We start from the raw sequence: 69,084 nt of genomic DNA on the forward strand, positions 1-69,084 counted from the left end.
ACAATAAAAAAATAATACAAATAACATTTTATTTTTAAAAGTTAAAATAATTTTTTGATAATTTTCATACTTTTTCTAGAATTAATGGGATAATAATTTGATAACTTGAAAATGCTGGCTCACATCCATCTAATTAATTTGATTAATCAACTTTTTATGAGTTGATTTTTTTTTTCATACCCCAGAAGAAGTTTCTGAATACATAGATTAGAGTTTCAAAAGCATTACATAAAATTATGGTGGCATCAAAGTACTGTGGCAATTCCAATGTCATTGCATTTGGGCCTGAAGCAGGACTCTTGCCTGCTTAGCCTGCCTACTGGACTGGACTCTTTTTTTTAAATCTTGGGGGCGGAATCGTAATTGCTGTACCTGCAATTTTGGGACCTAAAAATCTGGGCCGACGACAGTTTGAACTAACTAATTAACTACTTAGCTGACCAAAATTATTGTCAGTTAGCGAAGATTTCAAAATTCAAAACCCATAAATGCAATAATTTAGTTTTCTAGCAGTCTTGTGTCTCACAACTTTCCAAAAGAAGAAACATCAGCAGAAAAAAAAAAGGCAGCTAAAATTGTAACTCCCTGTGGAATTGCAATGCCATCTACTTTTCCGGGCCCTGTTTGTCAAACTCCCATATGACGCCTCCATCCTCTGAAATACCAGAACAAATAGATACACATTGGCATCAATTTCTGTCGAATACTTGAAATGGCGGAGTAAAGGTAAGGCTATCATCAAGATATAGGTACAAGTCATGTCAAATGATACATGAAATGTAAATTCCAGAATTTCACAAAGAAAGCATCTCCCAAGTTCACTATAGTTGTTATTCCAACAGTTCACTTGAGCTAGACCAACAACCTCATCAAATGTAACACTACCACCTGAGAATTATTTTTGCCAATATTGTATTGTAGACAAGTTAGATATGATACCTTTAACTTTCTTGTTTATCCAGATCTCTAGAAGCATGCCAGCACCAATTCCACCAGCAATACATGCCCCATAGAATGCAATTGCAGAGGGTAGAGATCTTCGAGGAAGGAAATAATAATCTGGAATTTGCCTGATCTTTTTTGGAAGCCTCTTCTTTATAATTTGTTTAGCACCAGCACTAGGATCCTTCTGCAATTCACTGCCTATGGCTTTCCAGTCAACCCCTTTCAATGGATCTTTGGGCTCTTCAATTCCCATGACTCTGTAAATTTACAAATTATAAGAAATGTGATCAAGAAACTACTTTGAAACAGAACCCTGTAGAAAGAAAGAAACGAATAGAACTATGAACATGGTAAAAGTGAAGCATATGAACCAAACAATAATCAGTGGACCTGTTTTTTAAGTCTAGAAACACGACCAGTTCACAATTGATTTATAAGAGTAAAATTTAAAACAGTTGTATCTCTATTTATCTTTTTCTTTTCCTAGCAAAAAGAAAGAAAAACAAAGGCAGGCAAAAAAAGAGAGATTTTTTAGAACGATATGTATTATGTGAATATACAACACATACAAGTAAATATACACAAAATATCAGCTTTCTAATGAATGCCTTTATAAATTGCTAAATTACACTTCTAATTAGGGAACCTATTCTCAATCATCTTGGACAAGGATGAAGGAGAAAAGCATATAATGTTCTTGTACTGATATAATACCACCACAAGGAGAAGTTATTTGAATATGATATAAGGTTTTGGTTCCATATTTTCCCAACAATGACCAGGCATCTGCCAAAATGTAACCATATTTATCACTTATAAGATAATTGAGAACTTGATATACAATGCAAGTCTTTTGCCCATATACTTTCAGCACATAATGATAATAATCGTACAAACCTTTTATTCCACAAAAAAATATAGAAATTTACAAAATTATGCACAGGTGCTATCAAAAATACCATGATGACGAGTAGGGATCAATACAGTTTGCCAAAAAGAATTCTTATTCGTCCCACAAATAAAGTTATTCTAAACAATCTCTCAGATGAACATGAAATGAACAAGAATATGCATCAGCTAATGCTTTAAGGTAATGTGAAAAAAAAAAAATCATGGTTCGAACAATAGTAAACTCAAAATCAACAAAGTTTAGACAGGTATTTCCCCATTAGAGTAAATGCTAATAAGGAAATCAACTTTTTTTTCACCTGAACAAATGAAAATCCTTGAGAATTTCCAAAAAAGAAGCATGAGTTAGTTCTCTACTTCAGGTGATTTACTTGTTTTGAGTCTTAGTCCTTATCTAGTTTATTGGAAACTTTTTATATTCATAATTCAACGAGTCTCTATAACTATCAACTTGATATATCATTTACAATAGATGTTTGATAATAAAATATTGAATGATTAACGGGCTTTTTAAAGGCGCACATGCCTTGTGTGAGATTTCTCTGTTCTCTCGACATAAAATGACTGAGAAAAAAATACAATAGGAACTCTGGATGACTGGATCTCGGTCCAATGCAGCTGACTAGATTATATGCATTCATTTTAGAAGGAACTTCCAATCACATCAGTATTACATTTCAAATCATCAGTCAAGTTATTTGAACAACAATATTAAACGAATAGACAAGCTTAGGTGAAACAATAACAAAGAAACAATTGCCAAGTCATTGAAACAAATCAACAAGCATGTGGCGTGCAGATGCACCAAAGCCCACAACTAGAAAAACAGTAAAAAGACCCATATTTGCAGTTGCAGTAAATAAAAAATCCAATTCAATACGCACTTCTCATAGATCAAATTGAAAACGAAACCAAATTGAATTCTTGAGTAATTTAACATTAACAACAGCAAATCCATCAAAATAGGCCATATGCATCTCAAAACAAAGATAACTAAAGAAAAGAAAAACACCAAAATCTTGACTGAGAAACAAATATTACGGTCGATAAGAATCAACAGAGATATTAAAAGGTTTACCTTGACTGAGAAGCTTTTGTTTCTTTTGAAGGATTTCTTAATTCATCGAAAATTTTTTTTTTGGCCACTTAAAAAACTAGAAGGGTAATTTCGTCAAAAGCAAATAACTAACAGACGCTAAGACCTTTTTCCGGAAGGTAGCCGTCAACCTTTCCCTCGCAATTCAAATTAAAAACGGTTTCTTCTTTTACAAATCTCAGTCATTCTCTGCTTGCTAGAGAAGAAATAGTGCGAATGAAGACGCTGCAAACAAATCCTAACAGCATCTTCATGGAAAGTGAAAATAGAAACAAATAAAGAAAGGATTGCTTTATGCAACCCAGAAAAGCCATTCTTTTCTTTCTGCATTCGCACATGTTTATAAATGACCTCCAATTTGGTTTCTTCTTCCCAAGATACAATCTTTTTCCAAAACAAGCATAAACCCATAAACCAAAAACAATTAAAAAGAAAAAAGAAAAGAAACCCATTTGGTTTCAAGATCCCACCAGGAAAAATCATGTCTTTGAGCCCACCAAGAACAAGAATTCATGAAACAACAAGAACCTACCAGCCCTACTGGTGCTACCAATGTCACAGAATGGTAAGAATTGTTGCCTCAAACCCATCAGAAATAATTTGTCCTAGATGTTCAGGGCAGTTCCTTTGTGAAATTGAAATGAACAGACCAAGACTGGTTGTTGATTTCACTGCTTTTGATCCTTCCCCAGAAGCTCGCTTACTTGAAGCTCTATCTCTCATGCCTGACCCACCAGTAATTAGAAGACCAAGTTCACGTCTTCTTGATAATCTTGAACCAGAATCTCGTGGCAGGTCTTGGTTACGAAGAAGAAATAGATTGAACTCTGATGATGAAGTACGTCCACGTAGAGGTCAAGAGGAACCTGGAATCCAATCTAGACCAAGAACGTGGATTGTTCTTAGACCAATTGATCCTTTCACTCCTATTGAATCCAATAACCCAATTCCTCCAAGAGTTAATCCAAGAGACTACTTTTTTGGTCCAGGACTAAATGAATTGATTGAAGAATTGACCCAAAATGACCGGCCAGTGCCGCCTCCAGCGCCTGAGGCAGTTATAGGGAAAATACCAACAGTGAAAATTATGGAAAGTCATTTGCTCCATGACTCAACTTGTCCAGTATGCAAAGAAGAGTTCAAGATCGGAGGGGAGGCAAAGGAATTGCCTTGTAAACATATATACCATGCTGAGTGTATTGAGCCTTGGTTAAGGTTGCATAACTCTTGCCCTGTTTGCAGAAAAGAGTTACCAGCTGTTACTGAAAATAGCAGTCGTGAAGGTTGTGATGGTCATGTTAGCGAGGATGGAGATGGTAGGGACGGAAGGTGCCTGAGGTTGAGGAGGCAATTGGCTAATTTATGGCCGTTTCGTCCAAGATATGGGAGAATTAGTCCTCATGGAGAAGCTCACGAAGGTGAGATTCGAATTCTTGATCTATCTTTAGCAAATTAATATAATGTATTGATATTACCAATAAACTTTGACTATGTGATATTAAAGTCATCTTCAAAATAGCAAGTTTTAAGTTCAAACTCCAGTCCACAAATATAAATATATATAATAAATTTTTGATACTAAAGGTTTCTAATATTTATTGAATCTCTGATGTCTAAGCTTTTAGTTCTCTTCAACTGCAGCATAGGTCTAAGATAAAAACATCGTAGCCTGATTAGTTATTAAAATATTGGAATTCCATCCTTGTGGAAATAAAGAAGTGGGTGTTCAATTGATTTTCGAGAATTCAATTGATTTTGTAGAACCGCTATATAAAAGACAAAGCATCTCTAATAAGGGTAAAATAAAAGGCTAACGATACACACACACACACACACACACACACACACACACACACATATATATTATATATATATATATATATATGTATGTATGTATTAGTTTATAAATAATGGGAGGTAAAAGAAGTCTAAAACTTCATGAATGAATTCTATTATCAAATGCATTGAATTTTTTGCAAATGTTCATGTTTGAAAGTACAAGATCACCAAAATAGGAATTAGGAATTTATAATTGCACTGCAGATTATGCTTTCAACAGTTTGCTTGCGAATTTTCCTTTGTACTGAATTGAACTTCATTAATTCTTCCAGATGTTAACACATTGCAATATTCTTTAGCCTAGCCATAAAATGGTAGCTGGTCTTGCTAAAACAATTTTATATCTACGTGATGTTTATATGTTTGTTAGGAATCTAAGGGTTTAAACTAGTTATGGAAGGGAACTGTGGAAAAGATATCATGTATAGCTGATGCATTACTGGTATGTCATTTCACCTTTCACTCTTTCACTAATTGCTTCCAATTTTTAGCTCCCATAAAAGCTTTTCTCTATCTTACATTGATTTTGGAAAACTTAAATTACTATCAACTATAAATTTATACTTCTAAACTGTTAAATCCAAAGCATCATTCTGCTCCACCTCTTTTTATAGTACCACAAATTGTATGAATCATTTTTGCAGGACTAAACTGTTTCATATAATACCATTTCGTTTTTTTTTTTTTGTTCTTGTCCAGGACTGAGATGGCTTCGTAGGTTACAACAGTATTTTATGCATTGAATAATTGTGCATCAGAGAAATTACCTCAACAAAGTGATTTCTTGATTCTTAGTCATAGTGCTGTCATCTCTATGTACTATACAAAACTACTCTTTTACCATAAAGATATTGATGAAAATAGTGTTCAAATATTGCAATTATTTAATCAAACACAACTGTTTATTGCATAACACCAGATATATTCAATTGTACCATCACGTTCACAAGTTTCCACCAAATGGATTTGGTAATCTTTCTATTTTAATTTTTTTTATAACACAAAAGTCCACTCTCTTTCCTAATAATTTGACAGGTTCTATTGCCACAAATGTTGAACAAGGTTGAGCCTAGACAATTGTATCAAACCATCAACAAGATTAAACAAAACGTTAAACATCGTTTGCAACAAAAACAACATTTGCCAAAGCTGAAAAAATGTTTAGAATAATAATCAATTTTGAAATGTGTAAACTATGCACCGCTTTGGATAAGTGCATATTTAAATGCAGTTTCATTTTCATGTGCTCTCTAGTGGATTCATCTGACAGTCGGGGCAAGTTCATAATGGCTTTGGATGATGATGAGTGCCTGCATAAAATCCCTGTGCATAGGCTGTGTTCTTGAACATTATCTGCAATAAATAACACCCTCGTGATATGCATAACCCTGATTTTACATTAAAATATTTCCACAAGGAAAGAATCTAGATCATATCATAGCATCAGAAGATGAACAAGAAATGCTGCAAGTCATTCTATTAAATGAAACCCTTAGTACCACAAAAAAGAAGTCATAATAAGAAATGAAGCCTTAATCATTGCAGAAAACCAAACGTAAGTTTCGTGTGCAAGCACATTGTTATAGTAAATGATATAAGAAATGATAGCTACTCACAGCAAGACTTCTCAAATCTGAGCTAAGATGCTTTCTCATACTGTCAGCAACAATACTTCCAAGTTGATCACCATGTTGCTTGATAGAATCCTCTTTAATCTATAAACAGAACTTCCTTGAGCCCAACTCAAATATGACATTGATGTGGGATATGTAAATGGTGCAGCACCAAACATACCTCTGAAAGCAAAACATTAGATGTTTTATTCAGAATCTCTTCCACGAGAAGTCCAGCATCTGAGAAAACACTGGGTTGATGTGCAGCAACAGCCGTCTTGTCTTTCACATTTTTTACAGTGCCTGGTGCCTTCTCAGTTTTTACTACATCAATGAAAGCAAACATTACAAAAAAATTACAATAAACAAGAAGCCACACAGAAAAATCAAGGTCTAACTAATTGACACGAAATGCGCATCAAACAACAAGTAAGCCGTTCCACGGCATGCTTTCTCCATTTATATAATTTATTTTGTGTCGGTCAAACTAATTAATTTCATATGTCAAATCACTAGCCTCATCAAGACAGATAAATAAAAATTTCCACTGTTCTCCATAGTCCTGAATAGAATTCATTATTACACACAAGGTCTGCTACAGAAAATGCACAGGACTCATTTCCAAGTTCTCCAGAGTACCAGATTTTTTGAAAATTCCCCATATGTCTACATTAGGAGGACAAAGGATCGTCCCCAACTATAGAGAGTAGAAACAACTCAAAGAGATTCAGAAAAACTCTGCAACGATGGGCATAACTACAGAAAATGGCCAATAAAAAAAATGCCCCAAACTGCTAATGCCTACTGCTAGCATCTAGAACTCAGAAAACAACTGAGAAGTAAAATCACATTTAAGTACCTGCTGCAGCTGCAGGCTTCTTCTCTGCAGAAACAGGATTTTCAGTATGACTTTGCAAAGGAACTGCCTTTACTGGAGGATCAGAGAGAACAGTGGAATCAGATGGAACAAAAGCAGCCAGATCAGGAGGTTGATCCTTTCCAACTGGTGGATTAGCCTACAAGTTAAGATTAGTATTGTTTATTCAAAGGGTCTTTTCTTGGCGAGTTAATATAGCAAACTTAACCCTGAATCACCTCCAAGTCAACATATGAGGGCTCTCTCCCAATTGATTTTAGAAATTTGTCAAGATCACGAGCATGAAGAGCTGAAGAATAAGTAATTATTAGCAATCAGAATAAGGTTGTAAAACTCACAACAAACTAACTTGACAACTCTATAAAAATGTCAAAACTTAGATGTGGATGAACAATAATTAGCAGAATAGAGGCCCAAAAACAAAAAATAAAGAAGAAAATATCAACCAGTTATAATAAAGGAAGCTCCGAAAGAATCTTGTTTCATAAAATTAAGAATAAGCAAGAAAGGGCGCATCAGGATATCCAACAAAGAATAAGCCTTTTAAGGAAATAAAGTTAGTAATTTCTATGTCTATAACCTAACTACAAGACCTAAACCTTACAAGGAGAAAAATAAGTGATCTGCTTAAATTAAGCACTGCCTTTATTTACCTCTAAATTAATGCAAATCCTTTTTTTTTTTTTAAAAATATATAACTTGCCAAGCAGAAAACTTGGGGGAAACTGAATAAAAAACCCTCTATAGCTATAATGCAATAATCAGAGACGAGCCAACTCTAGTTTGGGTGTTGATTCAATTTTCCACAACATTTGGCGTAAACTAGAGACAGGACTTTGATAATGTGATTGTCTTCATTCTCAATCTTTACTTTCAAATTTTATATTTGGCATTTGATTTGTTCACAATATCCAACAACCCTATTATCCCCTGTCTACACATTGCGCATTCAAAGTGACAACTGAAATAGAGTTCACAAGTTCCAATGAATTAATACGATGCAAATACTAGGGAAAAAAGAGTAACACATAATGAATAAGACATATACTAAACGAAACTCAATGTAAAAGAACAAGAAAAATTACATGAGAAAAAACCTATTCATACTTACAAATTGACATCTCATTAGATAGAGGATGGAAGAAACAATGCTCCTGTGTCCTGAATCCTTTATCCAGCAACAGTGAAACATGCCTATACATAACAAAGGATGAATATTACATGGAAATTGTCTTATATATATACTAAACTACTTCCTGCTAGGAACAGTAATAGCAGGAAATTATATAAATTCAAAAAAAGCAACCAAACGGAAGCCTGTTTCTCGCAAGGCTCTAATTTGGTTCTACCAAATACAACTTCTAATCAAAATACCAATCACATCATGAAAAACAATTCAATGATTACAAATAACCTAGGTCAAAATAGTCACTCAAGCACCCTAAAAACTGAGTCAGAGAAACTTTACTTCTCAACTTATTAGTTATTACCACCGCACTCCAATCAATTAATAAACAGATAACATAGCAAGGACTTTTACAGTTTTATTCTGATATCATTTCTGATAAAATAGGATGACTCTATCCAGTCAACAAATATATGATATTTTCTTTTCAATCTGGGGATGAATGTTGTGAAGGTAAAGATCTAGAAAAAGTCATGCTCACTAAGCGGGATGAATTTTTTTCTTAAGGTGGGATTGAAGTTAGGGTTTGACACTGAAGAGGAGAATTCATTTCTCAAAAGAACTGATTAAACATCTGATCAGGTATTACCAAAAGAAGCATTACTAATTATATGCAGTATCAGCAAGACAAGAAAAGGCATAAGATTTCGATATCACTCTTATAACAAGATTAATCAAGGCCAAAGATAAAAATATAACTTATCAAGGCCAAAGGTAGAGAACTGCAAATGCATTTCAATAGAGGAAAAACTCAAAGACTTGAAGAAATGGAGGTAAAATCAATTTCAACAGCAAATAAGTTCTGATGCATACCGTGCTGACTCATTAATAACTGCAAAAGGAGTAACACAGCCTAATGGAACCTTGCAAAACAAAGAGGAAAAACTTCAAATGGTGAATGACACTTGAATTTTAGGAAAGAAAACAGGGGAAATGTCAGGAGTCAGCATGGACTCGGCATGCTGGAGGCATTACCTGAAGTATCTCGCCCAATGCTTCTTCAGGGGCCATTCTTATACCTCCTTTCCCCAACCCAAGCCTTTGCGACAAAACTGCTCAACCTTAAAGGCATAAGTGACTCCCTTTAATATTCAACAAAATCAAATATATAAACTTAGGCAAGCACAAACTTGATCATGCCTGTTATATCAAACACATAATACTCACCTTTCATATCTACTTTGGTATCCGCCAAAGCAGAAACAATGTAAAACCTACTTTTTTTGTCCTGCATGTATAATCAAGCGTGTTAAATGAGTTCCAAACAGAGGAATTTAAATGGCTGCCTAAAATCTGTCAGAACAATTAGTAACTTTGACATTTCTTCTAAATTCTTATTATCCTTTACCTTCAAGAATAAATTCTTACTTAGTCCACCTCCTTTGTCTCCAACATATTTTGCCTGATACAAAAGTCATTTTCTTGCATCAGCAGATCTGTATATAATATATGGAATGTGAATGTTGAAAAATACATGCAAACTAGATTTCTGGGAAAAAAAGGTTTACCTGTTCTTCAACTGTCAAAGCAGCAGGATGTTCATACTGAGCAAAATCAATTTGAAGCTCCTAAAAACAAGCCAATGAGTATATTAGTTAAAAGAATTCAGAACACAGAATGGAATAAAGAAATCCTGAAATGTTCCAAAAAGAATTCTTTTCAAGTAATTACAGCTCAAGATCAAAAAGAAAAATGCTAGTTCTTTACAAAAGCAAGCTAGCAAATATTACTACAGTAACTTGCAAAAGTCCCAACTCATAATCCCAAAAAACTAGTTAATGGGATTTTTCTTCTTTTGAATAGGCATCTCCTAGCCCAATTTCAGCTTCTCCAGCACAGCTAGAATGCTAGATGCTCGTTGACATCATTTGAAAGGAGGTATTCAGGAAATTATCATTAATACAATCACTACAAATAATTTAATATAAAATTCAACAAATATACCATTTGCATTGTACATTAACATCGAATTAGCAACTAGGGGGAAAAACTTTTGCTTTATACTTGGTCCTTTTACACTTGAGACGAACAGTATATAAAGCCCATTAAGTAAACGATGATGAAAATCAACATCAACATAACAAAAAGGAAAAACGAAGCAAACCCAGATCAGATTTCAGTCAATGTGAATAATAGTAATGAATCAACCAGTCAATTCTCAACAATTAATAAATAACAGTGAAGACTAAAGAGTCGAACCTTCAATCGAGTAAGCAGCTGGTCTTTTGTATAACCCATACGTGTTCTTCGAGGTAATCTGCTTGTCGACGAAAAGAAGAGGTAACAATTGTAGAAGGGAAGAAGACGATACTATAAACTGTTTCACGCCCATTTCCTGCTATGCTAGGGTTAGACTTAAAACGACGTGGTTTTTAGGGTTAAGGGTTGGGTCAAGAATCGGTTGCTGCGGGCTTTTTTTTTAGGCTTTCCGAGTCCGATTCCACCTTGGGCCACAACTGGCCCAATTCATGAATATGACAAAAAGTAATTAAAATAACATTAGGGTTTATCAAACTTTGATCGAAGTGTACATTGATCAAGATAATATTGAATGAAAACTAAAAAATGAGTAGAAATCAGATGAAATTATGGAAAATAGGTTTCAAATGAAAAGTTTATGTGCATTTTTCCATTTGATAACGCTAGAAATTTTTTGTTTACTTTGAAAATGTGTGGATATAGAAAAAAATAATTTTACTTGCAAAAATAATTAGATAGAATATCTTTGACTCAGTCAATTGATAATGAGAAAATGATATTTGGATAAACATCAATATCCATTATATTTATTATTGAATAAAAAATAATTTTGCAAAAAGAAATTGCGAGGAAAAAAGAATAATATAAAATATGACACGTAATGTATCTTTTTCAAAATAAAAATAGGATCATTCTATGATATTTCAGTCTCAAAAGTTTGCTTGTTTTTCTCATATGGAGCCTACAGCTCAATCAAATCAAAAGAAAACTACATCAGAAGCTGTCTTCTTGATTTGATGATTCATCCAGTATAATAGTCTCTACAAAATCAAATCTAATTACATTAAAATGCCCTGAATAATGTCAATTTAAGCCTAAATAACTTCTCTTAATTACTACTATAAGAAGAAAAGAAAATTCTTCACTCCACCAATTATTAAAATATGGTTTCTAGATAATTTGGTTGCTGTCCAACTCATATCAGGTAATGTTTTTTCTTCCGGGGCAGTTTAACAGTTGATCACACAATTTCAAAGTCGTGTGATCAAACATATTCACAGAGAAGTGAACCATTGTATGGATTACATTTTTATATGTGTAAGAAACTATCTGTTAAAGACTCATCTTCTCATACAACCGCCTCCTGATATAGCAGAATGACTTCTTCAAGATTGTATAAAGGTTTCTTATGCTAGACTTTCAATGTTTACTGAGAGCTTTTGCTCTCCAGTTGTTACCAAAAAATATGGGTTTTCCAATTCAAATTCCCTATTAATTTAGATTAATCTCTTTGAATTTATCCTAAAAATAGGAATAAATCACTCACATGTAGCTGTTTTGTGTAACACATCCATATTGTATAATTATATGTCTACAAAAATTGGATTATCTGCCTAAGGAATTGAATTTGTGATCATTACATTACATTTTATATAATATGATATAAAAAAAAAAAAAAGAGGCAATAACAATATTATAATGTATAAGTAGTGAATTCTAGGATTGATTGATGCATCCTAGATCACATGATGTGTTGTGTATATCTCATGTTGAGATGTACTGTGCATTCAAATCAGACAACAACAAATATTACTATTGTGGGACCAAAATCCAATTGTGGACCCATTTAATAGTATCTTTGTGGGCCCATTTAAGGAATGGAGTCTGTTTTTTTAGAAAAAAAAAAAAAAGTAGAGTAACATGGGCCCATTAGTGCACAACTAGAAGAGGCTACATACAATGTAGAACATTGAAAGAAAACAAATTTAAGAATGGGACACCATGTCCTTAAACCCACGAGTCACTGAAGGACAGGTCATGTGGTATTGGCTTAAGCAACTGGTTCACACTTCACACACTCAACTCAAGTGCATTGACCAGCCTTCCAAAAAGATTGGCCGAAAAGTAATAATTTGGGTTCAATCTAATCCTACCATTAATAAAGTTGATTTTGATTAAGACATATCATATGTTATCGTAAGACTCACTTTCATCTAAGCATCATAGATTACTTTTAAGGTATAAATACTATTTAATCTTTTTTTTCATTAAAATGTCATGTTCAAAAATAGAGGATAATAACTTTAAAGGTAGTATTTAACTATTATTTGAGTGTTTTGTAGCATATTATTCATATTCATATTAGTATTTAAATGTTGAAAGAGCGTCTTATCAAACATTACTTTATTTAACATTTAACGAAACACAAATAGAACAGTTAACTGCTAATAGTTTATTAAAATAAGTAATCTTGCCGCACAAACTTAAATACTCTGTTAGCGTAAAAATTTAGCATTTCTCTCTTTGAATTGATTTTGTATGCATTAACATAAAAAAAAAAATGTCCCGGAATAAAATTATATAATTATTGCAAAAATACTAATATGAAAATTTCCAACTTTAAATATTTATTGCAAAAATAAAAAAATTATGCAATTACCGACACGAATTTAAAATGTCGTATTTGGACCATAAAGATATCAGAATTGATGATGCGATGAATTTTGCAGTTTCAGAAAAACGAAAGGATATCAATTATTACAATTGTTTTTTGTTGTTTTTGTGCGTAAAATGTCATATTCTGCAGTGCAAAAGGTTGACTCGCAGTTGAAATTCGAGTTCCAGATATACAGGAAGATGATGACATTTATATACCAACAATCTAAAATCTTTCCTAGATTTACTTGTTTGTAATATTATGGTACTGCACAAATTACAAATTTAATTAGTTTAATTACTTGTAATTAAACTAATTACAGCATTTGTTTATAATCTGACACTTTCACCAAGCAAAAGGAACTTTCGAGTTTCAAGTAATTTGATCTCTCCAAAGTCATATGGAACTGATGAAATCGTTTCTTTAAATTATAATCTACATGCATTTTTATCTGTAATTTAAAGTTTTAATATGAGTTCCAATAGATATTGTTTGTGTTCGAAAATAAGAAAGCGTTTAAATAATCTAAATTAATACAACAAAATATTTATTAATTTGATTAAATTACCTTCATCTCACCTAATTAACCTGATCTCAATAATTTTCTTTTCATTAATTTGCTACTGAGAAAGAAAAAGAAAAAAATTTAAAAAAAAATTTTAAAAGTATGTTTAGTAGATATAAGAGTAAAATTGAAAATCAATTAATTAATACTTCTTATAATTCTTGCAACGACAAATTATTTTGGGATAAGATAATTTCTTAAGAAAGATATATATAATTAGAGATAGAGAGTAATATCCATTAATTAAATTTATATAAATTAACTTAATTTGATAGTACTAGCTTATAGAACAATAAATTAGTACAGCTAAATAAAAAAATAATTTTATTCAATTACAAAATTTAAATAATAGTAACACACTTAATTTGAACATATATTTTGATAATAGTACATAAGAATTGAATATATAGGAAACACTCACATGAGGAAGTCCAAAAAAATGTTTCCTTCCCCATGTGAGTTTCTATTAATCTATTTTCCTAAAAATGAATACACTAACATATTAACTTATATGTCACTTTGTCAGTAATAATAATGCCTTACACCAAAATACATGAAAATAATATGAATTAATGGACAAAAAGAATATGAAATTTAAAAAAAAAAAAAAAAATTGAAGCACTACTCTGCAAAGCTCCACAGTCGAAGATCATCACCTTCGAAGAAATCATCGATGGTCACCATTGGCGGATTGAACATGAAACTTTGATGATCAAGAAACTTTGGTGATTGGAGTTGCAGCTGATCTTCAAAATTATACCATGAAGAGTATTCCAGCATTTTGTTAATAATAGGAGCCTCACTTTCATATGACCCAAAAGACTGCATTAGTGACACGTCATCATAGTCAAGTTGATCCGACGGTGAGGAAGACATTGATGATGATGGTGATGGGGAAGTGTTGATGGTGGTGGTGGTGGTGGTGGTGGTGGTGACGGTGGTGATGGGGGTGGCATTGTCGGAAAAACTATTGGCAGCAGCAGCAGCAATTCTTTGAATAGATTTAGGGGACATGACAGTGTCAGGGGTAAAATGGGAATTAGCAGAAGAAAGATGAGGGAAGTTGAGATTAGCAGAAGAGCCTTTAAGACATAAAAGAGCAGCATCATAAGCTCTAGCAGCAGCTTCAGGTGTAGAATAAGAGCCTAACCAAATTCTTGTTTTTTGATTTGGTGCTCTTATTTCTGATACCCAAGAACCCCAACTTCTCATTCTTACTCCTTTATACTTCTTTTTATTTGATGATGATGACGGCGAAGAAGATGACATTTTCTTGTTGTTGGACTGTTCTGATTGGATCTTGTGCTCGCTTTTCACCATTGATAAGCTCTTTTTCTTGATGGATCTTGATTCTTTAAGGCAGTCGTAGTAGAAGTAGTAGGAGCAGTATTCTTGAAATATGTTTTTTTTTTTTTTTTTTTCACTTTTCTTGATCTTGAATCTTGCTAGTAAAGACTTGGTTTTCTTTTCTTGTTCTGGTTCTTTGAAAGAGATGATGATGTGAGAAAAAAGAATGAGATGGGAACTGAAATGAGAGACAAAGGTTTGGTATTTATAGATAGTTGGGGTCAGGTTATAATAATATGAAATTACCAAATTATTCCTCTTCTAGTAAAGGAACAGCAATACTCTATGTCCATAGTAGTTTCCTCACACAAACACTTGAATGTAAAATGGGTGACAGGTATTTTCAAGCTCATTCAAATTCAAAAATTTATGTTTATATTTTACATTTCGAAGATTTATGTGAAAATGACTTGTCTTTCCAAAGCGTGGTCAAACTTATGCCAGATAATTAAATCACATCAGATCATATATAGCAAATAATAATAATAATATAATCAATAAAATATTGATCAAGATAATAAACCATTTCGCGTTTAATTTCAAAAAAATACATTTTACCGAAAAGATAAAAAAATTTTACGCTCTACAGTTCGAGAGCAAGTACTTCTCCTGATTATTAAAAAAAAAATTGCAAATATGTAGAATTTGGCAAATGTGGGAGTAATATGAGTACTTAACAAGTTAACTAATTAATTTCTTAATTTTATAATTTGCAGATTTTCATTTCTTCATCTTTTTCAGGAAGTCTTGCATAAATATATGATCTTTTTTCTTTATTTTTTTAAAGATATATATAAATATAAAAGAATATAGAGAAAAAGGTAATGACAATAAGACTCTAACCCACATGCAGCAATGAAAGACCAACATGGAAAAAGTTAACCAAAAGCACATTACTGTTTTTAGAATTTTTTTTCTCTTGATCATCAACTTACATAGCAAGAAACCTTCCTCAGTTCCCACTTTAATAAACAATTAATCCTTAATTAACAAGAACAACACAAGAAAGGGCAAAAAGGGTATTTCAGACATGAGTTTAGTTTCCATTTTGAGTTAGTCTTGCAATTTCCCAAAAAAAAAAAAAAAGAAATAAAATATAAAACATAGGATTCTCTGTAGAAGGCAACTTCCAGGATCTGCAGGTTGCATGATGCTTTGAAGTAGTTGCTTTTTTTATATTTTATAATTATTTTTTGGAGAATGATTATATAAGTAGCTTTTGGAGGTAATAATAATAATAATAATTATTATTATTATTATTATTATTATCAATATACGCGCAGTCTTAACAGTAAAGCCCAAAGCCTGAGCAGAGGAGAGGAGGGAAAACACAACCAGCTGGAGCTTCACTGTCATGCAAGCTCTAAAACCGCGTCATGCAATATTATTTATCTTTTATATTTCGCTATCAAAAGATTTTTTGATTATAACTCAAATAAATAAAAGAAAAGGACATATGGGTCTAAGAGTCTTTGCCTGCTTACGCCTGTACGAATTGACTTTAGGGTACTTTGCCTTTGGTTTTTAAAATTTTAGAACACTTTTCTTCATTTGTAGGGATGTTAAGATATATATAGAGTCTAAAACCGAGGGCAAGGACTATCGTTTTTTCACTTGCCAGCACACAATTGCATGGGATGTAGAGAGGTCGTGGCCTTTTAATATTAGGGACACATTACCCTTTTTGGGCCATATGCTACTGTTTTTTGGGGTTTTTAGTTTCACACTTGATGTTGAAATTGGGTTATGAGTTTATATGTTTGTTTTTGTTTTTGGTATTTTCTTCTATTTTTTTTAAGGTTGCAGGTCTTTTTTTGGTTGTTTTGCCAACTTTCTATTACAAGTTGTTGCTATTTATGGTTATTGGACATTTCTGTCACTAATTTTTTTAAAGGTTGTTTTTTTTTTTTTGTTTTTTTAAATCTAACTCAAGGAAGGAATCACAGGTACAAATCAGCTTATTAATTATATTATTTATCAAAATCTCTAATTTAAAGTGATAAAATACGTTTAAATGGTATATATTTGAATTGGCTTGATGGTATACGCGTATATCTTATGTGGCTTGATGCATACTCAGTGTGTCCTGTTGTATCATCCTATTACTCTTCATCAATTATCTTAGTAATTAATAAAAAAAAATTAACTAATCGTTTTAAGGAAAAGGTAAAACGGAGTTATACAGCGTGTTTACTTATAAAAAATATTTTTCTATTTTCAATTTTTTTAAGAAAATGAAAAATAGAAAATGAAAAACAACTTTTTATTTAAAATTTTTAAATGTGTATTCTTGATTTATTTATAATAAGAACATCAATTTTCATCATTTTATAAATCTTTTAAAATAAATATTATCATTGTAAATATATTTGGTAAAATTAATTACATTTAAAGCTTAAATATAAAATTTTAAAAAATTAACTTATTTATTTATTTTTAATTTTAATAAAAATGTTTTTGAATAAATATATATATATATATATATATATAATGAAAAATCTTTTTTTTTTTTTTGAAAAACAGTTGGAAAATAAGAATTTTTTATTTAAAAAAATAAAAAAAACAACTTAAATTTGTTTTTGAAACTTAGTTAAATTTTGAAAAACTCAAAAACTCTTTTTTTCATTTCTCCAAATGGAAAACTAATAAATTTACACACAAAACTCTATTTTTTAGTTTTTTTAGAAATTTTTTTTCAGAAAATTACTCCAATTTCAAAATATTTACATTTTACTGTCATGTTAACTTTAAATAATCATTTTTACTTTCTGAGCTTCTATTGCTGGTATTTACCCAAGGTAAAATTTGATTTTCTTTGTTACCATAATTATATTTAACTGTTAGGTTATACATTTTTGGAAATTCAATTATATTTCATTGTAGTTTATAGTTCACAATTAATTGAGAGAAATTAAAAGTATTAATATTTTAACTAATCATATACCCGCGCATTGCTCGGATGGTAAGGAATCCAAAAAAATATTACGAGTTCACTGTTATATTCTTAAACCTTGATCAATGTAATTACTTATATGTATAAATCAAATTCCAATGGGATTAGAAATCTACAATTCTTTTAACATTAGAGACTTTAAATGAGTAAATAGTTTAGCATAATATTTTTATGTCAATTTAAATATAAAAAATAATAGGTATGTGGGTGATTGGAAAAAAAATCCTGAAATTTAAAATAATATTAAGGTTATTGCTCAATAATATTATTAATTGCATTATTAGAGAAAGTAGCTCAAAATTTTATTGATTAAAAAGAATTTAATTGTGATAATAATTTTATTAATCATTCAAAAATACCAAAAAAACACCATTAATGTTATCAAAAATATCAATTTTCCCTCTATTAATGTTCAAACCAAAAAAAAAGGAAAAAAAATAGTGCCACATCAGCAATTTAAATCTTTAATTTTGCGCCATGTCAATTTTTAAGTTTCTCTGTTTATATATTTATATATTTATATATATATAGATTGGCAAAAATTTATTTTCCATATATAAGTTAAATTTGATTATTCCTCAATTTTATAATAACAAGTTAATCATATGAAAAGTGTATCAATGTTTTACTTAATAAATTAAGACTAATTTCCATACATGAACTAAATTTCAGTTATATTCGATTATTTCTCAAATTTACAATAATTAATTACTAAATCAACCAACAATATATCATCATTAGCTCTAATAGTATTCAGAAATATTTGATCAAAATTCAACGATTATTTATTTTATTGTGATAACGAAGTATGTTTGTAAATTTATTTTTAGCATTTATTTAAACTAAATTAAAATATATTTTCAAAAAAATTATGATATAAAACAATGTAAATCTTTCAGATATACAAGGAAAAAACATGAAAAAATAATTTAAAATTTTTAATACCAAAATAATTTTATTTTCTCAAAGATGTAACGTGTTGAATAATTAATAAAACGCATGATTTTTTTTTTAAGAAAAAAGAATGAACCTATTCTTTTTCTAGTTTCCATTCTATTGCAAAGAAGAGAAATTAGAAAAAAAAATTATAAATTGATTAATTATTTTATAGTGTAAAAATATTGTGAACTTTGCATGTTGTTTAATTTATACTCTATTTACAAATGCAATTAATCTTTAAATTTCATTCTAGCATATACTTTTCAAAAGGTAAAAAATAGAATATAATTGCAACAAGTTGTAAAATTCTGAATATTTTGCTTTTTAGGCCTTATTAAGATATTCTCTATGAAAACGTTTAATAAGTCAACATTTGACATTGCAATTTTAATAAAATAACAACATTATTTCTTTTAATTAATCACATGAATTTGCTCCAATAAGTTAATTATTCACTAACTAAAACTCATTAATTATTTAAGCATCACATGTGAACATGAATTAATTTGCAATTATAGCAACTTAATTGCCCTAAAATAAAATTAACCATGAGAGAGAGAAGAATATTATAGAATTTATTTTTCCAATAATAATTAATGTGTGAAAAGAATAGTGTCGTCAATCCGTACTATTCCTGAGCATCCTCCCTCCTTCCTATGTTCCTTTTGCCTCACTTGAAATAGCAAACCAAAACCCTAAATTAATTTCTTAATTAGAGATATTCTATTTTTTAAAAAGTAATTTTGTGATACCCTATGATCACCAGGTGGCTGACACCAGCATTCACATTTAAATAATTAATTAATCTACATATTTATTTTAATTAAACACATCACATGTTCATCCCACACTCCTAATCTTTGTTTATTTGTTTTTTTAATTTTAATTGTGTCAGAAATTTAAGGAATATGACAATGACTTTGTTTGTTTGAAGTTAGAAGGAAATTTCTTTATTAGTATTATTATAACAAAGCTTCTTGATACTTCAATTACTTTGACCTTAATTTAGGGTACTTAATTCTTATTGTGATTGTGATTCAAATAATTAATATTACAATAAAATATTAATTAAATAAATATTTTGAAGTATTCATAACTTATTAGTATTCATACAAGTATGAAATGATTTGGATTCGAGTTCGAACTTTCTATCGGCTTGGTGCGAGATACAAATTATGGTCTGTTTGGTAACAACTTTTAATATTTAAATAACATACGCTGTTTTGGTGTGGCAAATCAAAGGGCTGACTTTTACTTTTAGTTATGTTTTGTTGTACCACATGGGAGCAGTTGTTTCAGCTGTCAAAACTTGAAATATTTTTACCTTCCAAGGAATATTAGATATTCACTTAGGTCAAGATGCAAGGTATATACTATATATATGTATTATATTGAGTTACCCTAAACTTTGAAAAGGGTTAGTTGTGAATGGAGGAAATTTGACTGATTGGAAATCAAAAGTGAAGAATGTCATTGGCATTTGATATTTATGTAGTGGACAATGTGGGTTAAGAGTTAAAAATTCTTGAGAGCATTCCCATCTTTTTTAGTTAAATGTGTTTTTGACCTTTTGCTGCTCCAAATTCTTGATTTTACTCCTTCAAATTAGCTATTATGCAAATATCTCTTTTTTAAAATTAAGTTACTTCTTGATAACTAATGTTCATGTTGCAGAGCTTTTTCTTTTATTTGAATAAAACGTTTAGATGAAGGGTGGTATTTCGATAAATCCTTTCAGATGGAGGATAGTATTTAGATAAATCCTTTCAAACAGTAATAATTTTAAGTTTTGAACTGAACTTCTAACTTTATAGATAAAAAAGTTCGTTTAAAGATACAATTCACTGTCATTGATCCAACGGTTTATTGATGTAATTAAAGAGCATTTGGAAAAATAATATTTTTTAACACGTGAGATTAATATGAAGGAATACAACAAATAATACTAGATGAATAAGGGTCAGCTACCAGAGACATTCTCAAACTAATAGTATAAATTATTATTCAGGTTAGAGATATACTATATCTTACAATTGGATATATAAACAACTTTAACCCTAACCCTAATGTAGATTCACTAAAATTGATTTGGGTTTAGAGTTAAGTATTATATATATACGATTGTAAATCTGTTATAGATACTACTGTTTCCCAAGATATATATATTGTCTGAATGCTACTGTTCGAGTCTGAAGTCCCTACCATATAAATGAAGATAGATAAATTGCTATTTGGTAGCGACTTCTGTGTAATCTTCCCCAACCCAACTTGCCATATAATTGTAATAATAATACAAAATAATTGTAATGTACTTGCAAAATTTTTCTGAGCTCAAGAATGTATCTTCTTCTTAACTGGCACCGTACCCATAATCTTTCCGTACCTTGCATATATATGAAAATGAAAGCAACAGATTATAATAATAATGTGCATTAAAGGAGCAAGCATTGGCAGCCAACAGGAAGAGTAGGACCAGCTGGAGTGGAGATATAGATAAGTAGAGGCCAAAAATCCAGATGGCAAGATTAGACTATTGTCACTTCCCAATCAACACAGGAAAAATTGCAGGAAAAAATGGGTATGGGCAGGAATAGGAATAGGAAGGTGCAAAGAAAGTTAAATTGGAGTGTTGGAGGATGAAGAGGCAAGATCCATGTGGGCAAGGTTTTTATCAGAGGAAAAAGAATCAAATCTTCTGCTTTTGATAGAATTCAAGATAAAGTGAAACTTCCAGGAAAAATGGTTTCATTTCATTATATGTAATATATAAAAGTGCACGTATCTTTCACAACCACCATATCCATACTAATGGCTAACGTAATATATTCGTCAAATCAGTATTTTATTCTATCAAAATTTAATTTTTTAAATTTACATAAATGTGCAGTCGGATGAACGTTATGAGATGCATAGTTCATATAAGAGGCCACCAGTTAATTAAACTCCAATTACTCTATCCCAAGCAATATTGGTAAAAGAATTTAATTTTTATTGATAGGTAAATTGATTTCAAAATATTTTGATCACTGAGGATAAAAATGATATTTTATATTATCTTGGGTAGGGATGACTGTTCGTCATTTGGGTCCGTTTGAGTAAAATTTTTAACTCAAATTTTCTTTTTGACTTAACCGAATTAATTTTGATCATTAACCGAACCAAAATTAAAGAAAATGAAAACTTAATTAATTAACCGAAATTTATGATTAACCAACTTAACCGAAATAAAAATTAACTGAAGTTATTAATTACTATTTAATCCAAATAAAAACTGAAATATTTTTAATTTTATTATCTACTTAATCAAAACGACGTAGTTTTGAGATTCGGTTAAATTAAGTTTTAATCGAACTTTTAATTTATCACCGAAAATTTAATTTTCTTTAACTGAATTTTTAACCGAATATTTATTTATCGAACTGAATTAGCCAAATTAATCTAATTAACCGAATTGGCAGCACCAAATGCTCACCCCTAATCTTGGGGTGAACTTGTTGACCTAACTTTCTCTTTTTATCTTGTATGACATAATAAGCTTTTTTTTTTTCCCCCCTCAAATTGGATGCATTATATTTTTGGACTGACATGAAAGAGGAAAAAAAGTGTTGGCATGGAATGCCGACATTTGGTAGATTTTTGGCCATAAAGAGCTAAGATTGAATTCAAAAAAGTCCATATGTGTTGAGGATGGAATTTTGTTCCAAGTACCTTTCATCCATACGTTAGATAAATTAGCCCTGGAAAATCAAACAGATTGTGTCCATTACTTATGTTTGATAGCTAATCCCCCCACCCCACTTCTCATCTAAAAACACAGGTACCCAAAATACCTGAAGCATTCACCCCCCAATTTTTTAGTACGATCAGGAGAGCCGTAAAGTATTAAGATTTTTGACTTTTTAAAAAAATGTATTTTTCAGTGATCGAATTTCTTATAACTTTATATCGTACCGTATTTGTGGCACGTGTCTGAACTTAAATTAGATCATTCTTGAAAAATTGTACATCCTGCGCATAGTATATCAGGCTACCAATAAATCAGGTCAAGTTACGTACTTAAAAAATTGAATTAGGTCTTTCTCGAAAAATTGAATTAGGTCTTTCTTGAAAAGTTGTACATCCTGCCCATAGTATATCAGGCTACCAATAAATCAGGTCAAGTTAAAAGTGTATCAGCTTTTGCTCTTTTGCTTTTTTAATTTAAGTGCAGAGTCCCTACATAATTCTATTGTAAAAAGTAAAAACCGACGGATTTCTTATGCGTTTATGATGTAAGATTGACCTCATACTGATGTGTAAAAAGAATACGGTTCATTATGGAAAATCTCATACCCAAACATATTACATAAATATGTATACACAAAATGATAATTTTTTAATTGAGACTTGAAATTTGCAATTTTTTTAAAAATTATTTCTAATACAATTGAACTTTGAAATGTTAGAAACAATATAATTGTATATTTGGACTAGACCCAAATTTTAAAATTTTTCATGGATTTGAATTTACACAAAAATAAACCATATGATCGAGTCAGATCAAATTTGAAATTGAATAGAAAAATTAGGTTCAATATAACTCAAACCGAACCAAACCCAACCCTAACTGCAGTATTATCAAGTCTACTAGTTTCTAACAAGCCAGCTATATGCATAGACTCGTTCAATGTAATCCATACACAAACCAGTAGATGAGAGGTTCAATTTTTCCGGTCTGTGTAATCACACAGCCTTCAAAACATTTACACAGGAAACTGAAAACCCATTTGGTATTAAGGTTAAAACTAGAAAAAATTCTAATATTGTCAGTAAAGACAGTTTCAATGTTAAAACTGTTCTGAAACTTTTATGACTAAAACATATAAAATTTATCTCAAAAATAAATATTAACAAACTCCAATAATTGTTTTCAACAAATTATTTTTCTCAATGCCAAAAATATTACTTTGATGCTTAACTACAATTAGATTTACTTGCACATATCATTCTCCAGTCCAGACCTTTTACGTGGAATAGGCTTCAGGTAGTGGGCAATAAGCATAAACCAAAGCTTAGGTTTGAGCCTCTTAATGTACAAATCAAGAATTAATTGCCATTCACACAAATTTGAACTTTCATTAGTATCTTATCCCTTTTTTTACTAGTAAAAAGATACTAGTGAACTGAGAATGTCTATATTGACTGAACTTCCACAAAGGAGCTCAAAGAACTGATTATGTGCTCGTACACCTCAATTCCCCTCAAGAATGTGGTATCCTTCAAGAACTGCAAGACATCATTAAGAATATTTGAAAAGGGTCCCCAGTAGACTGAATATAAAAATAAGACAGACAAAAATTGATTCTCAAACTTGTTGAACCTCATTATGGTCATGCAATAAGATGGGAGTATTCGTCATCGGAGAGAAACCAAAAACAGGAATGCCCAACTGTCTTATGAACCTTGCATCAGTTGTTGAAGACAAGATTTCAGGCTTCGAAACTTTTCCTCCAGCTGCTACGATAGCTTGCTTGAAAACTGGCCACCATGGATTGGAATCATCCGTCAATGTCATCAATGGCCGCCCCTTATAATCTCTTATGGGTCCTTTCTCAATTATCTGCCATATACATAATCAGATATCCTTCTGCAATACGCACTTTAGTTACTGAGAAGCCAAAAGCGGGGATGATACTAGTAATAATAATAAAAAAAAAAAACAAGAGATTTCACACTTTTAATTGACATTAATATTGAAAAATTGTTGGTAGAAGTCGTAGATTCTTGTACGTCTTTTACTACTTCAATTACATGCGCAAAATTAATCAAGAATACTCAAGTAACTTGCACTGCACAGCACAGTGTCAATCAAAATGAAGAGACGCCAGAAAGAAGAAGAAGCAGAAGAAGAAGAAAAGCAAAAGGCCTACTTTGGACACGTTGTAGAAACATAATATTTCTTTCGATGTTCCTGTTACATTATTCAAGAGGGGCTATAAAGAATGTATTTAAACATTTAATCAAAGTTTATTAGTGTAGAAATGGGTGGTTCCCATCCTCTTATGCAGATATAGCTGCTTTTGTTGGCACTGGATCATTCCAGGCAACCTCTTCCTGCGAGCAGTAAAGGCCAATAACTGAAAATGAAATCAAACTACGTCATTGTGACATTTTCAGACAAAAAGAAAAATCAATAACCATATCTAATTACAATCCTGCATCTTGAATATTTCTTGAGTAAAAAATCTATGCATTATAATGTAAACTCCAATATTGATGCTAAAAAATTGAGCAGCATAGCTAGCTGATGCTGAACAACCAACTACCTATCCAACTATGAAGGAACTTCCTTCTGAAAGAACAGAGTGAAATTCAGGGCAAGAAGATAAAAACTGCACATGGCCATTAAAGGAGTTTTTTTTTTTTTTTTTTTTTTTTTTTTTTTTTTTTTTTTGGAGGAAAGAAAATATGTGAGGACAAATACAAGAGAAAGGATCTTCCCTGGTTGGAAAAGGTAGAGAAAATATCAAATGAAGGAAACTATGCACCATTTTCGTCCCAGGCCCACAAAATTAGAATCTCTCAAATTGGAGAAAAAAATGATGAATGAATTGAGAAAATTGCATTGTTTAATGTGAAATAGATTTCATTATTTTTCTTCCTTTATTATTTTATTTCCTCTTCTTTCCAAACAAACAATTAGTACAAGTACTGACAAGAAAAATTAGAAAAAATAAAATCATTTAATAAGCATGAAATCAAACAAAACAAGATGGGGGAAAATGATTGGACGAGTTTAGAATTAAGACCTAGTTAAGTCATGTTTCACTAATTTGCAGCAAGAAGAAAAATATATGCCTGTTATCGCTACCAATTAGGACATAATGAATGCTTTCAAGAAAGCAAACAGAGACAAAATCCATAGGACCCAACCAAACAAATTTAGCTACTTTGCAATTCAAATTTCCATAAAACCACAATTCTCATGACAAGTGAACACCTCTCTCCATATAACCTTTTGGAAATATATTATAAGAAAATAATAGCAACAGAGCCTCATTACGGGGAGAGAGAGAGAGAGAGAGAGAAGGAAAAAAAAAGAGGCCAGGAAGATAGGATAATTAGAGGAGAAAGAGGGAGAGATGGAGGGTGGCCACTGCCCTGCAATTTCCATTGTGTGCTTAAAATGCTGCTAAACATTAATATAATTGCAAATTGTACCATTCCTGTCCAGGCATGCACATTCGTCATTCCCACAAATTAAGTGATCTGCCACTTTCCCACTTTTTCATAACAAGAATCAATAGTTGTTTCCACAAAAACAGATCTCATGACATTTCCTTCCACATTAATAAGGCATAATCCATATTTTCACATTGAACATTAATAATAACTTCTCTAATGTGATTATTTAAATTTAATTCAATCAAATATTTTTTACAATTTACAAGTTCTAAAGTTTGCTAAACTAATCTTGGTACTAAATCAGAGCCATAGCAAAAATACTAAGTCCACACGTGTTTTAAGTGTTAGGGAAAAATTGACCCAAGAATTGGCTTATTAGAGGAATTTTCTCGAGCAGTACTGTCTACCAATTTACTGCATTAGTTCCTGTCAGACTCACTATATAGTAGCTATGTTAATCAATTTATCACTTTTATGGGGCATCAAATAGTATTCACTTTTCTATGGGTTCTTCAGTGATGGTGCCCACATGCCATGTCAGCAATTTTTCTAACACTTCAGCACACTCATGGACCAGATAATTCCACATAAAGTTTCATCTCAGCACCAGAAAATAGCTCATGAGATGAAAAGGTATAAACTGTCACAAATTAATTGTTTAAGTACTTGATTATATGAAATTATTAGCAAAAGAGCAGAGTATAAGGCAACAATATGGACTTAAGCTATTAAAGTAAGATAAATTACAAACAAGAGCAGATAAAACACCATCAGAATTCAGTTAAGGAACAGTTGCCATCAGTATAACCTTTAGTTCAAATAACAATGAGGACCTTTGTTTAATTGCAAAAAAAGTGAGACAAATAACAACATACAAAGATCATCATATTGACAAAAAATGAATTCCAAATACTATATAAAACATAACCAGTACATAATAATAATAACATTCAATCATCTTACCTCATATGTAATGTTGCGTATAGCAGGTGCCCACTCTTCAGCAATTATTTTCTTCATTAGATCGGGGTCTGCTGTAGGAGGCAATCTTAAATCAAACCCTGCTTCTGCCTCAGAAGGTTGTAGATTCATGACAAATCCCTAAACAAATACTTCATTATCATCAATGAAAATAGATATTATCAAAAACACATTGCCAACGTAATGTTCCATATTTGACAAACTATCACTTGTATCAATGAATAAAAACATGCATTACACAAACATATAATCAATAAAAGTTGCTAACTTAACAAACAATCACTTACAGTAGGAGAAGGTATCCCAGCTTTTAAATAAACCGTATTAACTGAAATGACTTCTGAATTGGCTGCTTTCCCAGCTTTAACAATATCAAACTGACTCTCTCTAAATCTAATAATAATCTCTATACTCTTCATTAAATTGTCCATAGCCCCATTATCATACATCCTCGAACCATGCCCAGGCTGTCCTTTCGCCTTTATTATCAGGTTCCACGGCGACCTATCAGCATAAAACACTCTAAACTCATCACTCACTGACGCCTGCCCTTCATCAAGGGCGAACCCAACATTCAAATCTCGAAATTCCTTCGAATCAAAAAACTTGGCTGCCCCATCAAGCCCACCAATCTCCTCATCAGGTACATAGGAGATGTGTATTGTTCGAGTAGGGATGAAGTTTTTAGCTTTCAAGTTGCCAACGGCTTCTAGATACTGAATAGCTATGCACTTGTCATCTTGTGCTCCACGGGCGAAGATTTTCCCATCGGCTGTGCGGACGGCGGAGAAAGGCGGGTGAACCCATTTTGTGGGTTCAGCGGGGACAGAGTCGAGATGGGAATTGAATAGGATTGAAGGAAGGGATGGACTAGAACCTGACCAGGTTACGAGAAGGACGGGCTTGTTAGGAGTGAATTCTATTGTTAGAGTTTTAAGACCGATGGATTGAGCGAGAGAGGCGAGAAAGGAGACTGGAGCAGTGTAGTTGGGGTTTGGATGGGCAGTGTTGAATCTGAGGTATTGTTGAAAGCGGGAGATGGGAGCGTTTTCTTTTTCTTGCTGATCATGGGAAGATGACGATGTTGTTGCAGATAAGGAGAAGAGAAGAGCAAGGAATGTGAACAAGAGGAAGGAATTGGCCATGAAAGAGTTGTGAGACAGTGAGCAAGTAGAACAACTTCACCACTAGTTGGTTAGTTGACCATCAATAGGTAAGAGACGTGGAAAATGAAAAGAAATCACATATGGGGAAAATTATTAAACAATTAAAAAATCTTAAAATTTTTTAATTTAAATACCATCTTAATAATTAACGATCCGACTAATAAATACGTGGTTTTTTAAATTATACTATTTACTGATTACATTATAATTATCTGAATATAAGATTCGGTAGTTAGTTTTTTTTAATTGGCTGTAAAATATCAAAAACACCTTTAGAAATAATTATTTACATAAAATTAAATAGTATAAAATTCTAAAATTGAGATCTTACTAGTTATTTCATCAAATCAATAACTTACACGGTTCAATTTTATTGTGTAACAAAGTTATCATTCAAAAATTAAATAATAATTTTAAAGATTAAAGTCCGTATTAATGTATTTGAGTAAAATTTAGAGATTCCAAGCTAATTACCCCTTAACAATTTTACTATTGTAATTAAAAAAGGGGAAAAAACAAAACAACGGTAAGACCGTAAGAGGCGTATCGTACTTGTAAAATCACGCGAAATATGAAAGCAGTAATGAAAAACATCACTCGTGTAACATGCGCGTGGGCTAAAACCTTGTTATCACCTACACTGTCCTAATTGGACCGACCAACTCAAACGCAATTGCACAAAGTGTCAAAACTTCGTCATCTGCCGCCAATTCATGTCCAAGTCCCACGCGCCAACTAAAGTCGTTCCCGAGTTAATTAGAATTCTACAAAACTTCAAAATACAACTAAACGCATCACAAGATCTAAACTTCGGTTGAATCGAAGATTTCTGTTCTGTTTCTTTTTGTTCTTTCATGGCGGAAAGCTGTAACTCAGGCGCTACACTGGCAGTTTCGTCAATAATAATATTGATATGTTTATTTTTTAATAATCTCAATCTAATTCCAGTAGCGGAAGCTATATGGTTAACGATTCCTAGTACAGGAACCAAGTGTTTATCGGAGGAGATCCAGAACAACGTTGTTGTTTTGGCCGATTACTATGTTATTAACGAAGATCGACCGGAACACACACCTACTGTCTCTGTTCGGGTATGTCTGTAATTCAATTTAATTCCAATTTCTTTTTTTTTTCTTCTTCAAGTCAATTTATTTGATGAATTATCATCTAATTAGTTAGATTAAAAGGTTAATTTTTGTTTTATTAATTTTGTTTGTTGCTTTTTAGTTGATTTTGCTCTGTAGATAATTTTAAGTTTTAATGTTATGAATATATGATGTTGCAGTGAAAAAAAAAAAAATTAGGGGCAAAACTTGTTCGAAGTTTTTAGCTATAATTGTCATTGCAAGGGTTAGTAGTATAGCATTTGAATGAAATGTTATGGGGAGAAAAGTTGAACTTTCAAAAGTTTTGGGGTCCATGACCCCCCAATTCATCACGGCTCATACTTTGTTATGTTAGCCTTAATGAAATTTAACGTATTATAATCAAATGCATTTTTAGCCTAATTTCATATTGGAAATGCATTTGATTACGCTTCATTATCGTTTACAAAATTGAGTCTTAGATATGTTTGGTTCACCTTAACCCTTTGTTTGGCTTAAGGAAAATAACCAAGGAAACTATATAGGGAAATTTATGTTCCCTTGTTTAGGAAAGAGGAGGCAAATATTGAAGAAAGTAGTATTTAACTTATTTTCCACACAGACCCACAGATTTTAGATCTATTCAATTTGGAGAGAAAATAATGGAGCAAATTCATAAGTTCACTCATTTTTATTAAATTACCTAAATACCCCAAATTAATTAACAAACTTTAAACCTTTCTTAAATACCTCATTATTTAAGTGATGACATAATTGTCAATTTTCGATAATAATATTTTTTTTCCTCTATAATTTTTTGCCCTTTTTGAACAAAGGAAGATAAATTTCTTTTCAAACAAGGGTGAAAAATAAATACAGAAAGAAAGTTGACAATTCCTCATTATTTTCCTCTATTGTTTTCCTTTCTCCAATATTTTCCTCTCTCCTTTCCAGACAAAGGTTAAAAATAGGTGTCTAAATCTAAAAAAGATCCCATTTTGTGTTTGTTTGATAACTAAATAGAATTTGTTGGTGATATTAAAAATTAATCTTGGGTTCCTTGTTAACCAAACTAAATAATGGAATCCTATTAAATTTATTCCATTTCCAATTCTAGAGCAAAATAAACATGATCATAATAATCATTCAATCTTTAAGCTCAAGTTTATAGGTGAGAGTCCAATAATAAGCCATGTATATTTCTGACACACTTCTCAGACACAGCCCACCTCTACCTTGTGATTTGAATTCTAGACTACCTGGTCAAAGAGTTTCTGATACCATATTCAAAGAACCATTTAACACAGCAATTTGAGGATCTGAGATCATCGCTATATATATATATATATATATATATATATATATATATATAAAATAACTTTATCTGTAATGTCTTCTTGGTTATCTATTAGAAATGGTTTGTCTTGTTTGTCAAGTTGCTTGTTACCTTTGATTATAACAATTGTCTTTTACCTTGTTGATTAAATGGTATTATGGATGGTTAAAATGGTTGCCGGTACCTTTTTATGACTGCCATTGTCTCCTGACATGTTTGAATGCATTGCTTAGATTAAAAAATGGGAAAATAATTATTAAGTCCCTCAGGTTTACCATAATTATCTAAGTAGTCTCAACATTTAACATAATATTTTACTCATCCCCGAGGTTAAGCTCCGTCTAATAAAAACGCCCTTCCGTCATGTTTTGGGTCATTTTACCGTTAAAGTTAGGAAAAAATGAAGAGAGAGGTGAGATAATATTTTTTAAATGACAATTCTTACCCTTCATAAAGGCCAATGTGTTTATTGAAGAAGAAAGAAAATCTAAAGAGGCAATATCTTCTTATCACCCAAAACACGCTGTGGAGAGGAGGCAACCAGCAAAATCATTGCATTTTTATTACAAAAAGAACTCAAGATTGCTTTGGTCCACTTGTTCTTGAGTGTTTCCTGTAACACATTTACCACCTACTGTATCTTCAAAAAACAAAAGAATTTGCAGATTCACAAAACAACCTACTGTATCTTAAAAAACAACACAATCTGCAGATTCACAAAAAACCATCTGCATAACTAAATCAATAACAGCCTCTCCCAACAGCAGCATCTATAGTGCCAAGCCTAGAAACATCTATAGATCCAATCCCAGTAGCAGCATAACTTGCAGATCTTCTAATAGGAGCAGCGACAACTCTTCTTGTTGCAGAAGCAGCAGGTCCTCTAGGTGTGGATCCAGCAAATCCAGCTCCTCTCCCAGCAGCAACAGTTGTTCTTTTACCTCCTCTATTAACAAATTGCTTGGTTCTCTGATAATGAAAGTGTAATATTCATCAAATATCACAAATCAACATGCATCATCACTCAAGGACAGCAACAGTTGTTCTTTTACCTCTTCTGGCAACGCGTTGATTCCTATCTTCCCCACTCCAAATGCACAACCAGTTCAAGAAAGCACTTCGAAGTAACGAAATCACAAAGATTAATCCATCAATTATGCATTCTAGTTTCCAGAAAGTGAGAGCGATTCACACTATTGTTTTTTGTTTGGAGAATGAGATTGACTTCTTGTTTTCCCTCCTTGGCATTCTAGAAGATGTCGGCGTCACTGTTAGGGTTGGTTTCGTCTTTTTCCCTCATTTTAACGGCAAAATGACACCATACAGGATGGAAAGACGTTTTAATTAGGGGGAGGTTAACCTCAGGGATGAGTAAAATATTATGTTAAATGTTGGGACTAATTAGATAATTATGGTAAACCTGAGGGACTTAATAATTATTTTCCCTTAAAAAATCATGAGATAGGTTACAATATGGTATCAACTGTCAATGAAATCAGTAAAAAGTTTTCTTTTTTGTTTTCTAATGATTGCTAGTGTTCTGAAATTGGAGTAGCTGATACACTTGTAGTGGAAGGCATTTAAGATTTGACTTTTTAGAACCTTTTAAGTTAGAGTTTAAAACGTTGAAAATTGAAGGGATGAATGAACTGAGGTCTGTACTTTGGAGGTAGTAGAATGGTATGCTTAGAACAATGACTCGATTGACTTTTTGGTATTTCCTCTCTCCCTCTAAAAATTATCAGTTCTCCTACAGGCTTCTCATGAGTTAGCCTTGATAGGATGTTACCTGTACCTAAAGTGCAATTGAAAGGGCTCATTGCATAAATCCAAATGGAAATCTTGACATGAATATTTTTAGTGTATCTTCAAACCACTAGTTTTAAATTTAGTAACGCATGGTTCTTTGGAAGACCATTGGTTAGACATTTGTAGGTTGTAATTATGGACTTATGGCGATAGTGGATTTTAAGTCTCTTTAACACATACATTGTGTTTTCTTCTCTTTAAATTTAAATTTGTAGCATAGGTGTAAGTATTATATTATGGAAGGCTGTGTAGAATGGAGAACACCTCCTAAGCGGGTTGGTCAGAATAGTGTTCCTGAAGGTAGCATTTATTTTTCTCAATTGGAATTGTTTGATGTGACTTATGGACTTCATGTCTCTTATTGTAGGTAACATCGCCGTATGGGAACAATCTTCACCACGTTGAAAATGTAACACATGGTCAGTTTGCATTTACAACCACAGAAGCTGGTAGCTACATGGCATGTTTCTGGTTGGATACTCAGGAGCAACATGTGGAAACCACTACTTTGAGTCTAGACTGGAAAATTGGAATTGCAGCAAAGGATTGGGATTCAGTGGCAAGGAAAGAAAAGATTGAGGCAAGTTCCTTAAATTGCTGCACCTTGTGAGCATTCTGTACTGTAGTTGGTCTACAGAGCCTGCTATTATAGAAGGGACTTAATTTTTCATGAATTGACTCTTTACACCATACCTGATTATAGAGATTTTGTATAACCATGTGTAGGGTGTTGAACTTGACCTAAGGAGACTTGAAGGAGCAGTGGAAGCCATTCATAATAATCTAATCTATCTCAAGGGAAGGTAAAACTCTCACATTCTCTATACTTTTGATTTAAAGTAGAGGCTACCTCACAGATCCTTTCCTTTGCCTTCTATTCTAACCATATTCAGATTTCCTTTTTTTTTATCTTAACTGAATGGCGGCGGGGTGTGTTGGGTGCATGGGGGTGAGAGAGAGCGAGAGTCAGTCCAGATTGGCATATAACTGTCAGTGTTTAACAGATTGGTAATTTGAGTGAAGAAGCATAGACTTCATTGTTTGTTTGACAGTTTCTAGTTGTAATCTGTAAAATGGACTGGTATTGACATCATTTAAAGAAAAAAAGAATGTTAACCTTTCGATTAGATTCTTTAAGTAGGAGTTAGAGAAATCTGTCATGAAATATTAGCAATAAAGTTTCCCAAACCGATCACAAACACAAATAGCTGCAGTTCACTGTGAAAAACAAGAGACTCTTTATCACAATCATAAAACTCTTTATCTTTCTGTTATTACATATATAGACCACATAACCCAGCAATACAGTGGCATGCTTTAAACCTAAACTGACTGAGGACAATGACTATAATGATAAATCCTAAGCTTTATAGGAATACTAACTCCCAAAAAAACACAATTATAAAACATATAAATTCTATCCTAATCCTAATTGAGTTTGGTTTACTATTTCTAACAGCATTGAAAAACGGATGGAATCTAGGTTATGTAAAGAGGTACAAGTAGAACTCTAACCCAAAACTCAAGAAACACCGATTTTTTACCTTTAAAATTCTTTAATGCAGAATGTGCATGTGGTCATGCTGCGGTCGAACTCACACTTAACCTTCCTTTCATTGCCACCAACTTGCAGGGAAGCAGAAATGAGGGAAGTTAGTGAAAGAACCAATGCGAGAGTAGCGTGGTTTAGTATCATGTCCCTTGGTGTTTGCATTGCGGTTTCTGGTTTGCAGCTGTGGCATTTAAAGCGTTACTTCCAAAAGAAAAAGCTTATCTAAATCATACTCTGCAATTGTGATTGGTAGAAAACTGTCTTTAATGGTTGTTGCACTATAGCGTTTTGCTTCCTCTTGATTTTATTCCTGTTTTTGAGGTGGGCAGCAAGCGAGTTGATGCCTTCTTGGTTGGTGGTCAAGAAAGAGGAAAATGTTAAAGAGATAGCATACTGACTTGTTGATTCCAGAAATGAGAAGGCAATTCATATTGACTATTGTGCCTATGTCTATATGAGATTGGTTTGAGGAACCTGATTTCCGTGAACTGGAAATATCAGTTGCCACCTTTTCCTTCACTATCTGTGTAATGATCCCAAATCTCTTATTAGGCACTTAAAAAGGGTGCATTTCTTCTCTTTTGTTTCCCCCTCAATGAAAATATAAAAATTATAACTAACCGTTGGGATAACTGGTTCAATACTTTTCCCCTTTAAGTGGAGTTGAGAATTCAATCTTCATGAATAAAATAAAATACTAGTGGAATACTTTTTCTTCTTAAGTGGGTTTGAAAATCGGATCTTCATGGATGAAACAAAATGCCAGCGAGGAGTTTACTCCTTAGGGGCTGATTTAATACAAGCAGAATTTAATTTTAATTCAGTTGAGAATTTACTCCTTAGGGGCTGTGAGTATCTATGTGGTTAATACCAATATATATCCTATAAGCTATTTAAATAAGAATTTACAAAAAAAAAAAAAAAGAAAGTAAAATTAAAGGTAATTTATTTTATTTACGAGTGAGTTTTACTATATAAACATTTTACAAATAAAATTTAAAAGAAATATAAATGAATTCTCATTTAGAATTAAATTGTGAATAAATTCTTTTGTTTAATAAATTATTGACTAAAATCTAAAATTTTACTGTAAGGAAGACCTCAATATTTGCACCTAAAAACTTTTATGCTAGAGATAATCATATACTCATTTACTGACCCACTAGTTTAATATCAAAGAAAAAATTAAATAAAATTACTCCCTCCTCTTATTTTGTTTGCTATTCCTTTTTTTAATATTCCAAAACATTTGCAAGGTATCTAAATTTATATATTTAAATAATTAATTTTCTTATAATAACATTTATAATTGGTCACTAGATGAAAGACTTTTATTAACATTTTAATAAGTTAAGGGTAGAAAAAAAAAAGGCAAACTAATTTTTATTGACTAAATTTTTTATATACAAATTTTGTTTAATTTTTAATAGTATTTTATATTATGGAAACATGTTTCATTATCCATCAATTTTTTTACTCTAGCGCATATAATATATATATATATATATATATATATATATATATATTTTTTTTTTTTTTTAACTGTGGGAGTTTTTGGACATAAATAGTAAGATTAAAAATATTTCTTAATGGGCCTGACCAAAGAACTACTTGATTGACTGATTGCCGTTTGGAGATTTTGGCGAAGCAGACTTCGAAGGATTACAGCTTTCCAATCAATGGCAGCAATGGCTGCTGCGAGGCCATTTGTAATAACTTTACTAACAAGACAAAAACCCAGATCAATTCTCGTTCCTTTCGCTTCTTCTTCGTCTTCTTCGCCTCTGAAAGCGAGAAAGTTAATTCTCTACTCAAAACCCGGATGCTGTTTGTGCGATGGCCTCAAAGAGAAGCTTCAAACTGCCTTCTTGCTTTCTGGGCCCCATTCACTTCATGACGTCGATTTGCAGGTAATCCCATTTAACCATTCATTTCTTTTCCATCCCGCTCCCCTTAAGCATATGTGAATTTTCAGGTAAGGGATATTACTAGCAATCCTGAGTGGGAGAGAGCTTACCAATATGAGATACCTGTGTTGGCTAAAGTGCTTTCTGATGGCACTGAGGTTAGTGTTTCTTTCCTTTTGATTTGATTTTTTGAGCTTTTATTGTTGTTAAGCTAGTTTTCATTTTGGGATAGTGAGTTAGTTAGTAACTTAATATTTTTTATGTAAGGCTCCCTTTTATGTGTATTGAGGCTTTTAACTTGATAGTGTTGATTAATATTAGGAATCCTATAACTTTGGATTTCAAACGCTACTTAGAGGGTGTGTAGGTTTAGAGCAGCACAAAAATCAACCAAAATGTAGTTTAGCTGATTATGGACATTTGTTATTCTGAATGTTTTTGCAATTGAATCTTAACAACTAGAAATGTCATTGAAAAGTACAAACTGATTATCATGTTGTTTATTGTCCCAATCTTTGCCATTAGAGATTTGATGAAATATCCATCAGCTATTGTTTCCAATACCTTTAAAAATTTACATAAAATCTATTACTTAGGAAAACATTCATTGGAGATTTATGTTGAGTGCTAATTTTTCAACAATGGAATGCAATTGTTACATTATTTCAATTTCTATTCACTCTGCTTAATTATTTATGTTGTTTGATTATTGATTGACTAGGGTGTTTGGTTTGGCTACTTACTTTTAACTTTTGATTAAAAATGAATTTTAAACTTATAAATTTAAAATTAAGAAGTTAATTGTTTGGTAGAATTACTTAAAAGTTATTTTAGATATAAGTACTTAAAACTAACTTGTTACAATTATCAAAAAGGCACATTAATTAAATAGAAAGTCTAAGGTTTTATTAAAAATGAAGGTAGTTTTGGATTTAAAATAGTCGTTACTTGGTCAAATGGTAGATTTAAAATAAGTTGATAATGAGAAGTAAGGGTACCCTATTTATTACTTTTGACTTATTTTTAGTAGATGTTTTAACTTAAAAAGCATATCAAACACTATTCTACTTACAACTTTTAGGGCTATGATCAAACCAAACACCCTCTAGCCCATGTAGGGCTATGATGGGCGTAGAACTGTGCATGGGCTCGGGTTCCTATTCAACTAATTTACTGGGCTTGAAAATGTACTTTTCCCCTTGGACCCGACCAAACCCAAACCAGTAGCGAGTCTACGTTTCATGAGACAGGCTTGGGTTTATTTTTTGAAGTTCGAACTCGGCTTGGCTCAACCCCGACATATTACATAATTAATAAAATTATATATGTTTATAAAAAATTTTAATGTTGAGACTTGAAATTTTTTAAATTTTAAGGAATTAAAATTCAGTAATGATACAGACATTAACGTTTTAAAAAAATGAAAATGAAATATTAAAGAATTGTTTCTAATATAATTGAAATATTAGGTACAATATGTTACATGTTTGGGCAGAGGCTAGATGTAAAATTTTTCATGGTTTCAGGTTTGGACAAAAGAATAGAGCCACATGGTTAGGCGGGGTTGGCGTGCATTAAAATATTAGACCTGATATAACCGGCTAGGCCAGCAGTATGATCAGGTCTAGGTGCAGCTTGTGTGTGGTTTTTGCAACCTGTCTTTGCGGCCCAACCCCATAGATTCTTAAAACCAGTCTTTCTAGGAAGCAGCAATTTGTTATTATTAATAAGGTTTACCCTCTTTTGAGCTCCTTAACACATCTGAGAGTTAGGTATATACAGCAATGCATTTTGACAATTTTATCCCATAAGTGTACAGTTATATCAAGGATCTGCTTTCAGCATGTACTTATTTACCCTAGTTATGGATGAGCTAACCAGTATAATACTAGATGATGTCCCATGGTACATATTATTTCCAAAAGATATTGTCTTAATTGATGAAACTAGCGAGGGAGTAAATGGAGGAATACTCTTGAGAGCAAGGGTTCTAGACTTAAGCAAAGTAAGACGAAATACATGCACTGTGAGTTTTGCTCCAATAAGAAGAATGGAGGTGAGGTGAGATTTGACGTATTGTGCCTAAGGGACTCAGCAGTTGTTATTATCCATCACTAGTTTAAGACTCAAGGGTTGAAATTCAGCTATGCTCATTCATACAATCAACCTGTATGGTTAAATGCATCACCTTAAGTTACAGGCATTTTAAGGGTTTCTATCCGTAGAATGAGAGTGAAAATGTCATGGCGATGCTTGAATTGTTGCTGAACTCAGTGGGAACACGTAATTGGTGTGTGCTCCAATAGAGTTGCATCAGTCAGTGTTAGATGAATGAAAAGATTAAAGTTGATGTAATCCCTACGTACAGCGTTTAAGGATGCCTTCCTGTTCCAGGTAAGTGACAGTTTTGAAGGAGCGGAGTTAGAGGAACTGATTTTGGATGTAGATGGTGCATGATTGGTTGTAGATCGCTCTTAGTTACAGCACAGTAGACTATGAATTGAATATAAGTTTAAGTCAAAAGCATAAGATTTGAGATTTAGTGTCCATATTGAGGTGATTTATTAGGATCAGGGTTTCTATTGTTTTCTGTCAGACTCTACAGTTTTGTTTTTGTCCAGATCCAGAAGGAGCTTGGCCTTTCAAATGAAAAATTGACCTAGATAGGGGCATAAAATCTGATGCATTGAGCTCAAAAGAAGTGGCGGTGGAAGCTTAGTTGCAGATTAGCTGATCAATGGCTCGAGGGAAGGATTTTACTTTTAAATTTAGGCAGGCAGGCAGGCAGGTTGGCTGTCCTGGGTGGTTGTTTGCTGCCCCTTCAACAGCTAGTAATCCTCTATCTGTAATATATTAATGCAGGACATGACCAAGGAGACGGATGCAATTCTTTTATTGATCATGCCCATTAGGAGAATACCTTGTCCTCCTTTCCCCTTGAGCAACCTATTGTGCTTGAGTTTCAAGGTCAACTTGTAAGAGAGTAACAAAGTGTTCAATCGGCAATAACTGCTTCTTCTTTAAAAGTTTCCAATATACTAAAAATCTTCTATCAAAGCTGCTGCTTCTTTAGTGGAATAGTTTGCAGTAAGCTTATTGTTTCTCTTCCATGTGTTGGGCCTATGTCATATTTGGGGTTTGCAGGGTTCTAGTAATCCTCTATCTGTAATATATTAATGCAGGACTGTGAAAGAAACATTCTAACGTATGAGGCTCCTGTAAAAGTAGTAAAACGTACTGATTTTGTAGAATATCGTAGAATCCTTAGCTACAGTACAGAACTTTATTGATTATATTGTTGGAAGTTGAGAAACAAAATAAAAGGTCAGGGTGCAAGTTGATTGGCCTTGGATCAGACCTTTTTTGGAGTCTTTAGTATCACTTACCGTGGGCTTTGCCTGGGGATCCAAGTTTCTACTCAGGCTGCTGAAATGGATACCGTCAGACGGGACTTGCAAGAAGTATTGCCAGATCAATTAAATTTTTTAAGTTGGATCGTACATAAAAGAAACTTTAATTAAAGGGCCTCTAATTTTTCTATGACCATGAAGATTTTACTTATTCAGAATTATATGGGGCCATTCATATCCTAAAAGGAGTGTGAGGTTTTCTTGATGGGATTGAATCCTAAAACCTACTTATGAGTCTCGCTAGTAATTCTATCTAATTTACGATATGTCTCTGCAAATTTCGATATTAAATCAGAAACCATGTAATCCGGATTTTGAACTGTTCAAGTTTTTCCACCACATCAAAATGATAGTTAATTTGAAACTCGGGACAAAATCTTTGTTGAGTCACTAAAAATACTAGTATGATCCATAATCAAGTCAGTAGTGAGTGGATACATTGGTATCCCTGCACTCATGTTGTTCCCAACTTCAAATTTTGTTTAGAATTTAAACATAATCAACTTTTTGTCCTGGGTCCAATATCTGACTCCATTGCCAATCAATTTAATAATTTGTTGAAAGGTTCGATGACCATTAGATTTTTTGGCATTGGCAAAGTTTTGTTCTGCATGCGGATAAATGGCAATGATAAACAATTTCTGTCATCCTCGTCTTTAAATTTCATTTTTCACTCCATTCATGTGGCAATGACACATGATATTTCATAACTTTCCTGGTCTGTCTGGTCCAAATTAGTTCAGTTTATACACTCCTTTTCATTCCTTTTTTTTTCTGTTGTACACCTGGTGCTATTTCCTATGATACGCCCATCAATATGCCGTGCAAACACACGAATACATCTGTTACATGTCTTATCCTGATTCAAGTGCCGTTTGACAGAGACGTACCCTCTACAGAATATCAAGCACTCTGCTATCTTCTGGTCCTGTTTATGGGTATGGTTTAGGCTTCTACCCTTGCTTTTGAGTTTGCCAAGCTGGATTCTCACTAGTCAAATAAATTTGCATTTAATTGCCAAATCCTGTTGGCAATCAAATCAAACCCACTTTATTGGGCACCCAAGTAGAATATTCATGTAGTGGCAAATAATACTGGAAATTTCTTGTGATAGTTTATGGTTAGCCCACTTTGTCACCTGGAGTTGTGAATGATTAGACAGTGATTCAGTGGGATGACCCTCTGCAACACAGTCCTGAACAATTTTTAAGTTTGATGTGCATTTGGACATCACATTTTTTTTTTTCAGGAAATTCTTCCTCGAATATCTCCTCGGCTTGGAGTGGAGCTTGTCCAGAAGAAGATTGCTGCTGCTTTGACACAATAAGGGTCTTTGTAATTGAAATTCTGGCATAAGTTGCGTTTCAAATTTATCACATCATATTGAGAACAAATGTTATTTTTGCAAATGTGTGAAATTCATTTGTAATTGAAATTTCATATTTTTTGTTTACGTATTCAATGCAAATTCTATCAAAAAAATTTTGAGTCTTGTTAGTTTAGAATTCATTTATAAATTCTACCCTTTGGTTTAAGTAAAAATATCAAACTTTTGTTGAACTCATTTATACCAGATAAACTATAGGAATGACTTAATAAAACCTCATTTTACTTTGTTCTGCCTTGTCATTCTATTGCATTTCATTTGCTTCCTATATGACAAAAGTATGGTCTGGTTGATGGCATCAACAAACACCATACTCTTCTTCTCCTCAGATAAACACAGAGCTGTCAATTGTTCACTGACTAAGGGATGCCACTAAAATTGTGGACCCTATAGATAGAAAAACGAAGTACCTTGCTTTTTCCATTCTTTTTTTTTTTTTTTTTTTTTTTTTTTTTTTTTTTTTTTCTAAAAAAGAAGAAAACAAGAGAATGAAATACCATGTTGAATTTGATATTGTGATTTTCTTTTTCTTCTTCTTTTGGATAAGCTGGAATATATATATATACATGACTTTGCTACTCTTGACTACTCTATCATTGCTTTTCTTTGTATTGATCCCACTTGAAAAATGAAACTCCTGTTGTTCATGCTTGTGCATTATAGGCCCTCATCTTCAAGAAATTTTGAAAGAGTCTTATCATTGTAAAATAAATGTTCTTGCTCTAGAGAATGTCATATCAGCAAACTTTATATTGATGCCACTTGAAAGTTGAAGCTCCTGTTCCTCATGCTTGTGCATGATAGGACCTTGCAAGTCACATCTTCAAGAAATTTTAGATACATGGAAATTTTTTCATTTTTTAAAAGAGGCCTTGTCATTGTAAAATAATGTTTTCCATTAGAGAATGTGATATCAGCAAAGGTGTAAAGTTGCTGTCTTGCAATGTTTTTTTTTTATTACAGTTCTTACAAAATGGGGAATGATTGACCAGAATAGTAGAAAGGATCCATATATGATATATCTGATGGTGTTGCTATTGTTGATTTTTGTTGGCCGTGCACGGCCCTTCCACCTTTTTCAAGGATGATTTCTGCTTTGTTTTTAGCATGTCCTTTACTTTCTGGCCAAATCTGCCAACGGCTCTTTTTTTTTTTTTTTTTTTTTTTTTTTTTTTTTTTTTTAAGATGATAATATTTGCTATTTTACTATTGCAAGAAAACTATATCAATTTTTTTTTTTTCAAGAAAAGCAACTTTTTATACCGAAGGGAATAGGGTGGCCAAGATTGATTCAGAATCAGAATTGGAACCTATTCAAGCTGAATCTTGTCAACAGTGGCAGACTCCAGATTGAAAGTTAGGAAGGCAAAAAAAAAAAAAATGTTGAAACTGGAGAAAAGAAAAGCCAAAAGAACCTGCTGTTTTGGAACCTGGCCACCCAACACTATCTTATTTTACAGAACTAATAAAAGATTGCCTTTTTTCTACCAGAAATTTTGGAAGGGATAGAAACTATTAGGATTTGAATAATTGGTCCTTTTGCCTTATTCCAGACTGTCCTCTTGTATAATTTGGTCTTGGATTCTAACCTAAGCTCCTCTAAACTTCTAGTTCTACCCAAAAATGGATTTGTAGTATTGCTCTTGCTGGGCCAGGCAGTCCTTTAATCGGCTTTGAATGTCATTTATGATGATGATGACTTTGCAATTGTTAAGTCTGCTTTATTGCAGAACATTTGTAGTATATTTTCTCTTTTCTTTTTTTTATATTAACTACATGAATTTCCAATTTATTGGGTTAAAATTAAATCTTATTCATATCGGATCAGTCCATTGAGAGGTATAATGCTCTCATCAAGTATTTGTTTTATCTATGAAAATATAACATTTGACCTCACTTAAGAGAGAAGAATGTTAATCTCCTTGTCTCAATACTTGTTGGTACATTTATAATATATGCTTAATTGAATATAAGATGCCAGGATAAAAGAATTAGTTTAATGATAATGGCAAGCTACTTGTGTTGTTTTCAAATAAAAGAAAAACAATAATAGAGAGAATATAAAAGTTAAAGATTCAAATCTGATAAAAAAATAAAGGAAAAAATGAAGAAAAGGAAAAATAGAACCACGAAAAGCTCTTTTCTTCCATTCCTTTACCTTTCCCCCACCCAATTCCATTGCATTACGAAGAGTAGTTTAATGAAATTGGATTGACTAATTTTTTGCATTTCCAATTGGTAATTAGGATATTAGTAGCCTGTCTTCTGTCATCTTGATGGGCCAAAATCATCTTTTAAAAAATAGAATGATTTTGCTAAGACAAGTCAGGCAACCATTTTCATGTTCTAACAAGCAACAAACACCTTGTAATTGGTTACCACTTCCAACTTTCCCAACCAAAAAGTGAAAAGTTCAGTGTTCTCCGGAAATTAGGTTGCTTATCCTGCTTGCTATTAACTTTCATGGAGCTTGTCAATGTCAAAAAAAGAAAGAAAAAAATACTTTTCGTGAAGCTTGACCACAAACTTGGCAGATACCTATCTTAAAATTTAAAGCGCTTAAACAAAAGCTACTTGTAGTTTTTTTATTATATAGAGAAAGAAACCTAAACAAAAGGTTTATCCTATTTAAGGTTTGGTCTTCCCCCAGTAAAAAGGAAAGGATAATCTTGAAGGACATTTTCTTCCTTTTTTTTTTTTTCTTTTTTCTTTATATTTTAGCAAATCTCTTGCGTATAGCATGAATAATTTTTCTTTTTAATTATAGAAAGTGATTTGTGATATCACTTTGCAATGAAATATAAGAGAGAGAGAGAGAGAGAGAGAGAGAGAAATCCATTTAGGTCAAACTTCTTTAATATTTGCCTTGGATGATGGTACAAGCAAATATTATTATTGTTCAATTATTATCATCTTTAATTATAAATTGACATGACCAAATCTAATATTTATATATATATATAATCTCTAGCAATTTGACAGTGATCTCATGTTTTTTTTTTTTTTTTTAATTTCAATCACAGTTATTCCATACTCGTTTTGGATACGAGACTAATTTTACTTCGGAATTTACAATTATGTTAACTTAATTATAAAGAGAAAAAAAGAAATAAAGGCCAATTTAGACCATAAACTTGTATATAAATAGCAAAAGCTCATATTTCACATTTTGGGTCAATTTCAACAGCAACTCATACAAAATAGTCCAATTTAACCCATTTTGGGCTAGAAAATATGCGTGAAAGTCACGCAATCAAAATCATATAAAAATACATATGCATTTTTTTGCTTCATGCGGTTGTTTCTTTCAGCACACATCTCAAATTCCCTTCTCATCTGCAAATTGAAATTTATAAAATACAATGAATTAGTCACCAAAATCCAGTAGTTCTATTAATAATCGTCGTAAAATTTGTAAATATATATTTCTCATAAAAGGATTCAATCCAACAAAAGTAAAAAAAAATGTCAAAAAAAATCCCAAAATTTACAATAACCCAATCCAAGCAACAAATTCAAAGAAACTAAAAGGAAAAAAAAGACTAAAAAGGAAATCACCTTGATTAACTATCTTCTAATATAGCTTGCTCTTCCAAGGTTATGTTTCAAAGTTCTATCAGAATTCTCTGACATACAATTTCGATGACAATTAGTTGGATTTTTTCAATTAAAAGAAGAAAAAACATGAATAACATCTTGATGATATTACTAGATGAGCATAAATAATAACACATCTATAGAAAATAAGATTAATAAACGATATCGTTTAAGCGCAGAGTTTTGCCTTGGTATTGATTAACAGTGGCGATGGAGGGGAAAGAAAACTCAAATAAAAATATAGATTGATACAAATAGATTTGGAAAAAAAAAAAAAAAGAAAAAAGAGGAAGAGATTGGGAAAGTTTCATTGCAGAGATGGATAGTTGTGGGTTTGGGTGTTTGTGAGAAGGAGAGTTAATAATTTACTACAGTTTAATCGCTTCATCACAGGCCTGCTTGACGCGCACTTTAACTTAGTTCTAGATGGATTAAATTAAACAATTTTGTGTGAATTGTTGTTGAAATTGGTCTAAAAGGTGAAATATGATATTTTTGTTCTTTGTATATAAATTTAGGGACCAAATTCGCTTTTATTCTTAAAAAAAAAAAAAAGCACTTTAATTCAATTTAATATAGTACACCAAGATGTCTCATTTTCAATCATTCGTAAAGTGTTTGTACTAACAAATACAAAGAATGTTAAAAAAAAAAAAAAAAAGAAAGAAAAGAAAAATATAAAGAGAATTAGACTATTGCAATTTTGACTGCCTTCTTGTGCTTTACAGAACAAGACAGATATTCTTCTCTCTTTATCACCAATAGTAATAAGCTTTTTTATGTATATAAATTTTGGTTCATGATAGTGCATGTGAGAAGATCATTATATATATATATATATATATATATATATATATATATATATATATATATATGTGTGTGTGTGTGTGTGTGTGTTCTTTTTTTTTTTTTTTTTTTTTTCTATTACTGAATTATTCATCTTTTAGGTGTTTCTTGTTGTTTATGCTCCAATGATATGTTAATTTTAATTAATTAATCTTTTAATCAACAACACTTTAATTAACCTTTTAAAAAGAACACTTTAATCATGATTAGTGCTACCTAAAACGAAATATTTATTCAAAATATCTAACTAGTTAATATATTTTCTCTAAATTTTTTAATTTATTGATTAATACTAATATATATTTACTACATGCTTATATATAGGGTCAAATCCTACGTAAAATTTTGTTATCATTAACAAAATATGCTCCGGAAATAATGCTATTCTATTATTATCGAGATATATTTTTATTTTTATGAATGAAAATTTTATAATTTTGTATTTATAATTAATTTTATGTATTTAAAATTTGGGCGTTTTCTGATTGGCTTCAAAGAAAAAAAAAAAAGGCAGAAATAGGGCAAGAAATCTTTAGAGTTGAGAAGCAAAAGAGCAAAGTGAAGGGAAAGGATAGGTTTCATTAATTATGTCTGCTGTGATGCAAGTTGAATGGGAAGCAACTACGAGCTGAAATTATCAAGTGCTGATGTTTTTTTCTTACAACTTATTATAATTAAAGACAATTAAAATTCCAATCAATTCTTGTTTTTATCAGAAACAATTATCTTACTCGTCCCAATATGTGGGGGTATCATTGTTTCCCATATTCTATCTTTTTTTCATTATTATTTTTTCTAATTTCCAATTTGAGTTTCTAAACCCTCAGCTTTTTTTTGAATTAAATTTAGAGGAGAGAAATTAAATTTTCGAATATTGAATAAGAGTGAGTATTCGGTTCGATTTTTTAATTAAATCGGTTTTTTTTTTTTTAAGTTAAATCTATTCATTTGCTTAATTTACTATTCTTAATTACAATTCCTAGAGCTTTAGGATTCTAGAAAAGTGGATTAATTGCATGATGATAACCACAAACCTAATCTCCACTTCTTTTTTCAATAGATTTTTATTAATTTTTTTATTTGCTAATTAAGCTTCCATTATCTATGTACAGAATATCATCACATTAATTGCATGCATAAGCATCAATTATTTGATTTGTTTCCCCAAATATTAGTATTTGTGATTCTTTTTTCCTTATTTTCACACTCTAATATAATATAGTGTTTTAATTTAATGAATTTATATTATAAGCTATATAATAGGCGTGTGTCACCATAATATTGATTTGGTAAATACGGCTAATATTGATTTGTTAATTGAGTTCATAATTTTCTAAACTTATAAATAATTGTATTGTTATTAAATTAAAATTCCTCAATATTTTGAATTAGACAGAAACTTGAGATTTTCATCGAAATTTAAAATGAAGTTAAGATATTTTAAGGGATTTTATTGAAAAAAAATAAAAAAAAATTCTTTTAGCTCATCCAATAAACTTAGAAATAAAAATTAAAAAATAAAGAAATATATAGTATTAGTTAGTTATACTCTATTATTAACCACTAATTATTATTTATTAAGTAATAGAAAAAATTATTAATAAATTAATCATCCTCCAAACATTGGCCAAGTGCTGGCTAGTTTTACTTCACGTTTTTTTTTTTTTTAATTAAAAATTTGAGAGGAATTAAATAGGTTAATGACCAAAGCAAGCACTATATATGTTAATTAAAGAAAAGGATAGAAAGTGATTATTGTGCTTTAGTAATTGCTCTTTGAACCAAATTATAATTATTTTCTGCCATTAAATTAATCCTCAGAGAGAAGAGAGGTGCTAGACCAATCACAAACATGTTGTTGCATATTAAACAATACATTTGGCAAAGTGTGATAACAAAATGGTAATGAAATATAAAATTATCTACGCATGCATTGTAACATCCCTTCCCGGTCCACCCGTAAACCCGAATGAACCGGACCGAGACGCTACAAACTGGTTGACTGTATGACCTGACATGATGAAATCATAATGTATATTGAATATAATAGCATGCTGATGTTGTTTACAAAAAAAATGTAATTTATATTTACAAAACATGATACTAGTGTCAAGATGAAATGGGCCCAACTGAGTGCCATGTACATGCCATAAAAAGGGTAGACAAAGATACATTTTAAAATGAGTAGCTACCCTGAAGACTGAGTCTTCTACAGATGAACTGCAGCAGTTGTAAGCTGACTCTCTACGGTCCAAACTCAAAACCTGCGAGTTAAACAGGTAACTCGCTGAGCAAATAAAGCTCAGTGGATATCTCAACAGATAAAGAAACGATTAAACACATACATGTATAGAAAGAACCATGTAAACACATATGGCACATATAAGCACACACATCATGATACTTTCATGATACCTTAATTATCTTTTGTACTGTTTGTAATAATGTATGATTCATGGAATGTTATGTCAAGATATCTGTATGGCTCCATAAGGTTATAGTGAAACCGAAGTGATAAGAAAAACTGTATGAAACTGGATGAATACTGTATGCTTGGCTGCTATGGCCCATATATAATCATATCCACTCAACGGCCTGTAGCCGGAGTATTAAACTGTATGAGGTGCAGATCTGCTATCCTATGTCGCGACATAGCCTTATCTACATGGTTTCTATCTAACCTCAATGGAGCATAATGTTGGTATGTCAATAATCTCACACAACATCATATTCATAGTTCATAACTTCATAATTCATAATGTTTATTTGATTTCACCTCATTTGCATGCTTGAATGTTGTTTTGATACATGTTCTCATGTTGTATTTTGGTGTTAAAATGATTGGAGGCATATAAGTGAAGCAAAGGAATACAATTGCATTGAAAATAAAATTCAAAACTGCATGAAAACACAAGTCGCGAGCGCGCCTTGCAAAGTCGCGAGCGTGCCTTGCAAAGTCGCGAGCGTGAGATGTCCACATGAGAGACAGTGAGTTATTGGGCACAAGTCGCGAGCGCGCACTTGAAAGTCGCGAGCGCGTAGAGTGCCAAATGAGAGACAGTGAGTTCCCAGGCCAACTTCGCTAGCGCGCGATGAAGGTCGCGAGCACTTACAGGCCAAGGGCCAAGTACGCGAGCGCGTACTTCAAAGTCGCGAGCACGAGATATGCCAAATAAGAGTCAGAGAGTTTTAGGTGAAAGTCGCGAGCGCGCATTTGAGAATCGCGAGCGCGAGAAGGCAACGCGAGCTCGTCATGCGATTCGCGCGCGCGCTTCGCGTTTTCCAGCCTGCACAGTCTGTACTCTTTTGGTCATATCTCTCAATATACAACTCCGATTTGAATGATTCAAAAACCCATGTAAAGCTAACACATAGAGGAACAAATAACTCTTCTATGACACTTCCTAATTCTATCACTAAATGGGGTCAAAATCAAGATGAAGTTACTGGTAAAATTTCCAGCAAAACCTATTTCAACATAAACTCAATATTTACTTCATTTATTCAATACTTCCCCTGTTTTCCCCTGTTTTCTCACCATTACCAGTCCTCCCACTCAACATGAAGCAAGATTATCTCATAGCAACACACCACACAAATCTCATACAAAGAAAATGGTAAATGAAAAGAGATATCAAACCTTTACTCCAAAAAACTTGAGTTCTTCTTTAACTTCTTTTTTCTACACTCTTAGAACTCCCTTCACCTATAAATAAGAATTCTTATGAATTCTAAAATAATAGCACCAAATGATTCAATTATGAACTTCAAGAAGGTTTACTTACTTGGATAGAAGAAAAATTGAAGTTAAAGCTTAACTACCATTAAAATTGAAAGGAAGGTGGAAGAGGAAAGGAAGAAAATGAAGAAGATGAAGATAAAGATGAAAAATGGGAAAGTGAAATGTAAGCACGAGTAGGCCATTAAAAATAAAAGGATTTGTGTGTAAAAGTTCTAAATGGTACCTCAATTGTAAACAGGCTATCACTTAATACCCAAGCTTGATCTTTTAATGCAAATAAATCCTAACCCTTATGCTTTGATCTTTTTCTCTCACTCAAGTAACTCCATTTATAAACCCATTCTATCCCAACCGGGTTTGGTTCAACTCGACTCAACTCGACTCTATGAAATGACTTGACTCAGTAGGATGTCACATGCATGCATGCAATTTTTTTTTCCTTTTTCTTTTTTCAATAACCCGAGATGTAAACCCATTTTTAACAGTCACCGAAGTGTTGTTTTGGGAGTCAGAACTTGTGTTTTTACTTTTACGAGAATAGGTGATGGAGCCATAATTTTTTCATAGGAGCAAAAATATATTTGTCATTTCACGACGAATAAAAAATAAAATTGATCAAAAAATTGTCTAAAATTAATGTAATTACATAAACAAATATATTACATGTGGTCAAAATTTTCAATGAAAATAGTATAAATGAAACAAAATAATAGAGATTTTTTTTTAGTATAATAACTTTTAATAGGAAAGAAATAATTTCCTAAAATTCATATATTAGAAATTACAATAAAATAACTATTAATATTTAAATTTTAAAAATGTTATTGTAATTTTAAAATTCAATCAATTCATTTTCATATTATTTTCTAAAAAATATTAAAATATAATCAAGAATTATAATGTTAAATTTATTTTTTTTAATAAATTAAATATCATGTGATTATTCAATAAATTTAAAATTCGAAAATTTTTTTGAGTTAATAAAGAATTTAAATATAAATTTTTAATACCATTGTATATTTATATATTTATAGAATAAAATTAAATTTAAAACTAAAATTTAAAAAAGGATATAAAATTAAATAATCTAAAATTAAACTTAATGACATAAGTCATTGAAAGGCCAAAAAAATATAATTTATGAAAATTGTGGGATCTTTTGTGCTTATTTATGTTTATATATTTAAACTAAATCTATATATAAGAACTAATTAAAATTAACTAAACTAAAAAAAAATAAAAGAATAAAAATTAAACTCAAAAAATAAAAAAAAAAACTGCAACGCCACTTTCACGTCAGGATCATTGACGGAAACTGCAACAGTCTTACCGCTGCACTAACAAATAAAATAATAAGTTATCTTAAATTAGAAAAATTAGAAAATGAAAGTTATAATTATATGTAGTCATTATTTATGCATTTAAACAGTAATTAAAGGTGGATTCATATGGCATACTAAAAAATAATTATATATATTAGTTAATTTATTTTAATTTTTAATTACATAAATAACATGAAAATGTCAAAAGGAAGTTATCGGAAATATTCCATTCATATGTTAAAGTATATAAAATAAGGTTCTCAGGTAATGGACTACAATAATACGATGAGTTATACAACATGAGTTTATTCTTAATTCACTAAATTAGTGAAAATCTTTATGGTCGAGAGAACTCAAACTTGAAACCTCTTATTACTCATACTAATGAGAAAACTAAGACCAAATCTGGTTGATTGTCGTTATTTGATTATCGTTTTAGTAAACTCATCCTATCTATCTCGAATTCGAATTGTAAAAGAAAAATGTTCTATAAGTGCCCTAAATTCTAACTTAAAAATCATATTACATGTATATTAACGTATAATCCAATTTGCTAATTATGTGTTATTTAAATAGTTTTCTCACTTTGTACAAAAATATCGGGAGTAAAAGATTTTGAAGAGTCATTTGCCCACAATTTGGACAACTTTAGGAATGACTACTCTTATTATTGATCCTACACTCTGTCTACTTTTAATGAATTAAAAAAAATCTAATAATTAAATATTTGTAATGCATGAAACTAATTATAATTCATATCTTGAAAATTTGAATTCTTTTAATTTCTCTAATATAGATAAAAAAAACATTAATAAACTAATAGATTGCATTAGAATAAAATGTTTTACGCTATTTATATAGTACTCTCCAAGGAATATAAGCATTTGATTTTTTAGAAGAGTCGCTTTCAGAATCAGATATATGGTTTTGAAAATTTCTACAAGCTTCCCATTTGTAAGGTGGATTCCACCACCCTGATTTCTCGTTGGAATCCAAACACGATACCCACCAATCCTTAATTATTCTTTTCTAACACATAAGTGAAGATACTGTTAACAATGTCATTAGAATATTAAGATAAACACTGCTTCTATGATAAACTGAACACTACTACTAATAATAATATGCTATTATATTATATGCACGTAAGCAAGCAATGAGCTTTAAAAATAATTAAGCTTCGAGATAAACATTTGGCAAATACATAATTAACTTGCTCTCCTCCTCCTCATCATTCTCCATTATTACATTATCAACCAACCAACCAACCAACCAAAAACCATAGCATCTTCCACACAAGAAAGCCATGCATGAACATATTTATATTCCTTTTAAAAAAAACATACATAATCTGTAAATGAACAAAAAATAAAAAATAAAAGAAAGCAATATATATTCTCGGAAATATCCTGCAGTAGGTTTATAATTAATTATCTTTTTTTAAAAAAATGGTGTTTTGCTGGTTATAAGTAAGGCCATATTTTCTTCTGTCTCTCATTCAATTTTATCATAATAAGAGAAAAAGAAAGAAAGGAAGAAACTAAGAGAGATGGGAAAAGTTAGTGAAGTATTGCACAAGCTGAGACCTTATATTCTTATGGTGTGTCTGCAATTTGGATCAGCAGGCATGTATATAATCAGCATGTTCACTCTCAACCATGGCATGAATCGTAACGTTCTTATTGTTTATCGCAACGCCGTTGGTGCTCTTTCTCTTGCTCCTTTCGCTCTCATTCTTGAAAGGTATATATACCTATTTAGTATATATATTCTCGTCTTTATATTATACAGAATAATCAAGATTTGAATCTTTAACTTCACTAAAATTTTTTAATGTATTGAATAAATACAAGTTTTCTTTTTGTAGTTTGATTTGTTTAAAATGCATATTTGTGACACAAATGTCAAGCATGCACACACCTGCAAATAGAGATTATATAATATGTTTGTTTAGATATGGTTAGAGGAGCTGACTGTTTTTTTTTTTTTTTCTCAATATGCAGGAAAATAAGGCCAATGATGACTTTCCCAGCCTTCCTACAAATAATGGCATTTGGATGTTTGGAGTAATGGTTCAAATTTACATAAATTTCAATGAATTAATTATTGCTATAGACCCTAATTAAACTAATTAAATATTGGGGATGCAATACACGTCAGCATCATTTACATCTGCAACCATGAACGTTGTTCCCTCTGTCACCTTTATAATTGCAGTCATTCTTCGGTAAGATTATAAATAAAAAATAAAATAATAATTATTTTATTCACAATGTAATTAGATCAATTTAAAAAAATTGACAGGATGGAGAAAAAAATAAAATAAAGGAGATACGAAGTCAAGCAAAAGTAATAAGAACAGTCGTGACTTTAGGAGGAGCTCTGCTTGTAACAATATATAAAGGGCCACTCATTGATTTAATTTGGTCTAATAAAACAAATCACTCTTTAAATTCTTCTCACCATTCTTCTGAAAATGGTAAACATTGGGTGGCTGGCACTCTTTTGATCGTTGTTGTTTGCGTCTCTTGGTCTGCTTTTTATGTTTTGCAGGTAATCCTCATACTCTCGAATTTACTATTTTTTTTTAAATTAAAAAATTTATTAACAATAGTTGAAGAATTATAAAAAAAATTAAAAATTTTTCTATTTCAACGTTGTATATTTTATTTTAAATGATTTTATAATTACTGAACTGCGAATTCAATATAGTTTATAACAATAAAAAGATATCTTTAATATGTCTGACCGGCATTATACAAAGTTCGACTATAACTTTAGTGGTGGCTCACCACCTCAGAGCATGGACCGTCGAGTGAGACACTAGGCTTCTAGCTCCGTTTATACCGTGAGTAAGTTTTGATTAATTACTAATTAGTCAAATTTAATAAGGTTAATGTGAGTTTTGTGTACTTAATTTTTCTTGGATAATTATGTTATTCAGGGGATTATTAGCTCTGGAATCACATACTATGTGCAAGGTGTTGTTATGAAGACAAGAGGCGAGGCCCTGTCTTTGTGACTGCCTTTAACCCTCGATGCATGATAATTGTTGCTGCTCTTGGCTCTATTATTTTGGCTGAGAAGCTTTATCTTGGAAGGTATACGTTTATGTATATACTTTAGTTATTAATGTTAATTTAATTAGATCTATATTTTTTTGAGAAATTACTTTATTTTTAAATGAAATTTTGTCAGTATCATTGGAGGGATAATAATAGCAATGTGGCTATATCATGTTGTGGGGTAAAAGCAAGGACTACTCATCAAGCCAAGTGCCTCCAACACAGATCAAAATGGTAGTAATGCCCAAGAACTGCCAATTACAAGTGCAAAAGTTGATGGAAAATAACAAATTAAGTTGCTTATTTTGTATATATGTGTACCCTTTTTATTTTCCTATTTAGTGACTCTAAAAAGAATTTCAGGCTTTTAATTGTTCACCACTTCATGTATATTTATTGGTTAGCAGCAGGATGCCACTTTACCATAAAAATGCCTAATCAGTAAGTGGAGCTTTGAAAGCTAAATTGCTCCATGTATAGCTTCATTAGCTATATGTATATACACACACTCATGAGAACTGATTCTAATGGTAAAATGCATTTGATTTCAGGGAATAATCTCTATACAGTTGATAGCTTGATATGTTAAAAAAAAAAAAAAAAAAAAAAAAAAAAAAAAAACTTAAAGACGGGACAATCATGAATTTTGAAATAAGATTAATCTCATATCTAAAAACTGTGAGAATGGGAATAAAAAAAATATTAAAATTAAAGTTAGAAACTATTTTTTAATCAAAATTTATGGAAAAAAAATTCTCAAAAAAGAAAAGTATTTGAATTTCCTTTCTTTTTAATGGGATGAACAGAGATTTTTTAAAAATTATTTATATTTCTCTTTTTTTAGTCAAGAATTAGAAATATTTTCGATTTAAAAAAATATATATTTTTATGGGTTTGGTCCATATAAATGTACTTGTACACTAATTTTAGTTAAGTCATTCTCTTAAAAAGAAAAATTGTCTAATTTTCATATTCTAGAGTAAGTAAATGTGAAAAGAAAAGGCATCCATTTAGTGCATTCATTGATTTTAGCTGGCAGTATATTATTAGGGTTTGGCAACAAAATCGATCAGATTCAGATGCAACAAACAAAGAATAATATAAATGCTATTTGCCAATTCTTTTCTGACCCAAAATGATAAAAGATATATAAATGACAAGTTCATGTACAGAGAGATAAGCATATATATGTCAACCCTGATTTGATGCTGATGGGGGACCTAATTCCCTTTCCTCACCCTCATCTTTCTGTTAGTTGCAAGAAATTGCATATGTATGCATAATCAGAATTATAACACCAAAATCCTAAGAGTTGAATATACAGTGAATCTTAAAGTTAGAGATTATGATATTATGCCATAGTCAATTCAAAGGGCTTGATTTCTAAATAAATGCCGAATATTTATTTACTCTCATACTTTTCGTGAGAAATTTTGTAGCGCTTCTAACTTTTGATTAAATACTTATCATATTCTAAATTTATGAATTTTAGCGAAATTGCAAATTTCTCCATTCTAACAACAACAGTTTTTTAGATTTTTAACTTTTATGTGCAAAATAAATTTGATGTGTGATTAATTAGTACCATTTTTAGAACAATAATTTTTATATTTTTTAACTATCAAATAAATATTTAATTTCTAAAACTACATAAATATGAGTTTGAACTTAAATAGATATTTAATTCTTTTTTTATGCACAAATGGATTATGAATAGCATCTTTAAGTGTCATATAAACATAAATTAATATTGTCAAAAGTAAGGGACTCTGAATTGTTAGCAAAAAATAATTTCACACCCAGAAATGAAAAAGTGTAACATCACCAAGTTTTTTTTTTCTTTTTTTTTTTAATACAATCAGGAGATGTAATCTCCTAGAGCCGTAGAGTATAAATATTTTTTTACCCTCCCAATAAAAAGACTTCTCAGGATCGAACTTGAATTCTCAAAGTACATCAGTATATTCCTATAAGAATAAAAAATATAAAAAATTGAAGACGTTACGAGAGCAACATTTAATCGATTAAATTAGCAAAATAATAAGTTAACATAGTTACTAGTTCAATATTTCAACTAGATAACTGTAAGAAGGAAAGTTATGACTAACTTCTCTGTTCTCATAAGTTTCAATAAAACACATTAATGGAGTAAGTGAATACTTTTCGATGTCTGTAGGGTTCAGATTTTCGATTCTCCTCCCACAGACAAATATCTTATCTTGAATTGATTATAATTCTGTTGGTATAGCTTATTTGCATTCTTGTTTTAGTTAATTTTATTTACTTTTTTTATTGTACCAATAAAAAAGAATATATACACTAAAAATTTGTAATATACTTAAAAAAATAAACAAAAAGAATAATAGATTGATAATTTAAAAGCCACATATATAGATAATTAATTAATTTGTATAGATCTTTATCCATAGCCACACACATATATATATAGTAGATTAATGAGAATTTATTTATAAGATAAAACATAGTAACAACGCATAAGTGAAATGAAATGAAATCTTTAAAATGGTTCCCATTTGAGAATGTGGGATTCCACCAACCTGTTTTTCTCCTCTAATTGGAATCCAAACGCGATAGCACCAACTTTTTTTCTTTGGCCATTATCTTCCCATCTGGGTTTTTGTCTACTGGTATATATATATATATATATATATGTTTTGTCAAATAATTATCCAGTAGCTTTTGCTATTCATTGTTGTTTTTATTTGGAAACCGATAATACATTTTCTCTCCCATTACATTTTCATAACCAATTACACACGTCGCACACACATGCTAGAAGAATAAAAATAAAAGAAAGAAGTTACTCTAACCTAATTCAAATAGTCAAAATTGATACCAATCAGTCATAGTTTAATTGGTTTCCTCGTTGATGTGGGAAGTATGAGATTTCAGGTTCTGAGTTTTTTTTATTATGAAAATTTTTACTAATTAGACGACTTAAAAGAGAAAATTATAATAATCTAAAATATTATTCCAACCTCATATTAAATCAAAAATAGTAGTATTTCGTAGCATTTAAATCTTGAGATATACTTTATTTCTTGATTTATCTATCCTATAGTTGTACAATACCAACTTTTATGATTTTGTCTGTCAGTAGAATAAGAAAGTACAATAACTAATAGCAAAGTCGGACTAAACGACATGAATTTATCAATCTAAAATAGTAGTACTCAATTAAATTCATCATGTTTAAATTTAATTAAAGAAATTAAATGGGATGAATTTCATATAATATGTGAAAATTTCACGTGATAATATTTTAGTGAGATCGTACAGAAAGAGAAGAATATGCAGGAAAATAAGATAATGGAGTAGAAAACAAAAAGGAGGGAGAGAATTTTTCATTAGATTGATGGATGAGACATTACAAATTGGATAGATTACACCATTGCAGTTGAAGGAAAAAAATTTATGAACGATAAAAAAAAAACTAAAAGAAACTGAATATTGGAATAAGAACATAATAAGTTCGGTACGTATAAATAAATATATATTCGAGATAATCATTTGGAAAGCAATGGGACTGCGTCAGCTTATTTAGGTGCATGTAATATCTCCCACTTCAGAGACGAATAAGCAAAGTTAACCCGTTCGGTTTCAAATAAAAACCAAAGCTAGCTAACTGAAAATTATATATGTTTAATTATTTATCGAGCAGGAGTCGTTAGGGTTTGAACCTCGATTTTTATATTATGGTATAAATACTCTATTATTGAATTACTAATTTAATAAAAATATTTATACATGCAGTTGAAAGAATATAAAATTTGAAGTGAATTAATTGTCAGCTTGGTTTAAGATATATTCTCAATTACTTGAATTAGCAATATAAGCAAGTTGAAGCAACGTCATTTGCACTGAGTTTACTAAGGATCAAGGTCAAAATAGTATTAAAAATAATAAAAACGGAGTAATGACCCAATGAGTGATTGGTGTTGGGTCAATCGTCTTTTAGAAATGGATTCCACTCTTTAAAGCACCCATTCTTTACAAACAAACACACCACATCCTTTTGAGCACTAATCCTCAATTTCATTTGGTTGTTCTAAAGCCCCACCAATTAATTATCTTCTAATACATAATAATAAAGCAATAAATTCAAAAAAAAAAAAAAAAAAAAGAAAGAAAGAAAGAAAGAAAAAAGCATTTTCATAGAGATCGAAACAAAATCTTACTCTTCTTCTCTCTTCTTTATTTTTGCTTTTTAAAAATTATTTGTGTGGGGATTCTATATATATACATCACACCAAAAATGAGGATACTATAATTTGCTTTGGAATATATATAAAAATAAAATATGTGTTTTTGGTCATATTGGATAAAGGAATCTTGAAAAATTAAAATTAATGGAGTAGGAGTTCTTTAGGTCATGTAGAGTAGTAATTTTTTTTTTTTTTTTTTTTTTTTTTTGGCTTTTTCCCTCTATAAGAAGGGCACCTGTCATATTAATTGTGACATGCAAACATAGAGCTACTAAGAGCTTTAGAGACACACACAGAGAGAGCTCAGAAAATTTGAAGATGGGAGAACAGAGTATATGTAGTGCTGTGTGCAAAGGGCTCATCAAAGCAAAACCATTCTTGGCTATGGTGTCTCTGCAATTTGGATATGCAGGAATGTACATTGTTACTATGGTTTCTTTTAAGCATGGCATGAGCCATTATATTCTTGCTCTCTATCGTCATATTGTTGCCACTCTCGTCATTGCTCCTTTTGCACTTGTTCTTGAAAGGTCTCTCTCTCTCTCTCTCTCTCTCTCTCTCTCTCTCTATATATATATATATATATATATTGTTTTCTTGAAATAGTATGTATACTCTTCTAATTCTTGTTTTTTACTTTTTTACAGGAAAATAAGGCCAAAGATGACACTCCCTATTTTCCTTAGAATAACGGTTCTTGGTTTTCTCGAGTAATCCTTTAAAACATCCTCTCTTTTCTCTATTTTCATGTGTGAAAAATATTTGGAGCCAAGAAAAACATATGTGGATTATATATCTACATTTTTCTACCAAATAACATATTGGTGAAAATGAATTCTTGTTGATTATATTAATAATTAAGAAGAATAATCAAGAAAGTTTTATTCTTGATACGAGGATTATTCGTAGACAAGAATATAGAGTTTTGTGTTGTAATATATTAATGATATGTTTATTATTAATATGTGCTACTTATTATGATTAATTAATTAATACTATATTAAAACATGTTGAAAAATATGCAGACCAGTGCTTGATCAGAATTTATACTACGTTGGGATGAAGTCCACATCAGCAACATTTGCATCTGCATCAGTCAATGTCCTTCCAGCCATAACCTTTATTCTAGCAATTATTTTCAGGTAAAAAGGAAGAAACAATTACGTTATATAATAATAATAATAATAATAAGTGTTGTGCACTTAAGCTAATGACAAAGATATGTGCCTGACTAAGGCCCAGCAATTACATTATATATATATATAGAGTGAGATGCTTTTATCATCTTTTCTAATTTTTTAGTAATTTATTCCTTAAAGAAAAGAAAATGAATAATCAACTTTTTTTTTATTTCTTTCTTATTTTTGCATATTTTAGGGTGAAAATGAGATATGAAGATAATTCTTTCGATCATATGTTAACTTATACATTGTTACCAATTTAGAATCAATTCTATAAGGAATAAAGCCCTTTTTTAATATAAGTTTAAATTTCATAATTTTTTAGTTAAATGAAAAAAAAATTAATAATTATAACACATCATGAAATATTATTATTATTACAGGTTGGAGAAGGTAAACATAAAGAGGGTACATGACATAGCCAAGATTATGGGAACATGTGTTACAGTTGCAGGAGCAATGGTGATGACTTTGTACAAAGGTCCTATTCTTAATTTCTTAACCTCACATGGAGCTGGAAGCCACCATGGAAGCACCACATCTACTGAACCTAATGACCAACATTGGGTTACCGGAACTTTAATGCTCCTAGCCAGTTGCTGTGGCTGGGCAAGTTTCTTTATATTGCAAGTGAGTATATATATATATATATATATATATATATATATATATATATATACATATACACATATATACATCTCCGTATCTTAAGTACTCCTACCTAAACTTCTAAGATTTCATATATTCTATGCGTAATTTCTTCCATAAATTGAATCTCCATATCCCAATTGACGAACAAGAAAGCTTGTTTTCGTAATTTGAATTTAAAGAAGTGGGTACTAATTAGAATTTCAAATTTCGGTGTCAGTCATTTACTTTGAAGAAATACCCAGCGGAGCTCTCTCTCACAGCTTTGATATGCTTAATGGGTGCGGTTCAAGGAGCTGCTGTGTCACTTGTAATGGAACGTGACATGAGTGCTTGGAAAATAGGATTTGACTCTAGGTTTCTTGCTGCTGCTTACTCTGTGAGTATACCATTTTTAATTTTATGATTAAACACAATAATATTAAAACTTCGATTAATTAATTAATTAATCTTGTAATTAGGGAATCGTTTGCTCTGGAGTTGCATATTATGTGCAAGGTATGGTAATTAAGGAAAGAGGCCCTGTTTTTGTCACCTCTTTTAGCCCTCTCTGCATGATTATAACTGCAGCCTTAGGAACCATAATCCTAGCTGAGCAACTTCGCCTTGGAAGGTATGTAATTATTTATAATTCTGTAATTAATGCAATCATTTTTTTTTTTTTGGTTAATTAATTATTATTTTTTATTCGTTTTTTCAGTATAATTGGAGCAATTCTTATAGTTATTGGGCTTTACACTGTTGTGTGGGGTAAAACCAAGGATAAGAGAATCTCAGCAACACCAGCTTTGACAAATGAGAAAGAATTGCCAATTACTACTAAATCATCATCAACTACCAATTTTGATAATGGAATTAATCCAGTGGTGTCAGCTTGAAATAAATTAATTAGTGTATAATCACAAGTTTGGGCAATATATATGTTTCAATATGCATTATATATCCCTCACTTGTTGCTAATTTTAATGTATTTTGATTTTGATCACCGGTAAGTATAAATGCGTACTCATTAATCTCGTTTCGAGATATGTAACTGACTCTCTATATAAATGTTTTTCTACGGATTGAACACTAACTACACCTGAAAATGATCATTCGTTGGATTCAAACGTGCTAACTAAACAACTCTTAATTATTAAATATTAATTTTTAACTTAATTTTCCAGTTGATTTTAGATTTTTCTAAAGAATTAATTAATTTATATATATATATATTGATCGTAGATTTCTTTGGAACCATTGATATGTTATATATATGGAAAGCAGAATAAAAAATGGATCTCATGTCATGTCTTGTAATAAGCAGAGGCATCGAGCATTGCATATGCAATGTGTTTTATGAGAATTTTATCTCACATCATAATTTATAAGACAAGATTGTCTGAAATGGACAGCTTATAGATGGAAAAGGATCACAGAGAGTAAAGAAGAACCAAATTCTCTGTAACTTGGACATATGGACAGATAAAACAGAGTCACCTGGAATTCGAAACCATTTGAGATTCTACATGATAATATCACATCACCAGCTATGATTACCTCTAAGATATATGGTAGGTTATTGGGTTTTTTTATTTTTTTTAATTTGAACTCAATATGGGATTTTTTTTAATTCAATTTCTCTTATAGTTAAATTTCAATTTCTTGTTCCAAAAATAAAAAATTACCTTCTTTCTTTCTGATAGTATAAATTTTGAGATGAAACATGTGGAAGTAAGTAGAAAGCTTATCATTGAGCGATCACCTCAGGTGGTGTAGATGGGATTGAATTTCTTTATAATGGTAAAGAAAATCAATTCTGTTTAGGGTTTCAAATGGCAGTGGATTCCATTTTTGGCTGTATATGCTCAAAAACACCTAGTTGTGGAATTTGATGTTATACCCATATATATTTTGTGTTGTGGGTATGAGCTAGCCATTTGCTCTCAAAACGACAAGACAGAACGTGCATACTTTGACATAAAATGAAGAATAAGAATCACAGAATTTGAACTGAAAATTGAGGTCCAGGGAAGTACCAAGGAACATTGATTTGATTCCTATTGCTTTTCTTCCTTTTAACTTAATAACCAAATTCCATAAGAAGATTCAGTAACCTTTAAATGTTATTAAAGTATAAATGTACTTTCTTTCTTTCTTTTTCTTTTTAATACCAAAGTGCCTTTGTGTTTAGTATAAATGAGTTTTTAATTCCAATCTATTGTTTGTGTAATTTCTTTTAATTTTTAATTTCTTGAGCGAATTCGCAAAATTCCATATTAATTAATAGAAAAACACCTTGTTACAATCACACTCTAATATTATAAGTGTAAGTTTTAATAAATGCCTTTGAAAAATTATGTCACACTCTTTGATAGTTGCTTTGAAAGCAACATCATTTGAGACTTTTTTTTTTATACCATTTTAGAAAATTACCCTAAAAATTTTCTATTTTATATTTAAAAAACCAAATTTTGTAAAATTCAACATAATTAAAACAAATTATATCATTTAAGAAAGAATTCTTCTGAGTAATTAAATAGGATATAAAAATAAATTTTAAGATACTCTTTTTTTCTGTAAAAACTTTCAAAATTTCTAAAAATGAGATTAGAATTCAAATCGCAATAATATATGATAAATATTATATTACAAATATTTTTTTGAAGTCAATGTAAAAGCATATTTAGAAAATTAGGATATGTGGATTATAATGGGACCTAAACCAATTCTGTCCTAATATAATGTTATGTCTTTTTTTTTTTTTTTTTTTTTGGTTTTTGAGGAAATTTTAAATCTAATTTAGTTGGTCTTGTAATATTTATTAAGCATATAAGCTACATAACAATATATTCAAACGAGTATTTAAAAAAAAATTAAAAAAATTAAAAGGCTTTTCAAAAGCACCCATTGGGCCAATGAACCATCCGAATACATAAAACTGGCCCAATATTAAACTTAAAAAGAAAATGTTAAAATAAGATTGGCCCAACCTGGTCCAAAAGAAACTAAGTCTGTTTGTTTGTTGGTCGTTAATTTCGTATCTTATGCCATGAAACGCCATGCCATTTTATTATTTTTTTTTCCTCTAATTAAAGATCACTGCTGCGCCTGCTCCTCTCTCCCTCTCTCTCTACATTCCTGAGTAGTCACGGACTGTTTCCTTTTAGCTGCATCTTTTAGGGAGAGACTGACCCAAAAATGGTGATGTGGGTATTTGGGTATGGGTCTCTCATATGGAAAGCAGGCTTTAACTACGATGATCGTGTTGTTGGTTTCATCAAAGGCTATCGCCGTGTCTTCTACCAAGGCAATGTATTTTATTATTGTATATTTTTCTACGTTTAACTGTGAAATGCTTTTGCTGGTATTATTATTAATTAATTAATTAATTAATTAACATTGGTTTACAGGTAGCACTGACCATAGAGGGACTCCGGAGTATCCTGGTAGAGCTGTCACTTTAGAACCTGCTGATGGAGAAGTTTGTGTGAGTGACTTTGAATGAAACCTCTAGCTAGACCTAATTTTTAATTTTAATTTAACTCTTTGTCTGCTTTTGGTTATTGTGATTGCTCGAAAGTTTTGAATTTATATTACTAGTAATAATTTAAAGTTTTTAACTTTTTCAATTAAGCATATTTATCTGCATTAACTAAATATAGATTGCTGTTTTAATGGATCATTTGGAAAAAAATGTTAAAATTAGATGAGGAAAATGGATGAGATGCAATGTCTGAATTGAAAAGTAGGACAGGTAGAAAAAAGAGAAGAGGGGAGGAGGAAGAGAGTGAGTTGGGCGGAAGTATGATATGAAGGACACATTTGATTGTAGGGCCAATGGTTAAAACTTGGGTTTCCTATTTGGAGATCTCAAATTTGAATATTGGACAGGTTTATGAGATGGGAGGTTGTGATTTTATGCATTGAAGAAAGTTTATCCCTTACAGGTGGCCTAACCATTTATAGTGTTGATAGTATAAAAATTTTAAATCAAAAGGGAAAAGAGTTTTTTTTTTTTTTTTTTTTTTCTTTTTTGTGGGTTTTGATGGGGGGATTGACTCTAACCTGTTTCAATAACTCAAGAGTACCTGGGTTGAATTATGTTCCTTCTAATTCGACATTCGTTTGTAGTGCCATACGTTTTTCTGCTAGAGTTTAATAGAAAATATTATGTTTTCTTTCAAATTGATGTCATTTCTTCAGTGAAATAGCAAGAAACATACTTTGGGTATATATTTACATATGCGTTTATGCCTATTTTTAATGTTCATGGGTTAATTTGTTGCTTTTACAATTAGCAGTCTATTGATAATTCTCAACTTACTGGACTACATGTTCTTTTTCATTAGAAGATAGTCTGTTAATGACCCTAATATATGAGTTAGGTTCTTAATCTCTTAATTTTTTTTGAGGTCATAGTGGGGAGTTGCGTACAAGATCTCCAAAAAGGAAGATGAAGAAACTGCAATAACGGTATATATTCAACTCGTCTAAGTGTTAGCCTGCTCTTCTATTAGTTGCAAAGAATATCCTTGTTCAGTATCTTACAAATGCTTAATACCATTATCAATGCCTTCTTTCGGGTGTGCATAAAGACATGCTTTTAAATAGACAGGTGTTCATGCATATATGTATCACTTTTGCCTTTATTTCTACAGTATTTGGAAGTGAGGGAGAAGCAGTATGACCAGAAGGCTTATCTTGATTTCTTCACTGTAAGCTCTAAGCATCCATATAATTTAGATTTAGATCATGGAAGCATCTTCTGAAATTTTCTTTCAGGACCCTGCAGCCACAACTCCAGCCATTTCAGGAGTAATGGTGTAAGTAGCAAAAAGCACAACTAATATCCTATATCTTATTTTACTTGGTACCACCAATTTAATCAGTTCTAAATTAACACATTCCTTTTTCAGATATGTAGCATCGTCAGATAAGAAGCATAACCAAAATTACTTGGGACCTGCACCTCTTAAAGACATAGCCAAGTATGCATCTTAAGCCTGTACTTTTGTTATATAAAACATATTTCTCCTTTGGACGAACTAAAGCATTAATTGAGTTGAGAAAACATTGAATCTACGTAAGGCACCTCACTTTTGCACCTGTTACCCATCAATCAAAAACCCAAATCAAAATTCTATATATGGCTATGCGCCTCACGCAATTCAATCCCTAAATGCAGACAAATCGTTCATGCTAAAGGCCCTTCAGGACCCAACAGAGACTACCTTTTCAATCTTGAAATGGCCCTTATTCAAATTGGTCAGTTTCTTCTTATATTTTAATTATACAAGTTATTTCCAGTTATTTAATCTCGGATTTGTTCTGTCAATATTATTTTACTTTCATCAATTTTTTTTTTTTGTTTAGGAGTTAAGGACAAACATGTTATGGATCTTGCAAATGAAGTGAGGCAAATTCTTTCAGAGATGGAGCAGCAGGAGCTGACTTCATAATGCCATAAATGACTGACAATTAGACAAAGATTCTTAGATATATTTTTTTTGGCTTGAAATTTAACAGGCATAAAGAAATTATGTGCTTAGAACTTGTTATTTCCATGAAAAGAGATACATTATTGTACTTAATTATTTTGATTTCAGTTGAATTGAAGAACTTTTTTCTCATTAATAAATATGAATAGCCCTATTTCTAGAATCACCCAGGGTAGCATACCATACACAACTACTGTACACCATCCTTAAAAATCCATCTTTCTCATTATTAATGTCTAAATTTTGCCAGCTAATCAAAGTGAATCTGCATTTTAGGCACAGAATCTGCATTGATAATGCCTATATCTAATTTTCTTATTCGTATATTCTGCTTGCAATACATCACAAGCATCTGTAACATGTTACTGATATTTGCATATAAGGTGTTAAATGTAATACAACTCTCTTTAGAACCCATAATAGAACGTAATCTAACATAATTAAGTATAATATTAATGCATCACTTACATTAAAAATAACTTTAATTACATTACGCCCCTGGTTCAAATTATTATGTTTGCACACCAAGGTATAAAATTATTGTACATATACGAGTAAATGCATATTATACATATATGACCTAGGAATAGATACGCAGTGGTAAATGCATAAACATGCATATACGTCATGACAATAGATATACAGTGAGAAATGCATACACGTGCATATACGACCTGACAATAAATTCAGATTCAAATGTCTCTCCCTTAATACTCCTTCCACTTATTGCTCCAATAGTCTTTTCCCTTTTCCCATTAATTTTTTTTTTTTTTTAAGTCTACCGGTTAAATTACTATTGATGTTATTCGTATACCTGCTTTATATACAAACACACAAAATATGTAATTAGCACACCGACAGCAGCTTTCATACATCTTAGAGACCTTTTATGGGCAGTTGCTGCAAGAAAACTGTAACACACATCAACATACAGAACTATTTGTTTACATAAGAAGCTAAATTTATCAGGGTAAGATAAACATTCTATAAGTCACCAAATGAACTGGGGGAGGATATCCTAAACGGAAGGACCTGCAAACAAATTGTCCTTGAAAGCTATACGTTCCTACACTCGAGAAAAATACAAAAAAAGAAAATAGAACTAAATAATTAAAATAGATGATGCATCCATATATCTAATTTGTCGAAGTATCTATTCATCAATCAACTTGCGAGTCGGCCTACTCGGTATTCAATCAATCACTGTCTTCGGCATTCTCTGCATACAATATGAGATAATATCATAAAAGGGAAATTGGAAACAAGTCAAAATATTGGAGATTACTTGACCAATGATTTATTAAACCTCAAGCCATTTATATTGGAGATCATGTTATTGACCATTTTGAACTGAAAGGAACCATATCCATTATTACTTACCTTCTTCACTCTGGCTCTCATCATCCCCATCATTTTCTCCATCATCTTCTTCATCGTTTTCCTCTTCCTCGTCATCGTCATCATCATCCTCATCCTCATCCTCATCCTCATCACTATTGTCACTATCACTTTCAACCGGTACTTTGGGCTTCGGAGGGGGCACATAACTTGTTGTCGACCTTCTACGTGAGCTTGACACAATATTACTCGTGTCTATGCCCTCGAGTTCCTTCGCCCTTTCCTTTCTCTTTCTGACTTCCTTGATTTCTGAACAGTAAATAACAAACAGTTAATAATGCATCCGAGTGTTCATAGGCTGATGACTATCTATGCTCAAATGCATGATGCACCCCCTCTAAGCTTAAATTCCCTTAAACTCCAAATTAGACCCTAACTTAATCAGCATGTTGCAAAAAATGTTCTGCTAATTTAGAGTTACCACCAATCAAATCAATTCTTACATGATATATTACATGCTAAAAACAGAGATTTGTTGTTCTCAAAGAAACAAAAGTGCATTTGTTATTATACTTCCCTATTAAGCACACGTAAGATCCCCATAAATATATGAACTACATCATATAGACGGGTTTGGTTCTCCCCTACTCAACGAAATTGCTGCAAGAAGATTAGTAGAGCAACAACTAACAGGCAGTTTATAATAAAAGACTGACCTCTTCACCTACAGAGAAGGCAAAAAAAAAAAAAAAGGCCTTCTGTTCTTCTTTCCAAGAGTGACGATGTTTATCAGGAGGTCTTTCATCACTGATTACACAACAATGTTGTAGCCCCCCCAACCCCATTCCAAGTTAGAAAGAATCATAATTCTCCTTGTCCATAAGGGAGTTTATTCACTTAAGGAACGGATGCAAGTTTTTCTTAAAAGGACTTAAATACACTTCACTCATTTCAGCTCATTTTACCTTTTAGGGATATGTGAGAATCCATACTAAAGGGGGCAGGCAAACAAATGATGGTTCACAAAGATTATTCTTTACTTCAGCAAAATCTGATAAGTATAAAGTGAATAGAAACTATTGCCAGAAGATACAAAAAAATCAATTACCACTAAGCTCATTTCATCAGAAACAATATCAACCCAATAAAACATCTGAGATAAAAGTTCAAAGGCACCTTTTTCAGAAGGGTTTGATGACAATCCCTCTCTAGATAGTATCTCCTCTAGCTCCTTTATTAGCTGTGCCTCACGTTTGTTCTCAGGCACCTGCTTGACTTTCTTGTAAACTACAGGAGGCACACTGCAAAAGAAATAATGAATTTTAAGATCTCAAAGCTCAACAAAGATGTAATATAGCTTGTAAATGCAAGCATGAGAAGGAAAACCTCATCCCACAGGATTTGATTACAGATTTTAGATGCTCAACATGTTTCCCATATGCTGGAGTTGAAGAGTCCTTTTTCTGCAAGAAATTGAAATGAACAATTTCAGAAAACCAAGTTTTAGTATTACACAGCCATGTTTTTTTTCTCCTGTACATGTTTATTTGATGGGAGGAAGGGAATTGAAACCTTCACTGGTTTTTCAGCTGATGATTGAGAATTACTATCTTCTGAGGCATTTCCGCTGTCTTCTACATCACTACCGTCCTCTGCCACTTTTTCCACAGGTTTGTTGCGCTTCTTGCCAGATACTATGCTTTCTTTTTCAATCCTTTTCCGTTTTTTTGACCCTTCAGAGTTTAGCATCTTTTGCTTCGGAATAATTTTCTTCTTTGGTTTTACTTCATCTTCGTCTTCATCTTCATCCTCTTCATCACTCCCTCCATCTGAAGATTCTGAACTCTCTTTAGTCCTCTTCTTTGCAGATGCTTTTTCTTGAGAATTACTTTTTAAATTTTTCTTCTTCGGTTCAGAAACTTCAGGAGATTGTAATATCTAATAAACAACAGATAATCACAAAAGTTAGACTCTATGAGATGCCCAGAGAAGATAAAGAAACAACTGATATTCACCTCATCTAACTGTTTGCTTATAAATTTCTTGAAGGGATCAAGTGCATATTTATCAAGTCCGAGATCTTCCTCTAAAAGTCGACGAAGTCCAGCCATTGTAACTTTCCTGAAATTTGAAGCAAGTGAAGAGATGTGAACATGCTGAACTCATATGAGCAACAAAAAATAAGCAGTGAAGATGGACCAAACAAAAAAAAACAACCATCAGCACATAAAAATGACATGCAAGCATGTGAAGACATGCACAGTAGCAAATTAGTAAATAAGGATTAAGGACCACTGAAAAAAAAAGAGAGAGAGAGAAAGAAACAAAAGAAGCAAAATGTAATAGCATACTCAGAATTGGCTTTGACATAGGAAGCCTTCTTTAATAAGGCTTTCTTTATGTTGTCCTCACTTGGAACTTTTTTATTCTTATCAACTGGAGTTTCCTTAGTTTCCGATTTATTGGTTTTTTTCCCTGTCAGAAGGCCCATTACAGGAGAGTCTTCCATTTTCTCCTCATCCTCGGAACCCTGTTCTTTTATATCATTTTTCAAATCGTGTCCTTCAGGAGATTCTGCAGCTTCTCTTTTTGTTGAACAGGAATGTTTTTCCCTGCTTTCCCCAGTATCCTTGGAAGCATTGTCATCAACAGCTCCTTCCAAGCACTACCATTGAATGAATAAACATAAGCACTTAAAAATGTGAAGTAAATGTGACAAACATAGATACTTATTTTGGAGCTTGTTGACTGTTATCAGTAAAAAATAATCACATTGAGAATTAGAAAGCATTGAAATTTCAACATTCAGACATCACCAACAACTAACCATCTTTCACAGCAAAAACATGAGTAGCAACAAAAACTAAATCAATGATGATCCTAGATGTTTCGGCAAGAACAAGTAGAATATATATAAATGCAGGTCTTTTTTGAAAA

General features: G+C 31.4%; 10 protein-coding genes and 1 pseudogene across 17 annotated transcripts in view; 6 read left to right on the forward strand and 5 right to left on the reverse strand.

The window, feature by feature from the left end:
* Nucleotides 1-466: 466 nt before the first annotated feature.
* On the reverse strand, nt 467-3,078 carry LOC105638912 (hypothetical protein). Of its 2 annotated transcripts, none has more exons than XM_012222810.4 (3): nt 2,933-3,078; nt 940-1,202; nt 467-655 (listed from the first exon to the last, which is right to left on the reverse strand). In XM_012222810.4, the coding sequence occupies exons 2-3, from the start codon at nt 1,196-1,198 to the stop codon at nt 606-608; spliced, it is 309 nt and encodes a 102-aa protein (XP_012078200.1). In that variant the 5' UTR covers nt 1,199-1,202; nt 2,933-3,078; the 3' UTR covers nt 467-605. The 2 variants fall into 2 exon arrangements, with proteins under 2 accessions (XP_012078200.1, XP_089582124.1); XM_089725998.1 differs by lacking the exon at nt 2,933-3,078 and adding an exon at nt 2,896-2,914.
* A 143-nt stretch (nt 3,079-3,221) lies between these two features.
* LOC105638911 (RING/U-box superfamily protein) lies at nt 3,222-5,663 on the forward strand. Of its 2 annotated transcripts, XR_002284941.3 has the most exons (3): nt 3,222-4,368; nt 5,160-5,231; nt 5,489-5,663. XR_002284941.3 is itself a non-coding variant. In XM_020681242.3 (2 exons), exons 1-2 carry the CDS (start codon nt 3,297-3,299, stop codon nt 5,530-5,532), a joined length of 1,116 nt encoding a protein of 371 aa, XP_020536901.1. In that variant the 5' UTR covers nt 3,222-3,296; the 3' UTR covers nt 5,533-5,663. The 2 variants fall into 2 exon arrangements, 1 of the variants encoding a protein (XP_020536901.1); XM_020681242.3 differs by lacking the exon at nt 5,160-5,231.
* Nucleotides 5,664-5,669: 6 nt separating this feature from the next.
* Nucleotides 5,670-10,818, reverse strand: LOC105638913 (YbaK/aminoacyl-tRNA synthetase-associated domain-containing protein). The gene is made up of 12 exons (XM_012222812.4): nt 10,665-10,818; nt 9,974-10,033; nt 9,814-9,867; nt 9,633-9,693; nt 9,441-9,517; nt 9,279-9,328; nt 8,391-8,473; nt 7,498-7,568; nt 7,262-7,418; nt 6,584-6,726; nt 6,406-6,504; nt 5,670-6,142 (listed from the first exon to the last, which is right to left on the reverse strand). Exons 1-12 carry the CDS (start codon nt 10,701-10,703, stop codon nt 6,071-6,073), a joined length of 966 nt encoding a protein of 321 aa, XP_012078202.1. The 5' UTR covers nt 10,704-10,818; the 3' UTR covers nt 5,670-6,070.
* Nucleotides 10,819-13,967: 3,149 nt separating this feature from the next.
* LOC105638914 (Integrase-type DNA-binding superfamily protein) lies at nt 13,968-15,196 on the reverse strand. The gene has a single exon (XM_089725665.1). It carries the CDS (start codon nt 14,984-14,986, stop codon nt 14,288-14,290), a length of 699 nt encoding a protein of 232 aa, XP_089581791.1. The 5' UTR covers nt 14,987-15,196; the 3' UTR covers nt 13,968-14,287.
* An 8,553-nt stretch (nt 15,197-23,749) lies between these two features.
* Nucleotides 23,750-28,276, reverse strand: LOC105638915 (Peptidase M20/M25/M40 family protein). Of its 2 annotated transcripts, XM_012222814.4 has the most exons (4): nt 27,338-28,276; nt 27,033-27,170; nt 24,265-24,504; nt 23,750-24,170 (listed from the first exon to the last, which is right to left on the reverse strand). In XM_012222814.4, exons 1-4 carry the CDS (start codon nt 28,193-28,195, stop codon nt 24,078-24,080), a joined length of 1,329 nt encoding a protein of 442 aa, XP_012078204.1. In that variant the 5' UTR covers nt 28,196-28,276; the 3' UTR covers nt 23,750-24,077. The 2 variants fall into 2 exon arrangements, with proteins under 2 accessions (XP_012078204.1, XP_012078205.1); XM_012222815.2 differs by lacking the exons at nt 23,750-24,170; nt 24,265-24,504 and adding an exon at nt 24,612-25,021.
* A 650-nt stretch (nt 28,277-28,926) lies between these two features.
* Nucleotides 28,927-34,618, forward strand: LOC105638917 (transmembrane emp24 domain-containing protein p24delta5). Of its 4 annotated transcripts, none has more exons than XM_037640415.2 (5): nt 28,927-29,307; nt 32,814-33,026; nt 33,173-33,249; nt 33,906-33,942; nt 34,080-34,618. In XM_037640415.2, exons 1-5 carry the CDS (start codon nt 29,071-29,073, stop codon nt 34,101-34,103), a joined length of 588 nt encoding a protein of 195 aa, XP_037496343.1. In that variant the 5' UTR covers nt 28,927-29,070; the 3' UTR covers nt 34,104-34,618. The 4 variants fall into 4 exon arrangements, with proteins under 4 accessions (XP_037496343.1, XP_012078211.1, XP_012078208.1 ...); XM_012222818.4 differs by lacking the exon at nt 33,906-33,942 and having other exon boundaries at nt 28,932-29,307; nt 34,080-34,247; nt 34,328-34,618; XM_012222821.4 differs by lacking the exon at nt 33,906-33,942 and having other exon boundaries at nt 28,928-29,307; nt 34,012-34,150.
* Nucleotides 34,619-35,576: 958 nt separating this feature from the next.
* Nucleotides 35,577-40,768, forward strand: LOC105638918 (Thioredoxin superfamily protein). Its single transcript, XM_012222822.4, has 3 exons — nt 35,577-35,908; nt 35,974-36,063; nt 40,565-40,768. Exons 1-3 carry the CDS (start codon nt 35,678-35,680, stop codon nt 40,640-40,642), a joined length of 399 nt encoding a protein of 132 aa, XP_012078212.1. The 5' UTR covers nt 35,577-35,677; the 3' UTR covers nt 40,643-40,768.
* A 10,771-nt stretch (nt 40,769-51,539) lies between these two features.
* LOC110008674 (WAT1-related protein At4g08290-like) lies at nt 51,540-53,832 on the forward strand (annotated as a pseudogene). The gene is made up of 7 exons (XR_016322613.1): nt 51,540-51,952; nt 52,213-52,291; nt 52,348-52,436; nt 52,492-52,822; nt 52,939-53,061; nt 53,154-53,310; nt 53,408-53,832. The product of XR_016322613.1 is annotated as a WAT1-related protein At4g08290-like (transcript).
* A 3,928-nt stretch (nt 53,833-57,760) lies between these two features.
* LOC105638919 (WAT1-related protein At4g08300) lies at nt 57,761-60,404 on the forward strand. The gene is made up of 7 exons (XM_012222823.4): nt 57,761-58,030; nt 58,148-58,210; nt 58,526-58,642; nt 59,065-59,311; nt 59,550-59,708; nt 59,791-59,942; nt 60,030-60,404. The coding sequence occupies exons 1-7, from the start codon at nt 57,819-57,821 to the stop codon at nt 60,205-60,207; spliced, it is 1,128 nt and encodes a 375-aa protein (XP_012078213.1). The 5' UTR covers nt 57,761-57,818; the 3' UTR covers nt 60,208-60,404.
* A 1,730-nt stretch (nt 60,405-62,134) lies between these two features.
* LOC105638920 (ChaC-like family protein) lies at nt 62,135-64,975 on the forward strand. The gene is made up of 8 exons (XM_012222824.4): nt 62,135-62,618; nt 62,722-62,798; nt 63,731-63,784; nt 63,970-64,026; nt 64,094-64,134; nt 64,228-64,299; nt 64,497-64,576; nt 64,685-64,975. Exons 1-8 carry the CDS (start codon nt 62,510-62,512, stop codon nt 64,768-64,770), a joined length of 576 nt encoding a protein of 191 aa, XP_012078214.1. The 5' UTR covers nt 62,135-62,509; the 3' UTR covers nt 64,771-64,975.
* A 735-nt stretch (nt 64,976-65,710) lies between these two features.
* Nucleotides 65,711-69,084, reverse strand: part of LOC105638921 (uncharacterized) — a 5,568-nt gene continuing 2,194 nt past the window's right edge. Inside the window, exons 3-9 of the mRNA XM_012222825.4 lie at nt 68,499-68,812; nt 68,163-68,268; nt 67,720-68,085; nt 67,534-67,610; nt 67,324-67,448; nt 66,190-66,456; nt 65,711-66,028 (exon numbers count right to left, since the gene is read on the reverse strand). Coding sequence (XP_012078215.1) covers nt 66,006-66,028; nt 66,190-66,456; nt 67,324-67,448; nt 67,534-67,610; nt 67,720-68,085; nt 68,163-68,268; nt 68,499-68,812 — 1,278 coding nt within the window. The 3' untranslated portion in view covers nt 65,711-66,005. The remainder of the gene's footprint in view (nt 66,029-66,189; nt 66,457-67,323; nt 67,449-67,533; nt 67,611-67,719; nt 68,086-68,162; nt 68,269-68,498; nt 68,813-69,084) is intronic.

The sequence above is a fragment of the Jatropha curcas genome, chromosome 9 (assembly GCF_041381405.1).
Source record: "Jatropha curcas cultivar XTBG-Jc1 chromosome 9, XTBG_Jcur_1.0, whole genome shotgun sequence".
Lineage (NCBI taxonomy): Eukaryota > Viridiplantae > Streptophyta > Magnoliopsida > Malpighiales > Euphorbiaceae > Jatropha > Jatropha curcas.

Excerpts from the sequence above, each read along its gene's own strand:
- LOC105638912 (XM_012222810.4), bottom strand. The coding sequence starts at position 1,198 with ATGGGAATTGAAGAGCCCAAAGATCCATTGAAAGGGGTTGACTGGAAA. Across the intron at positions 656-939 it reads GATAAACAAGAAAGTTAAAG|AGGATGGAGGCGTCATATGG; the intron begins GTATCATATCTA and ends CTGGTATTTCAG.
- LOC105638911 (XM_020681242.3), top strand. The coding sequence starts at position 3,297 with ATGACCTCCAATTTGGTTTCTTCTTCCCAAGATACAATCTTTTTCCAA. Across the intron at positions 4,369-5,488 it reads TCATGGAGAAGCTCACGAAG|GACTGAGATGGCTTCGTAGG; the intron begins GTGAGATTCGAA and ends GTTCTTGTCCAG.
- LOC105638913 (XM_012222812.4), bottom strand. The coding sequence starts at position 10,703 with ATGGGTTATACAAAAGACCAGCTGCTTACTCGATTGAAG. Across the intron at positions 9,694-9,813 it reads GTAAGAATTTATTCTTGAAG|GACAAAAAAAGTAGGTTTTA; the intron begins GTAAAGGATAAT and ends TTATACATGCAG. Across the intron at positions 6,143-6,405 it reads CAGATTTGAGAAGTCTTGCT|ATAATGTTCAAGAACACAGC; the intron begins GTGAGTAGCTAT and ends TATTTATTGCAG.
- LOC105638914 (XM_089725665.1), bottom strand. The coding sequence starts at position 14,986 with ATGGTGAAAAGCGAGCACAAGATCCAATCAGAACAGTCCAACAACAAG.
- LOC105638915 (XM_012222814.4), bottom strand. The coding sequence starts at position 28,195 with ATGGCCAATTCCTTCCTCTTGTTCACATTCCTTGCTCTTCTCTTCTCC. Across the intron at positions 27,171-27,337 it reads CTGGGATACCTTCTCCTACT|GGATTTGTCATGAATCTACA; the intron begins GTAAGTGATTGT and ends GTATTTGTTTAG. Across the intron at positions 24,171-24,264 it reads TATTGCATGACCATAATGAG|TTCTTGAAGGATACCACATT; the intron begins GTTCAACAAGTT and ends GATGTCTTGCAG.
- LOC105638917 (XM_012222818.4), top strand. The coding sequence starts at position 29,071 with ATGGCGGAAAGCTGTAACTCAGGCGCTACACTGGCAGTTTCGTCAATA. Across the intron at positions 29,308-32,813 it reads CACCTACTGTCTCTGTTCGG|GTAACATCGCCGTATGGGAA; the intron begins GTATGTCTGTAA and ends CTCTTATTGTAG. Across the intron at positions 33,027-33,172 it reads CAAGGAAAGAAAAGATTGAG|GGTGTTGAACTTGACCTAAG; the intron begins GCAAGTTCCTTA and ends AACCATGTGTAG.
- LOC105638918 (XM_012222822.4), top strand. The coding sequence starts at position 35,678 with ATGGCAGCAATGGCTGCTGCGAGGCCATTTGTAATAACTTTACTAACA. Across the intron at positions 35,909-35,973 it reads TTCATGACGTCGATTTGCAG|GTAAGGGATATTACTAGCAA; the intron begins GTAATCCCATTT and ends GTGAATTTTCAG. Across the intron at positions 36,064-40,564 it reads TGCTTTCTGATGGCACTGAG|GAAATTCTTCCTCGAATATC; the intron begins GTTAGTGTTTCT and ends TTTTTTTTTCAG.
- LOC105638919 (XM_012222823.4), top strand. The coding sequence starts at position 57,819 with ATGGGAGAACAGAGTATATGTAGTGCTGTGTGCAAAGGGCTCATCAAA. Across the intron at positions 58,031-58,147 it reads TTTGCACTTGTTCTTGAAAG|GAAAATAAGGCCAAAGATGA; the intron begins GTCTCTCTCTCT and ends ACTTTTTTACAG. Across the intron at positions 59,943-60,029 it reads GAGCAACTTCGCCTTGGAAG|TATAATTGGAGCAATTCTTA; the intron begins GTATGTAATTAT and ends TCGTTTTTTCAG.
- LOC105638920 (XM_012222824.4), top strand. The coding sequence starts at position 62,510 with ATGGTGATGTGGGTATTTGGGTATGGGTCTCTCATATGGAAAGCAGGC. Across the intron at positions 62,619-62,721 it reads TCGCCGTGTCTTCTACCAAG|GTAGCACTGACCATAGAGGG; the intron begins GCAATGTATTTT and ends ATTGGTTTACAG. Across the intron at positions 63,785-63,969 it reads ATGAAGAAACTGCAATAACG|TATTTGGAAGTGAGGGAGAA; the intron begins GTATATATTCAA and ends TTATTTCTACAG.